Source organism: Vipera berus, assembly GCF_964194415.1.
Source record: "Vipera berus genome assembly, chromosome: 4".
In the NCBI taxonomy this organism is placed as follows: Eukaryota; Metazoa; Chordata; class Lepidosauria; order Squamata; family Viperidae; genus Vipera; species Vipera berus.
Window position 1 is genome coordinate 62715625 of NC_138206.1, and position 72089 is coordinate 62787713.

General features: G+C 35.9%; 1 protein-coding gene across 2 annotated transcripts; it reads left to right on the forward strand.

The window, feature by feature from the left end:
* Positions 1–14510: 14510 nt before the first annotated feature.
* Positions 14511–42666, forward strand: TMEM47 (transmembrane protein 47). 2 transcript variants are annotated; one of them, XM_081328098.1, is made up of 3 exons: positions 14511–14883; positions 35329–35469; positions 41954–42666. In XM_081328098.1, the coding sequence occupies exons 1-3, from the start codon at positions 14658–14660 to the stop codon at positions 42130–42132; spliced, it is 546 nt and encodes a 181-aa protein (XP_081184224.1). In that variant the 5' UTR covers positions 14511–14657; the 3' UTR covers positions 42133–42666. The 2 variants fall into 2 exon arrangements, with proteins under 2 accessions (XP_081184224.1, XP_081184225.1); XM_081328099.1 differs by lacking the exon at positions 41954–42666 and adding an exon at positions 35565–35751.
* Positions 42667–72089: the final 29423 nt, after the last annotated feature.

Here is a 72089-nt window from a genome sequence, read left to right on the forward strand (position 1 = left end):
AATTATGCCATTATTGTATTTCTTCTTTTTTAGCCCTAAGTAACCCATTTTCCCACATAATTGCCTATGCAAGTCCTTAGTTTCAAGAAAAAAATACAGGGAAATTATTTTGTCGGATTCCTGGAAAGATGTTTTGTAAAACTTTTTCTGAATATGACATGTAGACAGATAAATCTGATTGATGTGGAATGCAGAGACAAGGCTAAATTATTAAAGAAGAGGTGTAATATATTCATGGAATTATTAAATGAGAGCAATTGATACAGAATGACCACATATAACAACTCTACATATTATACATTGAGAGGCTGAGAAACCAGGGTAGGGCAAGAAACAAGTGAGTGCCTGGAATCTGAATATTTATGAACGTTAGTAATATTTACCATTGGAATATTAATATTTATCAATTCAGTTTGTTATTTTAAATGAATGATATTTGGTTAACTATTAATAGTTACTAAAATGATTGCTCATCTTCAATAAATACATTTGATGGCATAAACCTTCTGGGCATAACTACATACTTGCTATTCCTTGAAGGCCATGACATAACCTATTTAACAAATTAATTCAGAATTCCACATACACATTTCTCTCACAACTGTAACATCAATTTCTCCTGTAACAAATGGAGTTATGCATTTGGTGGCACACATGAAGTCTTGAGTTACCAACCAAAAATGCACTATTTTCAGCAAAACCTAAACTAAAGGTTGGAAATGCCACAATTCAAAATAAAGTGAATTCTAACAGGCAGTGAAGAAAAGAAATTAAGCCAGTTCCTCAAGTGCATATTGGCTTGGAGGGTTCATGAAGACTCACTTGGCTGCACTGACAACATTATGTCACTAGATAATAAAGCATTCACCATAATCATGGTCTCCTTCTCTTTGCCACAGGTTAAAGGCATAAACATTTGCTGCCTCAAATTCCTGTCTCTCAGATAAGTGTCATTTGTATAATGTGTATCATTTTAATAAACTGTTGCCCCCCTCTGAGTTATATGTTTAATTCTTTTCCCTTTTTGGAAGAGATTAAATAAAGCTTTAGGGTTTGAATTGATCTGGAGTCACTTGTTCTCATGTCCCAAATGGCATACAAGAGTAAGAAAGGATTACAAATATCTGACATCAACTATGCAAATTCAGAAAAGGTCAGGGCTAAATTCACAAAGAGGAATTAATTGAGTAAGTTCTTGGCTCTCCAAACCTACTTATAGGGCATTGAATTCAATTATCTGCAGTGGTTTCTTTGATGAAGAAAAAAAGCTTATAGTGTGAAAAATCTCTGTAGTAAGATATTACTACACCTGGACTGAAAAAAAGGACCCAAAGTACAAAGTTCAAGAAGATTATACATGGATTTTATTTTTCATTTGATAATTCAGTTTTTAAAGCAGCACAGAAGATTATTCTAAATTAAGCCCCCCCCCCAAGTTTTATTGTTATTGTTATTACTTTTTCTAGAAGAACTGGGGAAACGTTCTTCGCATTTTTTTGATAGTCTAGCTGTATTGTTTCTATCTGGATTCATGTATGCACTTTATCATTATATAATTCCATTCCCATTTTTAATTATATTTTCATGTTCTAATTAACTATTATCATCAGGCAATGGGAATCTGAGATTAACCTAGCTGTCTGTCAGGCATCTGCAAAAATGTCTTGTAAATATTAATTGAATTCTTACCAGACATTAAAGAAAACCATAGCATTATTTCCTTTTATTTTCTTTCAATTTTCAATGTTTAGATGGCCAGTTCTACCAACACACAATTATTCCTAGGATGGAAATTCAAGATTTCTGATTTCCTTTAACTCTAAATGGCTGTATCAAATCTTGTATGAAGAGTGCAGGATTCAACCCATTTGTTTCAGAGTATTAGGAACGCAGGAAGATTGCCTTCGTGTAAGTGAATTGCCTGGAGAATCAATGAAACAGTGAAGGAGGAAGACATATTCCTTCTTCCTTTTCCATGGATGTCTATAGTCTGACCCACATTTTCTTCTGCTTGTTTTCTGGTTTAACCAGGGATATATTTAACATTATCTTTAAAAAACCATGCAAGGTTTGCTGCAGAGGCTCTGAGATGTCATTGTTATTCCCTGTACAGTTGGACCTACAAGCTGGTGATAAGCAGAGGTGGAAATGTGTATTAATTAAAACACTGAGGGAGGGAGTAGAAGCCTTAATAAAATGCATATTTCATTTCAGACTCATTAGAATCATATAACTATAAACTTGGAAAGGCCTACTTAGACTATTGCATCTATCTAATAGTCAGTGCAGAAATTCAAATTATAGTAGCCCTAACAGATGGTTGTTCAGCCCCTTATGAAAATATGAAGAATAGGGGAAGCAATACTTTCCCAGGAAATGGATGCCACTGCTGGGTGCTTTTTCTCTTAGAGTCTTTGTCTTACCCTTCAACCAGAATCTGCCTTCCATCCTAAGCATCACTGTGAACCTCAACACATATTATATGCCCCGAAATAAATCTTAACTCCTCTAAATAATGTTAGAAAGTTTTCTTCTAACATTAAGGATGAGATTAATTCAAATTGACAGTGTTGTTGTGTTTCTCCTACATGGTTCTAGGCTTTGTTGGTTTTGCACTGCACCTGCTTAGTTCTTCCAGTAAAATTATCTATGCATGGATGCATCAAGAGATTTTGTTTATTAGCTAGCTTGTCACTGAATCTGACTCCGAGAGACCTGAGATGAGTGGCTAGGAAAAGCTTACCCAGCCTAAGGAGAACTAAAACCTGAATTCCCCACTTTTAGTTCAGTGACATATATTTCATGAAATTGTTGCTCATTTTTTAAACGGCCATTACATGGATAGTCATGCAATACATGATCATACTAAAAATTCTTTTGACTGCCTCACATATGAACCTATAGATAACACACGTAGGTGGAAGACTTGTCCTGGAATAATATAAAATTAGAACCAAGTCTGGAAATCTGAAGAAACAGCTGAATGGCAGATTGCGACTACATCATGGCAATTACCAAAATTCATTTCCAAAGAAAAAAAATGTGATTTTGATTTTTTAAAATAAGCATTCTTTTTGCTTTGTTTGGTGTGAGACATTGAGGACCAAGTGCAAATCTTTACATGGCCATGAAAAGTTTTCTAGTGGCTTTAGGCAATTTACTGATTAGCCATTCTACAGGACCACTTCAAGACTAAAACGCCTTCCAAATTCTTTTGGAATGAGCAGGGGCAACATGGGGGTGATGTAAACAAAGTTACAACAGGTACAACTATGTGATCAGAGCATTACTTTTTTGATATACAAAGCACATGTGGGATGCACATAAATAAGGACAAGCTTTGATCAAGGGCAGTGATCACTGCTATCTTGACTGTTTTGACTGCCTCCCAGAGGTACAAATAGAGCTATCAATGTAAGTGATTTCATATAAACCTATCACCTGTGCTTCATCTAAAGTGACAATCTATTCATTCCCAAGAATATATAAAACTTTAAAACTCTCATGACAGGATACATTCCTGACAGAGGGCCATATCAATCCCCAAAATTTTGTATGAAAACCCAGGATCTTTTCAAAGGTAGCTGCCAAGTGATTTTTGAATGTGATAGAGGAGGAAAAATAGATAAAATGTTATTGTATTAGCCATATTTCACTGAACCTGAGTTACCGTAACTGTAGGTTTTATCCTGGCCCCATTTGCTTCTTTTTCCCAGGCCCTTAATTGGAGAGCAATCCCTTGCCATTGCAAAGGTCAAGAGCAGCCCTTTGCTCCAGTGGATCCAAGGGACTCATATATAAATAAGCCACATAGTCATCCTTGATGGCATAATGTTTATATCACATTACTGAATTACATGTAGCCAAAGGGCAGAAGGATAAGAAAGATGGAAACTCTTACAGTGGTAGTATAGCCAGCATTGGTTTCAGTCTTAATAATGCAATGCCACATTAACTCTAACTTTAAATCACAGCTGAGGCTATTTTTCTGTTGCTTAAAAAAATCTGTATTTCAAGATTACATAGATAATTGTTTGATTTAAAGAGCAGCTTAACAAATACAAATAGATTTTGTTATATATTGATAATTCATATGGGCTGTTATAAATGGTTAACTGTTGTATTCATTTAAACTCTTAACTGCCTGTCTACCACTTTGCAAGTTTGTGTTTTGAGCGGGAAGATCGTTTTAAATTCATTGGCTGTCGCCTATCAGCGGTTCATATAAATAGATGTCAAAGCGACTGTTAGAGCTGCTTCTGTGTTAACTCAATAAATGTTCTGTTACTTTCCGCTTTTGCCTCGTCAATGTCTCAACAATCCCAGAACACAACAGATTTCATGCCAAGAAACATGTAACAAAAGTTCCATTCTGGGTCAAATGATGATCCACAGAAATATTATTGAATGAAATGGAGTTTACCCAGATTAACATTTAGCACTTCATATTTTTAAATGTAAAGCCTTTCAGAAACAGCTACTTAAAAACAGTACGGATATACAAAAATTTCCATACATTCCTGAAATTTTCTTGGCAAGATTTTTGAAGTGGCTTCCCACTGCCTTCTTCCAAGAGAGATTGACTGGCCCAAGTCACCCAGCTGGCTTTGTGTCTAAGGTGGGATTAGACCTCCCAATTTCCAACCTGGTTCTTAACTACTACACCAGACTGGCTTTCTTATTCCTATAACTGTCTTCCTATTGTAAATAGATGAAAGTTTTTTTAAAAAAAATATATCTAAAAGAGGATGAATAATTTTTGTTTGTGCTACTAATAGCACAAAATATCAGGAGGATGAAGTCTCACAGGCTGTCATTATATCATCACATCACCGCTTATAGCCTCTAAGCAACACAACTCACAGTTTTCTGCCCCATGCCAGAAAAAGATTGTATGATATGAAGGAAAAATAAATAACTGAAAAATGATAGACAGTCCTGGATTTGTGGTGAACATCAAAATTTCTGCATAAATCGCTCCAATACATGAACAATGCTATGCGTATGTAATAATATGTGGTTTACATCCAGGAAAATGAGGTAGTTTTACATAGCCTGAGCAAAGTCACAATGCATTAGATGTTGTTAATCTGTATATGTGTATTGTGTTGCAGGATAGAACTGGCTGCTTCTTAGGTAAGCTAAGTCAATTAATAACTAATTCAAAATTTCTTAATGTACTTTAAGACTGCACAGCAGTTTGAATTGGGCTGTCACTATGGTCTCTTTTGGAATGTGTTTCTACATGGGATTGACCGGAGAAACCCTATATTCTAAAATATGACACTACATCGCTAATAATAAATGCTTGGCATGAATGCTTTGTGCTTGAACTAATTTATACTTCTTTCATAATTGATATTATCTCCCTATCCTATGTTATATTATGTTTTCAACAATGTAGTCTCAGTACTCTCAGAGGTATGGTGGCTTGCCTTGTGATGATTTGTTAATTTAATAATGCATAGCTGACCTTGAGAAAATTTACTAGTTCACCACATACTGGTCCCTCTTTTGAACCACATTTAAGTGCAAATATGTCATTTATTACTCCTCTGTCTAGGAAAATAGATTTTTGAGTTAGAATACTTTTACCAAAGCTGATGCTCTTTAGATAAGTGAGAGTTCACAGAATGCAAGCAGGGAGACAGTATAAATGTGGTTTAATTTGAAGTGCAATGAATTTTGAGGATTTCAAAGAGAGTTTAACCATTTTGTAGCCAGTTCCTGAGGTCTGAGAGTTGCCTGATCCATATTATGTTGGTGTGGGATTCTTAACTTCAGAAAAATTAAAAAGTTATTTGTTATATTTTCATAGAAATCAGTGCAGGAGTTTCCCAGTGACTGATGCCCACCCTGTGACATATAAAAGTGAATACTTGCTCTGAATGGCTACAATTATAGAAAACCATTTACAGGACCTTGGGAGTTAGCCTTTTCTGTAATTGTATATAAAAGGGGACAAAAGAAACAAGTGCTTTTTTATTTAGGAAACAAAATTCAGATCCATAGATATGAAAAAGAATTTGGTATAGCTATTGAGTGCACATTCATCAAATGGAAATCAAATATAATGTTCTGCTCAACATAAAATGCAATTTTAAACATGTAGTCATTCTACTTCATTTTATTGTGCACAGTTCTGGTCAGTATACTTTAAAAAAGTTGTACACAAATTGAAACAAGTTCGGGAAAAAATGGGAATAAGGATGATGAAGGGACTAGAGGATTGCTCCCATGAAAAGAGATTGACAGACTGATTTTCTTTCATAAGAGAGGGTAATACTATTGGAATATATTGTTGAAAGATAACTCTTCATCAGGGTTCAGTCCAAGCTGGGAGTAAACAAAATGGAGACTGCTTTAGAAAGAAGGTTATAGTTTATTGAAGAGCAGAGCCAGACAGAAACATGGCTCTGGGAAAGCTGACCACATGTTGCTGGGAGTGGTGGGTTTTTATACCTTCTTGGGCTTTTGAGGTTGTTTCCTGTTTTTGTTTGAAGCTTTGTATTTTCTGTGTCATGTACTTTGACCTAAGTCTGAGTGTGCCCTTTTGGTATTGGTGAGTTAATCCTATTATATCCCCAAAGGTCATGGCTTTTAGAGTTTGGGTGGTTATGTAGATTTTATAGGTCTTTGTCTTCCAAATCTCTTTCTCTGGATTCTTCCCACAATATAAAATGACATCCCTAGAAGACTTGTTCTCTATGTTTTCAGAGTGGAGGACTTCAAGTAAGAAATTTAAGTTACAGGAAGAGAAAAAAATCAGTTTGCTTCATGACTGGGTTTCAAATTGTTAATGATGACTGTGCAGTTTTTCCTTTAATGTTCTAAGTCTGCTACTATGTCAAAAGCTGGCATTACTGGATATAATTCATTCTCAATACAAAATAGCTCTAGTATGTTTTACCTAGGAAAATGAATTAGCAAGACTTGTTCACTGCAAGTCCTGCCCCAAAGGACCCAATTTCTGCCTTTCTTTTGTGAAATAATTACATTTAAATCAAGGTGAACAGCTGGAAATTCTTAACTTCAAACATATCCCTTTGTATCTTGTTTATTTTTTAAATTGTGGTGTGGTTCTATTCTGTTTTCTTCTCAGCCCAAACAGATTCATTATTGGCCTCAAACTAATGATTTGTCAAAATGTAACAGACTACGACATATTTCAGGGAAGGAAGGAAGGAAGGAAGGAAGGAAGGAAGGAAGGAAGGAAGGAAGGAAGGAAGGAAGGAAAAGATTACATATCATTGTTCAAGTATTACTTAGATTCTTTCTGTAATAAATGAAAGTCTGTTTTATTAGACAGTACTTGGCTTTAATCATATCAATTTTTTCTCATCTTAGTTCATGAGGTGCCATGAAGGTCAACTCATAGTTTCAAAAGATGAATCCATTTTTTAATGTTCCCTAAGCTTTATGTTCAAAAGAAGTATCAGTTTGCCACTGAAGTGTTTACTGCTTATATGACATGGAATCTAGCATGCCTCTCAGCCAAGTTGGAATCACTCCCAAACAAGTACTGTGATTTAATCATACTCCTGAAAGTGTTCATTTTGGGGTTTTCTCTGAAGAAATTGCTAAAGAAACGAATGCAGCCAAATTAAAAAAGAAAAGTGGGAGTGAGTGGGGAGAGAGAATAAAGCTGGGGGTGGGTGGAAAATGGATTGATTTCAAAACTCTGAAAATTGATTTAAGTCCTGCTAGGGATTCAAAAGCCTCCTGGGTATATTAAAAAAGGAATGATGAAAAGGCACGACAAGCATTACAAATTAGGATAGAATGATGTATAATGATGTATAATGCATAAGCAACAAACTATTTGGACTTTACTGTGGTGTAAATGCTTTTGTTTTGTTTTACTTTTGTTGGTTTGTTTTAATTTTAGAAAGACATTACCTTAAGTGAAATTATTCTGTTTAAATTCTAGACTGAATTAGCACTGCCTGCAATAAAATGCTATGAAATGTGCAAAACCTGCAATGGAATATTACATTGTAGAGTGCCCCTGATCGCTGTTTCACAAGCGGACTTGTATGCCCTTAGGGCGGTTCCTGCCTCATGGGCGCGACCTGTCGCCTGTTTCTATACTCCCCTTAATGACGGGTCCAAGCTTTGGGACTCCGAGAGGTGGTTGGGCTTAGACAGGGGCCTCGAGTTAAGACGCGCCAAGAGGCCCCTGATAAGATTCTTAGCCGGTTATTTTAAGAGGTTAGGGAGGGGGAGGAAGGGGGGGTAGGGAGGGAATCTGTAACCGGCACTCAGTCTGGACCTGTTAGAGGTCCCGACGGGACGGGGTCGGGGGAGGTGGCTGCTGGCGCTGGGAATGTGGGGGTGGGGCATCGAATCCCCACGGCGATAGGGTATGGCAGCAGGTGTTTGCGCGGAGGGCCATATCAACATCTGGGATCGCGCCCCCGCTATCTCTGAGCGGTGGTGCGCTCCGACCCTCCGGTTAGCACCCTCTTACCCGGGGATGAGGGTGATCAGGTCCCTGAGCTCAGGTTGGTCTATTTTAACGCTAGATCCGTAGTTAACAAAGCTCCCCTCATCCGTGATCTGATCGAGGAGGAATGTGCGGATCTAGCGTGCATCACGGAGACTTGGCTGGGCTCGGAGGGAGGGGTGCCTCTCTCCGAGTTATGCCCGCCGGGTTTCCGGGTGCTGCACCAGCCACGGGCTCAGGGCAGGGGTGGTGGGGTGGCAGTGGTTATTCGGGAGACTTTGTGTCCCCGGGAGATCCCGCTGGGCCCCATGGTTCTCTGTGGAGCTCCGGGAGATGAAGTGTCGGAGACGAAGTCTAGAGAGCGGTTGGAGGTCCAGCCGATCCGAATCCGACCGATTGCAGTTAAGAACCTTTATAAGGTCTTATCTTGCGGCGATAAGGACGGCGAAGTCTAACTACTTTGCCGCCCTTGTCGCGTCCGCAGATAATCGCCCGGCCGCCCTGTTTAGGGTGACTCGCTCCCTCCTTAACCAGGAGGTGAGAGAGGATCCCTTGCAGGGACGAGCCGAGGAGTTTAGTCATCATCTGGCGGACAAAATCGCTCGGATCCGGACCGGCTTGGACTCTGACTGGGCAGAGTCTGAGGTGGAGGAATCAGGCGGTCTTGAGCACGTTATCTGGAATGAGTTCGACCCTGTTTCCCCTGATGATGTGGACAGGATCATGGGGAGACTGAGCACCACCACCTGTTTGTTGGATCCGTGCCCCTCCTGGCTAGCTTATGCGGCTCGGGAGGGAACATGAGGCTGGTTCCATGCAGTAATAACTGCTTCTTTGAAGGAGGGTGTCTTTCCTGCCGCCTTGAAGGAGGCGGTGGTGAGACCCCTTCTCAAGAAGCCTGCTTTGGACCCGGCTGTTTTAAACAACTATCGTCCAGTCTCCAACCTTCGCTTTCTGGCGAAGGTTGTTGAGAGTGTGGTGGCGCACCAGCTCCCTCTGTTCCTGGAGGAAACTGATTATCTGGACCCGTACCAATCGGGCTTCAGGCCCGGACACAGCACGGAGACGGCATTGGTCGCGCTGGTGAATGATCTCTGGAGGGCCAGGGACAGGGGTTGCTCCTCTGTCCTGGTCCTATTAGATCTCTCAGCGGCGTTCGATACCATCGACCATGGTATCTTGCTGCGGCGTCTCAGGGGGCTGGGAGTGGGAGGCACCGTTTTACGGTGGTTCTCCTCCTACCTCCAGGGCCGCTCGCAGTCGGTGTTGACAGGAGGGCAGAGATCCGCCCCGAGGTCTCTCATTTGTGGAGTTCCTCAGGGGTCGGTTCTCTCGCCCCTCCTGTTCAACATCTATATGAAGCCGCTGGGTGAGATCATTCGTGGTTTTGGGGTGGGGTATCACCAGTATGCTGATGATACCCAACTTTTTCTTTCCACCCCGGACCAACCCAGTGATGCCCTCTCCGTGATGTCCCGGTGCCTGGAGGCGGTTCAGGTCTGGATGGGGAGAAACAGGCTTCGTCTCAATCCCGCCAAGACTGAGTGGCTGTGCATATCGGCATCTCGGGTTAACCAAGTTATTCCATCCTTAATGATGGGGGGTGAGGTGTTACCCCCCGTTGATAGGGCTCGCAACCTGGGTGTTCTCCTGGATTCACGGCTCAATTTTGAAGACCATATAGGAGCCGTGACCAGGGGGGCTTTTGCACAGGTTCGCCTGGTGCGCCAGTTGCGTCCCTATCTGGACCGAGACGCCCTACGCACAGTTACTCATGCGCTTGTGACCTCCCGCTTGGACTACTGTAACGCTCTCTACATGGGGCTGCCCTTGAAGACCACACGGAGGCTTCAACTGGTGCAGAATGCGGCTGCGCGAGTTGTAATGGGGGTCTCCCGATACTCCCATGTAACACCTCTACTCCGCGAGCTGCATTGGCTTCCGGTTGCCCTCCGGGTGAAATTCAAAGTGCTGGTTATTACCTATAAAGCCCTACATGGCCTGGGTCCGGGTTATTTGAGGGAACACCTGCTGCCGGCATCAAATGCCCTTCGCCCAGTGCGCTCCCACAGGGAGGGTCTGCTCAGGGTTCCGCCGGTGAGAGATTGCCGGCGGGTGACACCCAGGGATAGGGCCTTCTCAGTGGGAGCGCCTGCCCTCTGGAACCAGCTGCCGGTGGAGCTGAGAACTGCCCCCGACCTCCGATCATTCCGCCGGGGCCTGAAGACCTGGCTCTTTGAGCTCTCGGGCCCAGGCTGAGGAGAAATTTTTAATTGGGGTTTTAATTGTGTACAGGGTCAATTTAATATTTTTTAATTCGGTTTTAACTTTTGTATGATGGATTTTTTAATTCCCTGTAAACTGCCCTGAGTCCTCAGGGAAAGGGCGGTATATACCGTAAATATAACTAACTAAATAAATAAATACTATTCTAACCCATTTGGTTTTTGGATGGCTTCTGGATGCAATTCAAGGTGCTAGTGTTCATTTTGTAGTCCTCCAAGGAACAGGACCTGGATATTTGCAAGAACACCCATCTCCAATTGCTGGTCCCCATCTGTTAAGATCTCACAGGTTGGCAGGCTTTGGTTTCATCACATAAGCAGTGTCATCTTTTAGAACTTAAAACTTGTTTTTTCAGTTGCCACACCTAATATTTGGGACAGCATTCTCCACGGATAGCTTTGACTCTTCTTTTAAAAAGACGTTCAGTTCTTGATTCATCCCCAGGCAATGTTTCAGAAGGATAGGCAAGTCTATTTAATTGCCTGAATGTATGAGCTGTCTTTGGGTGACATCATATCATGCTTTAGTTTATTTTCTGTTGTATTTAGTTTTTTGTCATCTGCTCTGATTTACATGGTAAGTTAAGGAGCCATGTAAATCAAAATAATAAAGAAAAATGCATTTGTGCTATTTAGGGCAAGTTAAAATGTGACGAGTCTCTTTAACTCTGCAAAGATAACTCTTTTTGCAGGCCTGTCCATCCCTGCATGCATACTTTTTTGAGGTTGCAGGCTCTTATACCAGATATGGAAAGTTAAATAATGCAATACATTCCAAAATCCAAAATCCAATCCACTTCAAGATCTTCCTTGTAAAATAGTAATTTGATACAAGTCTATGGAAGCAACTAAGGTGATTTCCCCACTAATGACTTATAGCATCTTCTACAAGAGGACTGTCCAACGTGCACCCAATCAAGCAATCTTGTTTGGCCCTCAAGCATCTTTTCAAAAATGGTCAATCCACTGCCACCAAACATAATTGAGGACATTGAGATTTTTGCAGCCACCCAATGTTTCCAAGCCTCAGGGGCATTGCAAACTGTATTGGTGGAGCAGTGGGCTAATGCCTCCTTAAGTAACACCAGCTGCCTGCAATTAGTGCAGGTTCGCATCCCACCAGGCTCAAGGTTGACTCAGCCTTCCATCCTTCCGAGGTAGGTAAAATGAGGACCCAGATTGTTGGGGGCAATTAAGCTGACTTTGTAATAATGCCGCTTGGGGGTGTGTGTGAAAGCCCTAATAAGCAGGCATATACATAGAATGAAGGCTACTGCTAAGCTTGTAAGCCGCCCTGAGTCTTCGGAGAAGGGCGGGATATAAGTGGAATTAAAATAAATAAATAAATAAATAAATAAATATTGCTGCCATGATACTGCTCAGTAGCTGGTTGGTATGCCAGCTATTCCTTTTAGCTCCACAATTATTTTTGAGGTTTTTAATCCTCTGTACAGTTGTGCAGGCCTGCTCTAAAGTCATCCCACCATTGTTCGCCCAAAGTAACATAGTGGTCACAGGCTTTGTATCCTTTCAGCAATGGCTGGCTGTTGCTATGCAGAAGTTGCTGTGAAGATGTCCCACTAATAGGAAATGGCTTAATATCCATCATGACTGAGGAAATGACCAGAATCAGACAGTCACCAACTGAAGGCTTCTTAATTTCAACACAGATCACTATTAGGCATAATAATAATAATAATAATAATAATAATAATAATAATAATAATAATAATAATAATAATAATAATAATAATAATAATAATAATAATAATAATGATCATTGTTGAACTGTAATTCTTCCTAATTTATGGATATTTTAAATCTTCCTAACCTATCTATGATAGTTAAGGTCCTATGAATTTCACTGAAAGGAAACGAAAGTGGGCATCATGCAAAAATAAATATTGGTTACTTACTGAAATTAGAGAAGATGAAGCAGAAGTTTCTGTTTGGTCTGTGAAACTGATTAAAACGGATTGTAAAAATAACTTGGTAAATTGCTTGGTAAGTTTATTATGAAATAGACCTGAGAAAGGGCATTTTGGGAAATTAATGGAATTTACAACCCATTTGGTACCCATGCTTTTTCATAAATAAGGCTATCTGCAGTCCTAAAACCCTGAATTGTACGAACTTAACAAAAATGAAAATGGTGGAAAGATAAAATAATGCATTAGTGCAAATAACCATTAAAATGATTTACAGAACCACATAGTGAAAAAGATTAAAGTTCTATAATGTCCAGAATTCAAGCAAAGAAGATATTGAGCAAGCAGATGGTAAGTCTAAAATTTAGAACATGAAATGGACAACAGGATGGATGATCATGATGCCTTAAAATATTGCAAAAAAGATTTGTATGCTAAGGATCGATGAGAATTCTGACTTGTTGATACAGTGACTGCGATTTTGCTTGTAACAGTAATTGTTTTAGCAAGTATCACTTTTTTATTTGGACAAAATATATGAAAAAATGGGTATAAAATTGGGGACTTTCAGTGCAACTGTAGAATTGTTCCAATTGTTCCATTCTTGATAGTTCCATTCAGTATTGCATTTATTATCTTAACTGTATCATCTTAGTCACAAATGTTATTTGACAGTAGTGCACAGACATGGATTTATGTTTTTGCACCATGCAAAAATAAAATTTAAAAAATGGATCCAGGTTATGATGATTTCTTGATGCAAATAGATTTAATCTGTGATTGTGCAGTTCCATGAAGACCCTGAACTAAAATTTCTATTTTTGCCTCATACTTTGGCACAAAATTGTAAGGATTGTGGTTGTGGTAGCTTATTACACACAGCCAGCTAAACTCTGTAGTATAATGATGTATAAGATTCTGTGTCTTATATCTTCATTCTTGTGTCTTTCATCATTTGAATATGTTTAATTGATGGATTCATGTGGACACTATATAAAACAGTGGGGAAATCAAAGGGATCCATGCCTTAAATCAGCACCTCCCAACCTTTGGGGCACAAGGGACTGGTTCCATGGAGGGTGTTTTTCTTGTGGGGGGGGCATAGTTACATGTGCGGGTCTTGGATCCCAAGCGTGTGTGGATGGGGCTTAGCTTGCTTGTGCGTCCCAGCTCCTGGCTGGCCGCACACCAGTGCCAGGCCACAAACCAGGGTTTGGGGACCCCTGCCTTAAATCATTTTGTGTGTCATGGAAAATAAAAATTAGTCAGATAATGATATTAAGCATGCGCTCCATACCGACAAACACTTGCTCCATTTTCAGATCTATTCTGTGTAAAATTAATTTCAAGAATCTGACATTTATCAGAAGCACCAGATTAGCTACCTTCCCTCTCCAGACGAGAGTTGCTTTCACAGAAGGTTGAACAGAGTTCGCCGGCGCGACTTCGGAAGGATGTCAAGTGCTTCTAAATCCACCAGACTACATCTACTAGAAGAGCAGCACAGGGGAAAGTGAGCGACACCATCCTGGCACCCTTAAGTCTCGCAGGACTCAAGCTCAGCCAGGAATGCGTTGCTGTCAAAAGTTGGGGACTGGCCAAACGTCCTTGGGAAAGGGCCGAGCTGGGCGCCTTTGGGAAGAAAAACGTGTTTTCGCCCCCCGAAGAAGATACTGCTCGGGACGGCTAGAAGCTTCTCACCTTTTTTCCCCCTGGAGGAAACCCTAAGAATGACGTCCACCGCTCGAGGCCGGCCCCCGTGCCACCACTCGTCCCGCCCCTTCCCCAGAGGGGGAGGAAAGATGGGAGGAGTGATGTGGTGGGTCGAACCGGGCGGCGCGATCCGAGAAGTGGCGACCAGAGAGAGCGGCCGCCTCCTTCTCTGCCGCCACCGCCGCCGCACCTGATCGGCTGGGGCTGGTGGACCAGAAGCCGTCTCTTTCCCACCCCCCCACCCCCGGCTCCAGCAGGGCGCCCGGCTCCCCGAATCGCTTGCCCATGGCTTCATCCGGCAGTGGCGTGGAGGAGGTGCGCGTCTCGGTGTTGACCCCGCTCAAGCTGGTGGGGCTGGTATGCATCTTCCTGGCATTGTGTCTGGATCTGGGAGCCGTGCTGAGCCCGGCCTGGGTGACGGCCGATCACCAGTCTTATCTGTCCCTCTGGGAGTCCTGCAACAAACTCGGCAACCCGGAGACCTGGCGCTGCAAAACTACCTTGAACAGCGGTGAGAGAGGCCCCCGTTAAGTCCAGACTGCTTTGTGGGGTTGCCCTTTCTTCCCCTCCCTGCCGAGCCCAGCGCCCCGACCCCTAGCCTTCTTCGGACCCCACCCAATGCAGCAGCGCTGCCCCTCCGACGCCTGGCCACGGTCACCTTTCCTGCTGCCGCTGCTCTTAGCCCCCGCCGCCCCACTCCGGCATCTTCTTCGTTTTCTTCTCCTCCTCCCTTCTTCGCTTTGGCCTCTAATCCTTACCTCTTCGCTTGTCTTCCCCCAGGATGACACCCCTCCATCCCCCCCATCCCCGAGCTCTTCTTGCAATCCCTTTCTTCCCAAGGAGCGGTTCCTCCCACCTTTTAGCGCACCGCCCAAGCCTTCCGCTCCTCAGTTGGGCTTCCATAGCTCCGCTGGCGGTTGTGTCCCTTGCAAGCTTCCCCTTTGCCCCGCCATTCGGATCCAGCGCTCGTTTGCGAGCCTTGCAAGTTACCGGCGCAGCATCGCCTGTCTGGGTAGCCACTTTAGAATTAGGTCTGACTTTGGCACCAAACACACCTTTCTTGACATTCTGGCTGGAGTCTTGGGATTCGAAGAATTCTTCTCTCATCCCAGATTCTGTATAGCATCCGCCTTTTATTCCATGATGCAACTACTTTTTTTGTGTTTAAGTATTATTAACCAATCTTATCTTACTTACTAACCAGCTTCCCCAAACTCAATTTTGCATTCTAATCCTCTATCTAGTGCTTCCTTCTGGATTTAGGCTTTCTGTCTGCTTTCTATTTTTTCAGCAGTTCTCCCATCTTTGTAGCCTCAAGTGAAGGGGGGGGGGGAGAATAACCACCTTTTCTTTAAATGATGCTTTGGGGAATCATCTGCTTTAATATATTTAATATACCACATATCTAATAACATAGCATACTCTCTTTGACTCAGAAATTAAACAAAATATTGCAGAGATTTGGAGACAGAGAATGAATTTTGCAAATCCTTTGTATCAGGTGATCACTTGAGATATTTCATTTGCATATTTAATTATGGAATGAATTTGAATCCTGTCTGATGAAGTGTGCAGGTGGTTCAAACAATATTTGGCTGTTGATTCAATTCAGGTCAGTATGTTTACCTAGCACTTGTTTAATGATCCCTAAACCAACTGATGGAAAGTTTTGGCATTCAGCTTCCTAAAACTGTAGCCAACATAAAGTCACATTTGATTTTTTTTTCCTATCCATGTATGACCTCTTCTGTGTCTCATTCCTCAGTATTCTCTCTCTCTCTCTCTCTCTCTCTCTCTCTCTCTCTCTCTCTCTCTCTCTCTCTCTCTCTCTCTTGGCTGATTGGTATTTCTCCTACAATATTTTCTCCAGGGTCATTTCAAAGGGGAAGGTTGATTTCTTATCCCCTTCAACCAAGTATGTGGTTTGCTCAGCCTGCAAAACTGGGTTGTTTTTAATTTTTCACTATATACAGTCCGACAATTTTCATACTTTTTGGAAATATTTAGAAGTTAAATTGTAACCCACATTTAGTAACTGGTAAGTCATGAATTATCCTTAGGCCTCATTTTATTTCAAACCACATCGTTATGCAATAAAATATGGGTTTTCTATTGGTCCAAATGTGTATCTTACATTTTTTTTCTGGCACAAATGGAAATTCTTTGCATTGTTCTTAAGAACTTTGCTTGGGAGCTTTATTGGAAGTCATTTTCTTTTGTTTATATCTATCACTACTGCCTGAAACATTTGGTCTGAGGTGTCTTTCTATTGGATCCTTAAGAATATACATATATTTGAAAAAGGTGTTACTATGTACAGCTACTGGAGAGGCAACTTTGTATGAGAGTTTTTTTTCCTCTTTTCTTTCTCTCTCTCTCTCTCTCTCTCTCTCTCTCTCTCTCTCTCTCTCTCTCTCTCTCTCTCTCTCTCTCTCTCTCTCTCTCTCTCTCTCTCTCTCTCTCTCTCTCTCTCTCTCTCTCTCTCTTGCCCTAGCCCACCCCAACACTAAAATTTATGTAGGAATGTTAGCCCAGACATCTCCTTAGCAACAGGGTTTCTTCGCCCCATTTCTTTCTCTCCTAAATAATATCCCCTTGATTGCACAAAATCTTTCAGAAGAATTGGTTGCAAATGTGGGGGATGGGGGTGGCTGAGTTTCAAATCTAGCATTCCTTTTTCCATCCCCCATATTCTTTTCTTACCTTTAAATAAATTAGTAAAAACTAAATAGTGATTAATGGAGTGTGAAACATTTCCTAACTGCTTCTGATAATCATCCACCTTTTTAGCTGAGGAACTTGAAGGTGGTTGCTATGGGTGGTAGATACAATTATGGGCTCATTCCTGCATTTTCAAATGATTGATGATTGAAGAGAGTGAGTCTTTGTTGCTCTGCCTTCCTTCAAAAATTTTCCAGACTCTGAAATTCTCTTAAGTTATATTGTAGAATGAGTTTACTTATTTTTGTTTTTAATGTAACCTAGGGTTTTCAAGTTATTAGGAATGAATGTTGACGCTAATTGAACAAAACTGTTCTTTTCATTGTATTTTGGCTGAAAGTCAGGCTTTGATTGCTTTCTGCAATCTGCGAATCTGCTGTGTTGACATATCCACATTCATATCCACATATGCTCACCCTTCGGCGACAGTAAATCCTGTCTATGTACTGGTAAAGATTCTTATTGTGCTTGGTGAGTAATGGATCAGGTCCATTATGCTGCATTAGGTTAGTCTACATTGATGCTTATTCTTCATTATTACATCTTCTATTTTCTCATTCCTCTCCCCGTAAGACCGATTTTGCATATCGACCTCTTTCCAGGAAGACATTGTAAGTTGTATAACAATTGGGTATGCTGGAAAGGAGCAGAGGTTTTTTTGTGAAAAGGCTTTTTAACTAAGGCACTAGAGCAAACAATATTGTGAGTGAAGAAACAGAAGGAACCAACCACAAGCACAGGGCACTGCCTTAAAATATTTGCTTTGTTGTCTTTTGAAAAACAGCAGCACAAGGGACATTATTAAGGGTAGGGATACACTGGAGCCTGTTAAAGCATATCAAAACTTTAATTGAAAAAAAAACCCCTCTTAATTAAACTTTAAGTCCTGATTATTCACAGAGAGGGCAAAACCATTGTTTTTGAAGCAGCGAATGCCCTCTGAGTCTTTAGAACATTTGAACCAGAAATTGTCATTGTTTGCAGTTCTCTGAGTAGTAAACTCTGGTCTTGCAATTGTTTTCATAATGCAGATTAAACCTCAACATATCTCTATTAATACAGAGGAAGAAAAAGGTGGTTGTGTATATGCTTTAGACGATTTAGGAGAAGCCCAATTATATGTTTTCCTGAGAGTAAGAATGACCTTTAGCTGGCACTGGTGGGCAGGAATATTTGCTAGATTATTAAAAATACAGTCCCATTTCAATATACCATTTAAAACAAGTAAAATACATCAAAAGTTTTAATGAAAATCATGTACCTTTTAATTCAGAACAGCTCCTTGATACCTATGAAGTATAACTGCAAATGAAAATCACTAATTAGGATTTGATGCAACTGAGAACATTAAGATTAGACACAGGATCTAATCCAATATTGCAATTGAATACCTGTACAAGTATGTTTTCTTTTTTTCAGCATTTAAAATGTACATAATGTAGTCTGGGTAGCATAATTGTATAGCACTGTTAAATCCTACAGTGCAGAATCCTACACTCCTAAGTGATGCTCAGTGTCTTATATTATACTTCAGCCATCCAAACTTTGATGTATCAACTACAATGACTAAATGTGGTCTTTCCAAGAAATGATTATTTTAGTATAAACACATATAAAAAGTCTATGGTATGCTAAACTGACAGCATAAAATATGTAACAATAAACACTAGTAAATAGCATGATCATTTTTTGTAATACATTGTTATTTGGAGGGGGTTTCCTGGTGTCTTATTATACAGTATATATGCAGCATTTAGATTTCTAGAAACAATTTCTTATTTTTTAGAACTTGTACTGTGCAAGCTCATATTACTAAATACTTTAAATGTTGTATTTTAAAAAAATCTTAATTATTTTCAATTAATTATTGCAGCCAATGATTTCTATAAAATAGTGGAATGTGAAAGATTTCAGATCCAACTTTCATGAGTTATTACTATACATGGATTATACCTGTTGGTGTATATTTATGTCTGTGTGTGTATTTATGAAAGAGATTTAGTCATATATATACATTAAATATATCATCTATTACAAAGTAGATATTTATGAATCACTCTGTTTTTTACCATTCGTAAGCAGGCATGCTTGTTTGCTGTTTGCAAATAGCTCAGTAAGACTGGTAGTCAGTATACGTTGTTCTTTTCTGCTTACTGTGAAAGCCTTAAAGAATGTAAATTTAATTTTGTTAAGGCTGAAAAATAGTAGCTAGGAAAATCAAAGTTAATATAAAAACTGCCATGTTTATTTTTCATTTGTATAGATTTCTTTTTAAAGAAAACTTTCATTTAAAGCTTTCTAGAAAAAGCATATATGAGTCTGTGTATGTGCACATATGCACACACTCAAATACACAAACACACATTCACATACACATGCCTAAATCCATCAGTTTGATTGTATGAAATACACTGTATGATGGTTTCTTCATTGAAGGCTATGGACTGTAATCTATAATGCTGGTGCATTGAGAGTTGGTAGATTTTTCTCAGCTTCCCAGTCTAGGGAAAGGAAAGTCACTGGCTCCAGTTTGTCTAGCTAGCTTCTGTATTTAAAATAGAATTAGACTTGGGATTTCCCTCTTTTTAGTGCAATAATGAATGGCCAAACTATTGGTTCTTGTTAATGATATAGAGATATAAATAGATGTAGAAGATAGATAGATAGATAGATAGATAGATAGATAGATAGATAGATAGATAGATAGATAGATAGATCACCCACATTCAGAATATTAGGTCATTTTTTTACAGAAGGATAATTGTTCTTTGAAGACATTTTAATTTCTGTACATTTATACATGTGATCAACTATGCATGTGTGCATAGAAAAATACTCTTACAATTTCAAAGAATCCCATTTTTGTACCATGTGCAAAAATAATATGTAGCATTTGTAAGACTGCTTACACTCTATAGTCCACAAAAGATAATCTACACATAGCTTCTTGATTTTTTTAATCTCTCACTGCTAGCTGGGCGTAAAGACTATGTATAGCACCTGGGAAAAAGATGTTGAGACTCCAGAAAGAGTGCAGAAAAGAGCAACAAAGATGACTAGAGGACTGAAGGCTAAAACATATGAAGAACTGTTGTAGGAATTGGGTATGTCTAGTTTAATGAAAAGAAGAGGTAGGGGTGACATGATAGCAGTGTTCCAATATCTCAGGGGCTGTCACAGAGAAGAAGGGGTCAACCTATTCCCCAAAGCACCAGAAGGCAGGCAAGAAGCAATGGATGGAGACTAGTCAAGGAGAGAATCAACCTAGAATTAAGGAGAATTTTCCTGACAGTTAAAGTAATTAATCAGTGGAATGACTTGCCTCCAAAAGTTGTGGATGCTCCATCACTGGAGGTTTTTAAGAAGAGATTGGGCAACCATTTGTCTGAAATGGTACAGGATTTCCTGCCTGAGCAGGGGGGTTGGACTACAAGACCTCCAAGGTCCCTTTCAACCCTGTTATTTTATTATGAAGGATCCTGACCTGCAGTTGTGTCATCAGCTAGAGGGAATTACTTGATGAGCTAAAAAATGTTCAGAGGGGAAAAATAGAATAAAAAAGTAATACCAATGGTTGTTATTATTTCTGGTCAAGAAAACTAAGGTTAGAAAACTCTAGAGTCAATGATTACTTGGCTTTTATTGGTAAATTAAGGAATGTAGATACTGATCATTGGTTGTTTTTAGCCCTGAGTATCATTGTGAAATGTTGTGCAATGTCATGAGCAAATCATCCCTATCATCACCAGGATGATCATCCTTGTCATCATCATCATCATCATCATCATCATCATCATCATCATCATCATCATCATCATCTCCAATATGCAAAGTTCATGAGATTGCAGCAAGATCTCTCAAGATTTTGCCCATGTTTGCCAGAGTCTTCCTGTATAAGATTATTATACATGGCTCATCAGATTTACAAAACTGTGGTAATTATTATTATTATTTGGGGGAGCATCTGGTAGATGCTATAACATTCATGAACACTATGTATGTTGCCGACTTCTGAAAAATGGTATAACTGTATTTCTTGATCCAATCAATAAACACAGTATATACACATAGGTGCTTGATATCTTTCCCTTAGGTTTTTTGCACTGAAGATCTTTAACATTAAGTAAGCTTCTCCAGAATAATTTTGAGAGTACATAAGCAGTGCTTTGCTGGACTGGACCTCTGGTCTATCTAGTCCAGCTATCTGTTCTCACAGTGACTACCAACTAGTCCACTTGTCTCTCAGCAGATGGTCTACATAGTTAGTTACAAGGTTAATAGCCATTGAATCCCATGACATCCATGTACTGGTCCAACCCTTTTCTTGAAGCCAATCAAGCTAGAAGCTAGCACCACATCTTGTGATAGCAAATTCCATAGTCAATTTCATTGGGTGACCATTGGCTCTATTATCCTGAAAAGGAGAAAACAGATTTTTCTAGTCCACTTTATCTACACCATGCATAATTTTGTACACCTCAATCATATAGCTTCTCATTTAACTCCTTTCTATATTAAAAAGGCCCACAGTTGATATCTTCATTGAACTGTTGATATTTAATCCAAGGTCTCTTCACAAATTTCTCTAATGATTAAGAAGGAAGAACTAATAACCAACAGTTGTACCTTCTCCAAATTAAGTAATTGTTTTTCCAGATTCAGTCCCTTAGAATGAACAGCATAGGTCCATCACTGCTCAGTCCCTCCGGGTTCAAAGCTATTCTTCATTTTCCTATTATAAAGAAAATTGCTCTCTCACACCAGTGATAAGAAAATGTACACCTATGATTATTGTTATTTGTTATATGAAAACAGTTTGGTTACTGTTAACCAACTTAAATAGTCCAGTTTACAGATTTAAGGGCCTTGATCAAGTACTCCAATGGGCCTCCAACCATATTATCTTTAATCATTAATTTCCCTAGGGTACAATATGTGACTCTGCAGGTAAAATGATTCATTCAGTTATAGTTATCTAATAATTTTCTGACAGTGGATTATCTCATCTTACACCACAACTGCATGTTCTTTTAGCATACAGTAAATGGATCCTGACAGATATAAAATATTGTGACTCTTGATCTCATTGTCCAATCTTGCTTAGTTTAGAAAGAGATTGGTTGGATTTTTTTAAAAAAAACAATATGTTCTTGGTTCATATATTCAGCAGAACTCACCCAAAACCATTCTGTGGTATACTATGGGTCTGTTTGGGAGCTGATTCTTCATGAGAATACTTAGGAAATATACTTTACCCATTCCATTAGTGAGTCTTCATTCTTGGTTAATTTTTCATTTCTCGGTTTCAGAAGTAAGCTTTCCAATGACTCCAGTCCTGATATGAATTACCTTCTTAGAGAAAAGAGAAATAGTTTTCTATGCAACAGTTCTTGAGTGATGCCTTGTTGTATTGTGTGCCCTATTGCAGTAACAGGATAAGGCAGAACGATGGATATGGCACATTTAAAAAGGGTGGAGCTTGCAGTGAGATGCTGCAATGCTACTTTTGTCATTTTAACAAAGGCAACAAGAACCTATGAATGGCTATCATACTGACTTAATAATTAGACTTCTTATGTACAGTCATGATAGACTGGATGAAGAGATGAACTTCTTCCTTTTAGATGGCAATGTGGCAAATATTTAAAAAAAGAATTGCCAATGTTTCACAGTTTCTACCACTACAACATGATTGTCTAGCAATCTTGATAATGTTTTTCTTTGACCCAATTTTCTTTTTCCCCCCTTTATTCATTCTCACTGTTTTAATACTCTTTATTATTTCCTAATTATCAGCTACTCTTCTTTAATTGTGTCAGAATACATATCTCTTGCACATGCTATACACAACTCCCTGGATCATTCGTGTTTGGGCTGTTTTTGATTCAGAAATTATTAAAATACTTGAAAGCATATTTTTAACAAATAGAGGAATTTTCAGTGGTCTATACCACAATAATTTATTTTGTTGGAACTGCTGCTGTGTAGCAGTTAAAATTTTAATGCTTCCTACACCTTTAAATACTTTTTAATTGGACTTCCAAAATTTAAAAGATGCTTTTACTGCTAGTGATAATATAAGTAGACTAAATATTTTATGAGCTTTATATTTAGAATCAAGTAGATAGCAACCTTGACTCACTTTGTGTTTATATTTTGCAAAAAGATGGTACAATAGGATTTCTATTCATATTACGTCATAAAAGAGACTTGCACCATCATATTATTTTATGTAACATTGCTTTCTTCAATAATACAAGGAATGGGAATTATTGGATCATAACAGGTGACATTCTGCAGTAATCCAAGCAATTTTTCATAAATGAATCTAATATCTAATCAATGCATATAATACACATTCAAACCAGTCTAATGAACATTTTTCAGTTGTATTGATTATGGTATGGTAACATTGTATTGTACTGGAAACAGTGAGATTAATCTTTGATTGGATTGGTGATATCTTGAGGAAGTGGACTTACAGGAAAAACTTTGGTCAGATATCTATGTTCAATATGTGGACAGTGGAAGACAGAGGCTCTAGAGTAGAGTAGAGTAGAGTAGAGTAGAGTAGAGTAGAGTAGAGTAGAGTAGAGTAGAGTAGAATAGAGTAGAGTAAAATAGAGTAGAGTAGAGTAGAGTAAAGTAGAGCAGAGCAGAGCAGAGCAGAACAGAACAGAGCAGAGCAGAGCAGAGCAGAACAGAACAGAACAGAACAGAACAGAACAGAACAGAACAGAACAGAATAGAATAGAATAGAATAGAATAGAATAGAATAGAATAGAATAGAATTATTTATTGGCCAAGTGAGATTGGACACAAAAGGAATTTGTCTCTGATGCATAAGCTCTCTGTACATAGAAACAACAAAAGTGATAGATCATAGATCATAAGATTCTAATAACAAGTGATAATGATTAGATACTAATAGGAGAAGGTAGTAGGAAAAATGAGAATGTAAGGAAGATGAGAAGATGAGAAGGATAACAGCAGTACAGCCTACTACATGGGTAAGTATCTTTAGGCCTAAGACACTGCTGTGGGAATTAGGTGTTCAGCAGAATGATGGTGTCAAGAGAGGGAAAAAAAACTTTATGTCTAGTTGTTTTGGCGAGAAATTGAAACAGTTATGTTCAAGATGTGAGGGCTCTGTAGATATTTTCTCAGCCCTCTTTCTGCTTCATGTAGTGTACAGATCCTTGGTGGAAGGCAGGCTGGTTGCAATTGTTTTTTCTGAGTCAAGACAGGGGAGGAAATCTTGAATGTACTGTAAATATGATATTGGTACTTCAGAATTCAAAGTTAGTTTAGTTACTCATATGTGACAACAGAAGCCTTGGGAAAGAGAAATGTGGTGAGTGAGAGCAAAACAGACTTGGTTCAGATGTTTCATAACCACAACTTTTTGTATACATTTACCTGCACAGTAGTCCTCTACGTATGACCACAATGAACCCAAAATTTCCAATGCCAAACAAGATAGCTGTTAACTGAATTTTGCACCATATTACAATCTTTCTTCCCACAGTTGCTAAGTGAATCACTGCAGTTATTAACTACTTCTCCATTGATTTTGATTGTCAGAAAGTCACAAAAGGTGATCACATGATAATGGGACATGGCAACTGTCATAAATGCATGCCAAATGTCTAAATTTTGATCACATGACCATGAGATGCTACAACAGTCATAAGTCAATATTTTTAGTGCTATTGTAACTTTGAATGGTCACTAAATGAATGGTTGCAAGTTGAGGACTTTGCCAACTTGACCCTAGTTTTTTTCTAACTTACAGAAACAAAGGATATCCTTTTGTGGATCTCCTACCTCATAACGTATTTGATCAAAGTCTTGGGATGTAGTAAACAGCCTGAATATGTCAAGTAGAAAACTGCAGGTACTCTATAATTTACATTCTATTAATGTTAAATGAAGGAGGATATAGATACAAGTAATAAAGGTTAAAGGGACGCGGTGGCTCAGTGGGTTAGGACGCTGAGCTTGTCGATCAGAAGGTCGGCAGTTTGGCAGGTCGAATCCCGAGTGCCGCGTAACAGAGTGAGCGCCTGTTACTCGTCCCAGCTTCTGCCAACCTAGCAGTTCGAAAGCACGTAAAAATGCAAGTAGAAAAATAGGGACCACTCCGGTGGGAAGGTAACAGCGTTCCGTGCGCCTTTGGCGTCTAGTCATGCCAGCCACGTGACCACGGAGACGTCCTCGGACAAGCGCTGGCTCTTCGGCTTTGAAACGGAGATGAGCACCGGCCCCTAGAGTCGGAAACGACTAGCACGCATGTGCGGGGGAACCTTTACCTTTACCTTTACCTAATAAAGGTTAAGAAACTATACTTATGTGTGGCAAACAGAACTTTAAAAAGACACACAAAAAGAAACTCCAAACCAAAACTAAATTAATCTGTCATGCTCTTTAACAGTAATTTAGCCGGTTCAGATTTACTGATTAAAGTTTCAGATCAAGTGAAAGACCAACTCAGTTTAGAATAATACTGTGCCAAAAAGGTTTTCTGTCTCTTCCCACCATCCTCATTCAATTTGAAAGAAAAGAAACAGCTCTTTATTTTATTTATTTTACCGTATTTTCCGCCGTATAAGACGACTCGGCGTATAAGGCGACCCCCCAACTTTTGAGGTGATTTTCATGGGTTAAAAAGTCGCCTTATACGCCAGAAAATACGGTATTTTTTTGTAAAGAAGAAAATTTTGTGAAATTTGAATCAGTGAAGTATGTTAAATCTCAAAGAAAGAAATTATGGACATATTATTCATGTGTGTGTGTGTGTGTGTGTATAAAACATGAAAGTTAAGTTCAGTTTAAGTTCTGATATTTCACTAGAATATCAGTTAGGAAAAGATAATCAATATTTGAACATGTGGAGTAAGACACAAAAAGGATTTGTTTTTCAGTAAATCAGTACAACTATTTAAAGGCAATATTGTTCAAGGACAGATAATGTACGAATAGATTTGTCTCACTGTAACTCTTATTTTTTTGTATAACTTTAAGGTTACTTGTTCTTATGAATTGTGGAATAAATGCCCACTAAACAGTCATTAAACTTTGGAGCAATTTCCTGTACCCAGAACAGGCGATACATAATTTCATGTTGCATTCATTCTTTGTGCGAAGAATTATAGGCTACATAATTTGCTGCAATACTTTACTGCTCTTGTTAAATTGTTCTGTAAACATGATATATACCAAAACATCATTTTTGTTACACAAAGATTACAGTAAATATTTAATGTCACATATTTTATTGTTTTCAAATGTTGCCTCTTGCCTATTATTTAGGTCATTTTTTATGTTTACCATCCCAGATATGCTTCAGTATCAAATGGTATATGGGTATACAGATAGATTTTCAGATTCTATGCAGTTAGTAATTGACTACCTCTGAATATATATATATCCATATTCAAGATTATATATCTATATTCAAGAGCAACATGATAAATTCTTCCAACATTCATTACCCTTTTAAGCTCAAACTTGGTTAGCAAGGAGACCTATTAGGCAGATTTTTTTAATTTTATTTTTTTATTTTTTATTCTCCATATTGTGTTATCTGAAATGTGACTGCTAAAAAGCCAAAACTGTATTTTGCCTTAATGCATTGAAATGAAAAGTAATGGCTGATTATTGTAGGAAATATCAGTTTGAAAAATAGAGTAGAACAATTCATGCTTTTAAGAAGAAAATCATAATGCATCCTATGCTAAGAAATGTTGAAACTGTGAAAAGATAAGAGATAAACTATTTTAAGTTTCTAAAAGGAAAGAAAGGTCATTACTGAAGCACTGATAAACCAAAGCTTCGAAATAGAAGGAGCGCACAATCCTGTTCATTTGGTCAGTCCTACAGAAATGATTCTGGAAATGTAAAGCTTCTCAAATAAAGTAAACTTCAAATAAAAGTCACCAAGATGATTAAATATTGAGCAATGGTAATTTGCATGTTACCAAAAATACTCAAAAACATTATCTCTGAAACACAGTGGTTTACAGTTAAATAAAAAATGCAGAACAATGAATAAACTGAAAATAGTGGGATTTAAAACAATCATTATGTCTGCTTCCTGATTAAGTCTGATCAGTATCTTTGAATATTTGAAAATTTGAAAAGGACCACTGTATCTTAATACTATATAACATGCAGTATCTTCAAGTATTGATTAGGTACAAATCTATTTGAAGTAGTGTTCAAATGTGCCCTAAAAGATTCAGATTATGAATGTATTCCCCAACTTTTGGGGCCTAAATGTGCAAGGAAGATCTACATATTACATCTACAACCAACTGATTTTGTCAAATGATGTTATATGGAAATCTAAGGGGTTTTGTAAGAGTATATTTGGAACTTCTAGTGAGTGCCATGTTTATATCATTATAGTCTGTTACTGGTAGATAAAGCAATATGGCATCTGATATTAATCTGATATTCCTAAAAGAGCTAATTTCCTTCTGGTAATGTAAATTTGAAGAATAGGACTCACTAGACAACCTGTCACCTATTGGGTCATATTTTCAGATTTTTCCTTAGCAGATTCTTCAATGCTTTCAATAAGTCGTTGTAAATGATACTGAATTAGTTATAGAATAGGCAGATATATAAACATTTTAAATAAACAAACAATGTTTGTTTGGTAGAGCTTCTAATGTTATGGAAAAGTTCTTAAAAATTCAGCGAGATATTCAGAGATGTGTTTGCCTTGAAAGTAGCCCATGTTGAACTGAGCCTTGGTGGAGCAGTGGGCTAATGCCTCCTTAAGTAACACCAGCTGCCTGCAATTAGTGCAGGTTCGCATCCCACCAGGCTCAAGGTTGACTCAGCCTTCCATCCTTCCGAGGTAGGTAAAATGAGGACCCAGATTGTTGGGGGCAATTAAGCTGACTTTGTAATAATGCTGCTTGGGGTGTGTGTGAAAGCCCTAATAAGCAGGCATATACATAGAATGAAGGCTACTGCTAAGCCTGTAAGCCGCCCTGAGTCTTCGGCTTACAGTCTTCGCCCTGAGTCTATAGCACAGTCAATCATCAGGAGCTGGCCACAGGACACGTTTTGTAACATTTTGCATTATGTCATAAATATTTTATGACAATTTTTATCTCATAAATGTTTGGTAAAATTTGCCAAATTTCAATTCCACAAGAGTCATGGGTTAGTTAGCCTGTAAGTTAGCCCATTTGAGGTACTTTAGTTTTAAAATGGTTGCCCTAGGATTCTCTGTTTTGCCTAAACAGAGATTAACTGCTTTAGAAAGAAACTTGCAGTTTATTGAAGGGGAGAGCCAGACAGAAAGATGGCTCTGGAAGAAAAAGGAGAAAAAGCTTATGTAGTAGGGAGTGGTGGGTTTTTATACCTTCTGGAGCCTTTTGTTTGGAGTTGTTCCTGTGGCATGAACTTTGATCTGATTCTGGTATTCTGATGGTGGTGGGTTAATCCTATTATGTCCCAAAGGTCATATCCTGCTGATGACTCTTAGATTTTTGGTGTGAGGGAGTGTGGATTCTAGGGATCTTTCTTCCTAATCCCAGTTTCCTGACTCGTCTTTCTGACCAGATTATCATATCTGCATTTCTGCAGACTTGGTTTCTGTTTGGCATAGAGAGAATTTGAGGGGTTGTGTGTTGGTTTCTGCCTTTAAAATCCTTTAGGGAAATATATTCTGCCTTTTAAATATTTCCAAAAATATTTCTTTTTATGGGGGGGGGTCTGACTTCCCACAAAACATAGACTACTATAGAAACCAGCTTCATCTTGAATATTCTTTATAGTTCAATAAAAGACAAAAGAGGCAATTCTGATTACAGCCTTATATCTGTATAATCATATTGGCATGAATCTTTCATTTGGCATGAACCTTTCATTATCCTTTGGCAACAGGAATATAATGCTTTGGACTTAATTTAAAACAACCTTTTAAATATGGCTATTCTTTGATTAAACCATTGCAAATCAAGTTCTGAAGCTCCATTATATATCTGTTTAAGATACGTTGACAGATGACTGTGGATAATCACATCATAAGATCTAGAAGCCTTTTAGGAGACAGCAAAAAATTGACAAAGTATTCTTAAAATTAGGAACGCAATTGCTTTGAAAGCTTCTGATTAACTTTATTACACTTGCAAATCTTGACAAATAAATTCAATGCTGCTCCTTTGCATGATCACAAAAGTGCTCAGGGCAAACACAAACATATTTTCAAAAGTGTGCTATCATTTCATCTTAGATCTAGAAATTTCATATCTCTGTCCATGCATTTCAGTTAAAATAATTAGTCATACCTTTTCCTAGCATATTCTTTACCATTTCTACTTTGTAGTCAATTTCCTGTGCCTGCTGCCTTATTTTATTTATATATCTAAATATTTCGTACTTCAGAGTTTTCCAATATCTTGTTCACTTTCTAAAAGAAATAAAATAAAACAGTAACATGGCATTTATGTGGTGTTATAACATATTAACTGCCTCTTATTCTATGAATCTTCCCTGAGGTGTAGTATAAATATTGAACTGAACTTTTAATTGTTTTAATTGTTCATCTCATTTTTTTTAAAATAACCACTCCATAAACAATTGAAATACAGAAAAACAATCAAAATGACAAAAGTCAATAAAATGGCTCCCAAATCTACGTTTTGATCTAAAATAGCTTTTAGAAAGTGTATAAATGTAGAATCTACTTACAGGTCAGTAGAAAACCTGGCAGATGATTTATTAACTGCTATAGGTTTTTTAAAAAGAAGAAGAATTTTCAGCTAATTTAGATAAAGGAATTTGATTCAGACCAGTGTTTTTTCAAACTTGGCAACTTTAACATATATGGATTTCAACTCCCAGAATTCCCAAGCCAGCAGTTCTGAAAGTTAAAGTCCATACATCTTAAAATCACCTAGTTTGAAAAACAACTGATTTAGACTGAACTGTGCTAGTCATCTCTCTTTTGCAGAATCAATCCAGCTATATTCATTCAATTAAGACATAAAAACTATTAACATATGAAAAGAAAAAGCATTTCACAGAAGAGGTCATTTGTTTTTCATCTTAAAAAAGAAAACCTATCTGCAAGAGAAGCCCAGCAGTTCAGACTTCCTCTCACATTTACACTTAGCAAAGTCATATTGGACAGCTTAGATTTTATGGGGGAAGAAGCACTGAGATCAGCCTATAAATCTTGAACTTCTTTGTGTGATTAATCCATGATGTTATTGTTGTTGGTATCATCTATACATTAGAAGTGACTCTTTTGAATTGGGCCTTTAGAGTCACACAGAACATTAATATGTACATTTGGGCTGGGAAAATTTGACCCAGCATCCCTCACCTGTGGCTAAATTAGTATGAGTCACTTGGAATTGGTTTTAAGGACAGAATGGGCATCTTAATTTTAGGTCAAGAAATGATGTCAAAAGGAACCTTTAAAAAACTGAAACTTCCTATGTTACCTATGTTACCACTTGGAAAGATTTTCAGAGGCAAAATACTGTAGCTGCCTTGATCCCTTCTTCGCCCCTAAAAATCCTAATGGGCACTCCTTATAACTCAGAATACCCTATTTGTTCTCTCATTTTGTAGGAGATTATATTGTGAGAGCCCAATCCTGAGTATAGAGGTCATAGCATGTTCCTCAGGATCAGTTACCCACATTTCACTTTGAAACAGCTTATGTCTGTAACTTTCCTTAATATGATAACATTTTTACTTACTTAGATCTTCAAATTGTAAATTATTTCAAGAAGTTTCAATTGCTCTTGACTTGTCATTTCATAGTAAGAATTTTATATTGCATTTAGGGAAGTGAGCTAGCAATGTTTATTTTCTAAGAGTTCCAATTAAAAGCTTGTTCAGACATTCCCTTTGCATCTTCAATCCAATACAGAAATGGTGAGAATTCCTTCTTCTAATCATACTAGTGATATACACTAATTGAAAGGATAGTCTCCTTGGTTAGAACATAGTTATTTGCAGCAGGAAGCTATAGAAAGAACATTGGTAGTAGAGAATGCCAACTAATGTTGAAGTGTTTGCATTTTCTGGAGGATTTCTGGAACCAGCTGCCGGTGGAGCTGAGAACTGCCCCCGACCTCCGATCATTCCGCCGGGGCCTGAAGACCTGGCTCTTCGAGCTCTCGGGCCCAGACTGAGGAGAAATTTTAATTTGGGGTTCTTTTTAATCGACTACAGGGTCAATTTAATATTTTTTAATTTGGTTCTTAATTTTTGTATTTTGGATTTTTAATTCCCTGTAAACCGCCCTGAGTCCTCAGGGAATAGGGCGGTATATAAATATAACTAAATAAAATAAATAAATAAAATAAATAAAGGATTGCAGAATACTGTGTTGTAAGCAGAGATATTTTGTAATATCAATTATCAGGACAGCTAAGACTTGAGGAAATCATTCTGTGCCCCTGCATTAACTTGAATAGATAAAAAGAATGCTTGACAGAGACTTTCTACTAGTCAGAACACTTGAGACTCACAATCTGATAGTGGGAACTGGACAGAGAAATGCATAGTTTTGTGACTAGTATTGGGGGAACCTTTCACTAAATTATTAAGTGTAAAAAAGGAGGGATAGAAATTTTAAAAATCTCATTAATTTGTGTCTTAAAGGATGTTTGACCCAGCTTTAATTTGGCTATTTATTAATACCATATTTCAAAATTTATATAACAATTCTAGAATAAATAATTTATTTACCTATATTTTATTGTATTTTAAAAGCTTCACTACTAGCTGTTCTGATGTTCTGCTGGCAAAAAAAACACAAAATGATATTTTTCTGGAAGATTTTTGCATAATCTTCCTACTCCATTTTAGGAATACAAAAAAGAAAAGAAAAAAGAAACCATGGAAAGATTCATAAAATTATTGATTTGCATGAATGGTCAATGCATAATGATTTGTTGTCACCTGGAACAATTGCAGGATTATTTATATAGGAGCTAATTAATTTGTGGAATTCATTAGCAAAAACTGAATAGATTTGAAAGGAAAAAGAATAGATCTATAAAGGACTAAGTCTTGAAGACTTCGCTTTACTTCTGCATTAGATATATGTCTCCAAATGCAGGGGAATCAGTGCTGGAAAAATATATATGTTTCCATCTTTTGCTGGTGAGCACCACAGAGTCATCTGGTAAGCCACTGTAAGAAACAAAATTCCATGTTTTGATCAGAACCAACAAGACTTCAGTTAGATAGTATGTCTTAATTGTGGTGGCCTTTGGGGAGATCTATAACTCTCTAAGTAATTCATTTTGAACAAAAATTCCTGTAAAATTATTTTAAAATACATTAAATTATAACCACAAAAATTATTAACATTAAAAAAGTCAACAATTGTCCACCGGCATGAAGCTTTATGCACATATATGGCAGAGATGATGTTTTTATTCTTGTCAAATTTCATCAGAGTGTAGAGTCTCAAAACTACAAAATGAAGTTCTCTAATTTTAATCCTCAACACTCAAAACACTGGCTGTTAAAATCTCAGGTCAAAATTATTTGGCTGTTATCTGATTTTATGCCATCAGCTGTAAATCTTAATGCTCTATTACCTTTGCTTCTGTTTTTATGTAATATATAAGTGTCTGATTGGATAGTGCACAAAACAGTTTTAAAAACTGGTAATTACATTTAATTTAACTAAAACAAACTGGCCCAGGCCTGAAACTGTGATAAAAGTTTTGAAGTCAAAATGTTTAATTTTTAAATAGTAATTTTATTATAGATTACAATTATATAAGTAAAAACTAATACAGTACAAACTATAAAAAAGAAAAAAAATAGGTCTAGAAATAAATAATATAGTAAAGAAAAAGAAAAGAAATATATGATATAGTTCCCACTTCCCACATTCATCATAACAAGTATAAACTATAAACTATTTTACCACTTTCTCTTAAAATACATCAAGTGATCACTTCTTCCCAGATTCCATTTCTTATAGAGTCTATAGGCTATAAGTGCAGCACTTATAGCCTATATAGTCTGTAAAAAATGGAATCTGGGAAGAAGTGATCACTTGATGTATTTAAAGAGAAAGTGGTAAAATAGTTTATAAATTAATTTAATAGTGAGACCATTGTTTAAAAATGTACTTCAATATATCCAATTTTAAAATATTTTGCTTCATTCTGTAACTGTAAGTTGAGTTTGACTCTTCAGTTTCCCTAGATCCTTGTAGTGTCCAATTTTAAAGTCTTGTACAGTTTTTTTAAAAAAATTCAAAACAAATGCATAATCCCATGGGTAGCACTTGTTATGGTTAGTTCCAAAATCTTATTTCAAATTTACCTGGACATTAGTCCATTTGTAACTTTTTTAAATCAAAATTTCAATTGCCCTTTTGCTGTTTATTTTTTTCAAAACTTATATTTAAAACTTCTTTCACTAAGGACTGAAGTAAACTCACCTGGTGCGTAAAACATGTTGATCCAAAGGCTCTTAATAAGTGAGAAGCAGTTAACTAGCAATTTCTGAAAGGATTAAAAAAGGAAATACTACAGTATACAAAATTAGGGTTCTTTTAAAGGTGCTGAGTACAGTTGGAGCAAGATGGCTATTTGTTTGTCTACCAGACCTCTAAACCTGCCAGAGTCTGTTATCTTGCAATCTGCTTCTGAGGAGCAGCCATCTGGAGAACTTATGGACAATCTCAAGTCCTCTACTTATCTGGAGGGGAATTATCAAAAACTCAGTCTATCCACTGGCTCTTTATTCTGCTGTGGTTCTTGGCTCCATTTTTTGCGGCGCCATCTTCAGTCTCCCATTTCTTACCTGGATGTCTTAATTTTGAATAATTCTAGATCTCACTAACATTAGAAAAAGTATTTTCAACTATAAAAAGGCAGTTAGTGAGCTCTATTTGCCATTGGAACATGTCTGGTAATGTTACAACAGAATATGAAATAAAATTTGGATGAAACGTTTAAATTTTAAGACATATTTAAAATAGTATTTCATATTTAAAATAGTATTTCCTTTTTTTAAGCAAATGAGATTATAAATGTTCAGAGGTACATGTAGATTAAATCAAGAAAAAAATCAGTTTATCAGTCTGTGATACTGTTAAAATCTAATTGATTATATGCCATCAAAACATTTTTTACTATCAGCAGTCACATATTCTCCATGATGTAAAAATTTACCAGTCCTCAGAAAATTATTTTGCTGAAACTTATTTTTTATTTGGAAGAATATTCCTAGTGATCTCCATAGGAACTTACTATCCAGAGCTAAGGGAAAGCTGGAGGAACATTTTCTTTCAGGAGTACAATAACTCTCCATCTATAATATACCTAGTAATTATCAGTCTTTGCTTTACTTCCATTGTTAAAACATTTTTTTCCAAAAGAAAAAAAAAACTCAAATTGTTATTATATGCCGATCCACAACTTTCTATAGAAATTGAAATCCCCAGCTGAACAATGCCTATAATACAAACAGCCAAAATAGTGGGTAAAACTATTGAGTTTTTCTGAAGTCTTCAATAGCCAACAAATTACAAAAAGTGGGAAATGGGGAAATAAGGAAATTCATAACAAGTCCAGATGTTTTCTGAGGTCTGCAGTGCAAAATCAGTCTCAAATTGAAGATTACAGAATAAATGTATTTGATAGCATGTATTAATGTTAATTTTCATCTAACTGTCAGGGAGAAAAGAACTTGGTTTACTTCCACAACTCAGAAAATACAAAGGCTAGTATTTCTTATTTTGTGCTTTGTCCACGGGCAGAAATAAACAGATGAAGTCTGTATATTAGCAAAGCTGAGAGAAATTTATGTGGATAAACCAAACTGCATACTGGTTGAAGGGCTTGCCAATTCAAATTACTTTACCCTGGGTTGTTGAAAACCTATTTCTTTGGAGACACCATTTTCTCGGTTTCATAAAAAAAAACAACCTATCATAAGAGCTCAGGGTGGGGAGTTGGATTGGTTAGGGCCAGCCAACATGGAATTAATTAATTTGCAGAATTCATATATTTTCATTTCATAAAATAAGATGTGATTGTATGTTTTTCCTATAGAATATAGGTCAAACACACAAACGTCAGTCTCTAAATGAAAAGCTTATAAACTCTGTAAAAAGTATGTTTAGATTTATTTCATACTTTTTATTATCTATTTCTATTCCGATGAAGATCTCTTTATTTGAATTAGTCTAAATTAAACTCCCACCTTTTTCCCTTTTCCTTTATAGATTGGCAGATTGCTACCCTTTCTATGCTGTTGGGTGGTGCTGCCATAATTCTTATAGCTTTCTTGGTTGGACTTATTTCTATCTGTGTGGGATCACGGAGGAGGTTCTACAGGCCTGTCGCTGTCATGCTGTTTGCAGCAGGTAAGTTCTGAAATATGTACATTAGATAGCTGCTACTTTCTCAAGAATAGAGACAAAACATCTCTGATAATCCAAAAATAATTCTTTCATTTCAGATTGTTCAGCTTTTGTTTACATGGCCAAGAAATCCCAAGATTTTCCTTCCAGGCCAACTCTTTCTATCGTTTAAAGTTTGAAGAGCATTCTTTATCAGAGGGCAAAATCCCAGTGGCAACTGAATGAAGGAGGGATTCTGTATCTATTTTTTCAGCCTGGGTGTCATCCCTCCAATCTAAGCATTAGAAGAAATAAAGCACATATTGTCACTTGATAATAGTAGTATCTTATCTTGTCCGGCATTGCTTGCTTGACATTTTTAAAACACATTGTAGGTGATTATAATAGATGCCATTCCAGGTCTTTGTAGAAACTTAAGGGACTTTATCTTTCAAGGTACAGTGTCTGTGTTCTTTAGGATTAGTTTTGGAAATCATTCATATAAAAAATAAATAGGATTAAACTCAAATGTGCTAATATTTTTTATGCTCCACAGAAAGCCTTACTTTCATTGTGTTTGTGCTTTGCCTTTTGTTATTTATTTTAATAGCCTTCATACTATATAAATCCCTTATTTTTCAAAGGAAAGGGATTATATGAAGAAATTATTTTTAAGGCTCATATGAAAACTCAGGGATGTTCTCTAGTGGAATACACTGTATAACAAAATCATCATTTGATATGGATTTTGATATGGATATTCATCGTTAGCTAATAATAGAGTTTTCCCTTCCTTCCTGTTAAGTTTTCCAGCTGCAGTTTCCTTTCTGTCAATCACGTTTTTGCTGGAACTGAAATAGTAAACTTGTCTGATATACCATAACAGAGAGAATGACAACTATCTAGTCTGCTAGGTGGATTTTTAAAAATCAATTTAAAAGGATGTAGAATCCAGGTTCTTAGTAGTTCAAGGATGAATATAATCAGCGCTTTTTTTGTAAAAGAAAAAGGTGCCAGAACTCACACGTGTCATACAACCCGCCTTGCCTACCCTACAAGGTTCCATCCAAAAAAGGTGCCGGAACTCCATTCTGAGCGTTCTATGAGAAACAAAGGCCCTGAATATAATTATAAGGAAAAGAATCCTATTGCCCTCTTCTTTTTCCATTATTTTAGTTAAACCGTTTAAGAAGGAAAAGAATACACATAGGTGTTGTTATCGTGAAGCTGTATCTTTTCAATTTTCAAAACTATTTGCAAGGATTGTTTTGATCTTCGTTCCATTCACTGGCAGAAAACAGGAAGAATTGTTTACTAAAAACGTATTTTATTTTAGTTGTTTTACTTAAACATTTGTAGTTCTTCAGCTGCTTTCATTCAAACCTTTTCACCTCACGTGCTTTGAAAAAAGCTTCAGTTATCTGACAGAACAAGAAACATGAGGAGGATTATATTAGAGGAAAAAGTATCTTAAGTAGACTTCTCTTAAGCATTTGAATGATAATACAAACAATTCTAAACATTCAACAATTATAAAACTTGTAATAAACAATGCTGCAGAAGCTAGAAAACAAAACAAGCCATTTAGTTTTCACATATTTGTTAAGAGTGAAAAGTGTGTGTGCGAGAGAGAAATTGGTTCAGTAATGTCCAAAATATATCAGAATAGAAGTTAGTTTGCTATTTTCTCTTGGTTTAGAAGTTCTGTAGAAATAAATGAGACTGCCATTAACAATAGAAAATTGTCAACAATAAAAAAAAATGCTTCAGTGCCTTGAGATGGTTCTGCTAATAAACAAGAATGGATTTTTTTCCCAAAATGTTTATTCAAATGTCTAAATTTGCATTTACCATCAAAATGTTAGTATAAACTTAAAAGTTAATCCCTCCAATAAACTAACTTTTATTACATGAAGGCTGGTTTTTATAATCAAGAGAGTAAAACAGTTTTTCCTGCAAAAAACCTAAACCTGTCTAGAAAAAAAAGAATATACATTTGTGTATTGCATTGTTTTAGAAAAATTAACTTTGACTCACTAATGCTGTGAAGGAAATGAAATGAATTACAGATATAGAATTAAAGAACTTGAAAGGTCATTAACTCCCTATGCAGGGATCAAAATTAAATCATCCTCAAGAGATTGTTGTTTAGCCTTTGACTGTACTCACTCAAAAGAGAAACTCACATTTCCTTGATAAATGAATTAACTGTCCAAATGCTGTTTCCACCAGGAAGTTTTTCCTAATATTTATTTCTATTCTATGTTTCTATTACTTAATAATAATTTTCTGTATCATGCATTGTGGAATGATAAAGAGAAGAACTTCCTGCATCTTCCTACACCACCTCCTCCCCCCTTCTCCTTTTTCCTCCCCCCTCCTCCTGTATATAGGATTAGACCAGTGGTGGGATTCAAACATGTGAACAACTGGTTCTCTGTGTGGATGCTGCTTCCGGAAGTCCATTCTGGGCCTGGGCAACAAAAAATTAGCTACCGGTTCTGCCAAAGTGGTGTGAACCGGCTGAATCTCACCACTGGATTACATCCAAAATTACATTTGCTTTTTAAGCAGCCACATCACATTCCTGTAATAAGCTTTTATTCTATTATCCTTTTCACATTTATGTTTTATTTCTTTTTGATAAGTGAAGGACTTTGTATTTGTCTGCATTCATTTATCTTTTCAAATCTTATCAATATCGTGTTGGATTTTGTTTTACTTGCATATTAAATGTGATACTATTTAAATATTTATTTAATTCAAATCATAATGATAATTCTACAGCACCTCACTCAAGAATACTCTTAAAGTTCAATTTTTAGTTTAATGAACATGCCATCTAGTCCATATTTAACTAGCTTGCTAATTAGAATTTCATGGGCCTTTTTATCACCCTTTCCAATGTCAAGATGTACATGCACTGTGATTTTTTTCTACAATCTTTCAAGATATTGATAATCATAATTAGTTGTTTCTATTTCACCAAATTCTTTCTGCCATATCTTTCAAAGAGAGGAATAAAACATGTCCTCATCAAACCATTTGATACTTTGCCTATTCTTCATGATTTCTCACAGTGAATGGACCGAAGTTTGGATAGACCATCAGCAAGTTCTTCAGTTCTTTTTTCTTAGTTGGATGGTTGCTAATTTAACCCCTTTTAACAGGAATACAGGTATTAGTTGTCAACGTATATAGAAAACTAATAGAATAACCAAGAGTATAATGGATTAATGCAGAGGTATGACTAAACACATATTATGAATGATCAGTTTCACTTAGTCAAATTTAGTCAAAATGGATATTTAAAAAAAACATAAACATCTACACATTTATTAATCTTCTGAAGAAATTTGTTTAAAATTGTTTAGGTGATAAACAATATTCCACATTTTAATTAAAGAATTCAAATTAAAATAATGGAAGTTATGTGCTTTGTATATATATGTAGCTCCCCAAAGTTTTATACACAATTTAATTATATACACAATTCCATAGGAATTATATTTAACTACTAGTTAATATAACAAATCATATGTGATAAATGAACTTCCATTGATTATATTACTTCATTAACTTTTTCTCTGTTATAATCTGTTTATAGAAATCATTAATTTTGCCACCTGTGCTCTTGGCAATTCTCATAAAAGTCTGAACAATATAAACAGAAAAGGAATAATGGAAGGGGAACAGGGATTGTTCTTTAGAATCCTCACATGTGTTATTTTGTTCTAATAACATTTGATTTATATATGCTGCTGACTATTTGGATTGATGTATTCTTTGTGGATTAAATATAACTCATTGTGTTTATTGTAATTTCAATGTTACTGAGTATTGGCTAAGCAAATTTAGATTGTGTATTACTTTAAAATGAAACACACATTCCCAAAGGATTCCTATGCAATGTTTTTTTAAATAATGTGGGCTGTTTGCGGGGATTTTTTTTTTAGATTTTCTTTTATTCTACCTTTATTATTTTTATAAATAACTCAAAGGAACAAACATAGCTAATACTCCTTCTTTCTCCTATTTTCTCCACAACAAACCTTTGAGGTGGATTAGGCTGAGAAAGTGGCTGTTTCAAAATTACCCAGCTGGTTTTCATGCCTAGGTCTGGGCTGGAACTCACCCATCTCTTGATTTCTAGCCTGGCCCTCTCTTAGACCATTTGAGTCATTTCTTAGACACTCTCTGAAAAGTTTTGTTTATAAAGAAGAAGCAAATGCTTATAAAATACTAACATGTTACATTTCCTGAAATGTGTCACTTTAAATGGCAGAGGAAACAATAAACAATAGACTTGTTTCTTTCATAAAAATTCAATAGCTATGGATTGTTAAAGAATTGAAGCCTTTGAACTATGGTGCTGGAGAAGACTCCTGCGAGTTCCTTGGACTGCAAGGCGATCAAACCGGTCAGTCCTAGAGGAGATCAACCCTGACTGCTCTTTAGAAGGCCAGATCCTGAAGCTAAAACTCAAATACTTTGGCCACCTAATGAGAAGGAAGGACTCACTGGAGAAGAGCCTAATGCTGGGAAAGATTGAGGGCAATAGAAGAAGGGGACGACAGAGAATGAGGTGGCTGGATGGAGTCACTGAAGCAGTAGGCGTGAGCTTAGATGGACTCCAGAAGATGGTAGAGGACAGGAAGGCCTGGAGGAACGTTGTCCATGGGGTCGCGATGGGTCGGACACGACTTCGCAACTAACAACAACAAAATGGATTGTTAGGGGGGAAGGAAGGCTTTTGGTCCATACATTATTGGATCCAGTTTGAAGAATTTTTCATTGCTATATTGAAATGATTTGTGTTTTAATCTTTTTGTGTCTTGCTTCTCTGTCTCTCTGTCTTACACTTCTGTAGTGTACCTGCTATGCAGTATTTTTATGGTAGGGCAAAAATCTTCTGTTCCTTTTATTGTATGTATTTTTATGTTTCTTTCTACGTTTGGAAGATTACTGAGATTCATATTTTTTCCTAGGATTATAGATATCAGTTGACATATGATATGATGTAGAAGATGGATATATTTCTTCTTTGAATAACAAATTTTCTGATCATTGAAGCCCACAAATCTGTTTTTTACCTGTATTACTTTATGGTACCATATCAGTTTCTTTGGTTACCTGAAATGAAAATATACTGTAGTAAAAGCCAATGGTGGAGATTTAATGCCAGACAAGTAGTAGAAATTTCCCTCTTGCTGTTTATGTACAAATATGCCCTAAACGTTTGTCCTAAATGCAAGTCCTAAAGATGCTTACAAGACAGAGAGGGTGAATTGACATCTCCTTTTGGAATAATCAATAAAAATGCAAAAGTAGAAGTATTTTAGCAAATAAGAATTTTAGATTGATCGTTAGTCTGCATTATTATTAGTATTATTAGCATTAATTGAGAAAATAAGTTACTATCTTTTATTTGTTAGTGAAAACAGAATAAGTAGCATATACAAGAATAAAGCTGCAGACCTTATGATTCATTAGGATTTTTTAATACTTAGGATTTTCAAATTATCTATTGCTCTAGTCCTCAGTACTCTTCAATAATCAGAGTTGTGCATTTTTGTATTGAGCAGCCATAACTTCTAATGCTATAAGGATTTTTATATAGCTCTACCACACGGGTGTCAAACTCATGATGTCATGTGACGTGTCACGACATATCGCAACTTTTTCCCCATTGCCAGCAACGGGGTTGGTGCAGTTTTGGTGTGATGCATCCGGCCCGTGGGCCGGCAGTTTGACACCCCTGCTATAACATATCAGAATTTTTTATAGTCAACTTTCTCTGAAGCGCATTTCTCTTTGCCTCTAATCCTTTTCAAATATAACTGATTTCATACACAGACATTACAATGATGTTCAACTAACAATGGCATATGGTAATATATATCATAGGGACGCGGTGGCTCAGTGGGTTAGGACGCTGAGCTTGTCGATCAGAAGGTCGGCAGTTTGGCGGGTCGAATCCCGAGTGCCGCGTAACAGAGTGAGCGCCTGTTACTCGTCCCAGCTTCTGCCAACCTAGCAGTTCGAAAGCATGTAAAAATGCAAGTAGAAAAATAGGGACCACTACGGTGGGAAGGTAACAGCGCTCCGTGCACCTTTGGTGTCTAGTCATGCCGGCCACATGACCACGGAGATGTCCTCGGACAAGCGCTGGCTCTTCGGCTTTGAAACGGAGATGAGCACCGGCCCCTAGAGTCGGAAACGACTAGCACACATGTGCGGGGGAACCTTTACCTTTACCTTTAATATATATCATTGCTGTTGATAAAACAGCTTTGCTGACTTTGTAGAAAGAAAATTCCTAATTCAGAACATTAAAATACATGATTTCTAATCCAATCCAGGGAGGGTCATATGTTAATTTTTAAATAAGAAGTAGGTAACATTCAGAAAGTTATATTAAAATACATCCTGAAGATTTTGTGTTGAATACTAGATAAATGAGACAAATTGTATCTGACTCCCTTTTCCCCTCCTCTTTTTTTTCCAGTGGTTCTTCAGGTGTGCAGTCTTGTCCTTTACCCAATCAAGTTCATTGAGACTGTCAACTTAAGAATATACCATGAGTTCAACTGGGGCTATGGCCTGGCTTGGGGTGCAACTATATTTTCATTTGGGGGTGCCATACTTTATTGTCTGAACCCCAAGAACTATGAAGACTACTATTAAAGGAAACTTCTTCTTTTGTAAGGAAAGGAATAAAACAAGGATTGTCCTGTCTTTTATAAGTGTTTTTAGTACTTTTGTAGAGTGTCAAGCTGTCTACTCTATTGATTTATTAGCCATTACTTTTTGGCTATAACTACTGCAAATAGCTTTTTAACATCTCTTTAAAAAACCTGATAAATTACATCTGCTACATCTGTAGTGAAATGAAAGAAGTGGCAGCTACAGTAAGGAAGGTAATGGATATGAGAAAAAGCAGTTGTATTTGTTATAGTCTACTAGCACAAAAATGTGCAATTGCCTCTTTATATCATACATGATGATATATGCTGAAATATGCTGAAGCTTACCAACTTAGGCTCCTGTCTTGTATTGGTACTGGGACTCTTACACAAAATAAATGACTGAATGACTGGATCTGAGAGAAGAGAAGACAACTGATTAGAACATGATTCAGCAGTTCTCAAACAAGATGTGTTTGTAAATTTTCTTGCCAGCTGTGGTATGTCAACAAGTCAAAACCTAGAACATATTCTTCAAATTATGTGGTTGGACATTCAGTCTCAGCTGTAGCCAGGTTCTAGAAATAATGTGGAGAATGACACAAATCTATTGAGAATTTTTAAAGGTGGGGGGAGTGGGGAAAATATGCATGAGCTACTTTTATCTTGATGCCATTTCATTTCTAAGCACCACAGTAAAGTTTTCTTGAGCAGTGTTTGAAAATGCTTTATAGAAGGCCATTATTAATATCTCTGTAATTATAGAACTATGGAGATAGAACCTTATATCCTAAGCCAGGGGTCTTCAAACTTGGCCCTTTTATGACTTGTGGACTTCAACGCCCAGAATTCCTCAGCTAGGCTTGCTGGCTGAGGAATTCTGGGAGTTGAAGTCCACAAGTCTTAAAGTTGCCAAGTTTGAAGACCCCTGTCCTAAGCTAATGGTAGAGTGCAGGCACAGAAGCTCTTAAATGTCTGTGAGTTTATAAGAGTTTTCTGCAACTATTGGTTAGGCTTAAAATAATTAAAATTAATATTGCTAGACTACAATTTGAAGTGTTGGCAAATAAGTGCTTGAAATGGGATGAGATGTCTTCATCATCATTGTCATCACAATAAATCATAGATTATTATGTGGCAAATGAGAAACAATGGATTTCAGGTATGCATGGTACCAGGTTCCCATGTTTTCCTCTGGCATGATTATATAAGGGGAGATACATGGAGATTTTTTTTCCTAAGATTAATTGCACCTTCCTATTTTATCCAAACTTGATAAACTGTGATAAATTTTAACAATTAACCAATTTAAAACTATGGATTCTGAAACTAGCTTTTGCAAACAAGTCTTAGTTAATATTAACTACAGTTTTCAACAGTAAACATTTAATTTAGAGAAGTGTAAAATTACTTTGGTTTTAAGTGAAAGGTTCTAATATATTTCTCTGAGCAACACTGTAGGAATTTTGGGATGTCTGTAAGAATCTAAGACTCTCACATAGCTAAGCTCTTAAGATGATAAATAATAGTTTGCCACAACATCTAATGCTGCCAGTATGTTTGCCATGAATATAATTATTTTGCAGATAAAAACAAACATTTTTAAATGGAAACATCTATACAAATTAAGACAATATTAATATAAATATATGTATAATTTTTTGAGAGCAGTTGTTAATCCAACAAGATATTGTCAGTCTTTAATGATATATTTTGTAACACATATGACCAGGGCTGTAAAGCCATACTGATAAATATATTTCATTAAGGAGTGGGGGAAAATATTACTATTAAACTCACTTGAAGTAAAATTAGAAAAAAAGAATTATAACACAATTTAGACATTCTAACTGAAAAAAGTGCTAATGTGACAAATCACTCTTTGGATACATATGATTTTTTTTAAAAAAAAGAAACGAAGCAACTATATTTTTTCCATAGGGACTACCAGGGATATATTATGAAAATTATAAATTATTGTAACAATCAATATACAAATTATACTTTTTTTTCCTCCAGATATAAAGGACTAGATGAGACTTCTTTACAATTATCATTGCTCATTTAATTTATTTCCTGTTCAAAGTTTTCAATATAGAATATATATATATATATATATATATATATATATATATATATATATATATATATATATATATATATATATATATATATATATGTGTGTGTGTGTGTGTGTGTGTGTGTGTGTGTGTGTGTGTTTGTGTGTCTGTGTGTGTGTCTGTGTGTGTGTGTGTGTTGTGACCAAAGTTAATTTCGGATGGGAAATGGAAATTGATTTACCCAGTATAACATTGATTTTTGTTTAGAAATGTCTTATTTGGATATTTTTCAATTCTGAAAATATTTTTATACAATGTACACGGTTCTAATACAAATTTTAAAATAATTATTTTTGTTATATGTAAATTAGAATGTACCCTACTTTGGCTCGCCTTTAAAACGTAAATACTTAAAACAATGGAAATGCTGCTCTGTGTTATTGCTCTGTAATGCAGAATTTCTTAATTTGAAAACCTCAAAGTAATAGACAATTATTGCAAATGACAGAAAGAAAAATGGAGTCTCCTGCAAAACATAAATCTATTAATAAATATGTTTAAATGTATAATTATTAACAAACACTTGTGTTTTTAAAAATAAGATCTGGACTATGATTTTTGCTCTAGACTAGAACTCTTTTATGCCTTACACTTTCTGGGCAATCTCCACTCATCCACCCTATATCACCGAAGCTTTATAAAGTATTACTTTATATCCAGGTAGAAGGAAGTAACAGCCTGCATATTCAGGAGCAGGAATGACTGCCATGCCTTTTTACTCCATGTTAAACAAATCATTGGTGTTATCTGCTCTCATTTATCCTCCACCCTAAAACTTATGCTAATTGGGCTGGTAAGTAGCTGAGAAACAAAAGGAATATTTCATTGGAATTCCATTTGGAACCATTGTAGAGAATGTTAAGAAGTAAAGGGTGAATTGCTCAGTGTTTTCCATATGTGGCAAAATGTATTTAGCAGATTGAAAACCAAAATGAGCCAAGTTACCAGTGACGAAGGTTAAAGAAACCAAAGTACTGTGAAGAAGTTATGTGTAATAGTAGTCCACTATTAGAAGAGAAATGATGGCATTCCAGGATTGTAAAGATGATTGCATGCAATTTGAAGTAGAAGTCAATATTTATTTCCATGTTGGTTAACCTTTTCCAGAAGTGGATATGTCTTAGCCCACATTGCAAGCTAGAGCCGTTTTAATGCACATTTCTGAAATTCCTGAATGGTAATGGGAAAAGACCCGGGTTCATTTCCTGGTAGAATTCCCTGAAAGTGATGGAAAAGCTTGACAACTTGGAGACTTACTCCCAAAACTGATAATGCTAAGCTAAGTAGATCAAGGGTCTGATTTGATGTCATGCTGCTTTGGTTTCTTTATGTACAGCCACCTTTGAGTGCATATCATTTTGTTTTTAACTTTCTAATCTATGTGGATGTCACAGATCTCTTGGTGTGTTTTTTTTCACCAATGCTATTGCCTAGGAATCTTGAACACTTTTAAAATAAAATGGAAATGACATTTACTGAATGCATTTAACTATTTAGATCAGAAGGAATCTTTGCAGATAAAAACAGGTTGATGGATAAATTATTCTTCAGTTTAGGGACAATTTTGCTAGATCAAATTTCCAGGATAATATAATGGAAGAGGGCATTTAGGACATAGAATCCATCCTTTGCTCAGTAGAATCCATGTTTCTATACAATTCATGTGTAATGGATCTTTAAAATGGTACATCATAAGATTGTAATTTCATAATTGAATCTGTTCAGTTGATCCCAAAACATCCCTGCTTAGTTCAGCAAGTATTACAGTCAGCTTTTGTATTTCCCTGGTTCTACCAAATGAAAGGACAACTTCTAAGAACATTTATATGAAGGAAGCATCTATCTAGATCACTGTTTCTCAACCTTGTCCACTTTAAGATGTGTGAATTTCATTTTTTGAATTCCCCAGCATTCATTGGGAGTTGAAGTCCACACACCTTAAAACAGCTAAGGTTGACAAACACTGATCTAGAGCTTTAAAGCAGTGGTATCTTCCAAATGCTTAGCTTGGCCACTTTAAAGACTTTATCAAATTCCCTCCATATGTCGTGAATGTACACTATTTCACTTCATTAGTAATACCAATGAAGTATTGCCTCTACAATATCACATACAGATAACAGGCCATATAGCACTTCCAGAAAACATTGTCTATCATTGTCTATCTATTCGCCAAGGTGCTTCATAAAGTGTTCTTTTCATAATATACTAAATAACATTATGGTCTATATCTTTGTATGATAAATGATACACACAATGGAAATAGTATGTAGAGAAGGTACTGGGTGGGAATACCTAAAAGATTTTTCAATTCCATGCAAGTTAATGGTGTACCATTAAATCAGGCTCATATACTTTGATTTACTTGAGTCAGGTAAATTTGTAATTTGTAAATTCTTTCATACAATAGTACTTTAGCTCTTCTGTTAAATGATGTACTTTAGGATGAGACTCCTAAAGTACAGTACCTGTAGCTTCAGCAGCATAGTCAGTTTTAAAAGACAATGCAACAATTCTTTAGGGTTTGGAAGGTCTTACAAATTCATATATTATTAGAATTTATAGAAGTAGTTTATCATCTAGATATGACAAAACCCATTAGGTTAGCTATAAGAAGCATTGTAAGATCTTAATTGATTTTAGTTTTTAGTTCATTTTGTTATTACCTTAAGTTCACATTTTCATGCTCATTTACACCTTTTGAAGATCGTTATTTCAAAGATTTAAAAACTAAATATAAGTATGTGCAATGCAGCATAATAAATATCTTTTTCCATCTACTAATTAAACATTTGTCTCTGTGAAAGACTATATTTTGTGTATAATTATACTGTATTAAAATGTTGCGCTAGCACTTCACTTTCATTTGGTCTCCTGTCACCAATATGAAAATGTCATATATCACAAATAATTTGCTTTATATTGCACACACAAACATAGACACTTAGCCAAACTGCAGCTAAGGTGAGATATTTATATTTTTAAAACTTTTAAATGTCTATCAAATGCTGACAAATGCACCTTTAGTTTTTGTAAGGTCAGTATGTAAATTATAAAGATGTAATTAAATAGATTTTAGTGTTTGAGTTAGAAGTAATACATACAGAAGCACACCTGGATTAGCATATAAACTACCGTATATTATTTACATGCAATGAAAAGATTGAAACTAAAATTTAATCTTAAAAATAATAATATAATTCATCCAGACTGTATTTTTGTACAGAACAGTACACAGAAATATATTATCCCTTTATGTACTAAATAATACCTAAAATTGTGCCTACAAATTTTTTTTCTTTGTCCCAACAATGAAAACTGAAGTATTCTTCATGCTGTTGATGGAAACTTGTTTAATTAATGTTTTTATAACATATTCCAAAAATGTGTTACAATTACTAAGTGATACATCTATCTTTGGTGTATCTAAATTATGGAAAAAGATATAAGAGAACTTTTTAAAAAGCAAAATTTAATGGTGGTATATTTTTTATTTTATTTAGTATTATATTACTATTTCACAACTTTTGTAGCTTACATTAAGTTGTATGTTGAAAAAATTAATAAAGCACTGTTAAATGAATGTAATGCATTTTTGCCTTGTGTAAAATTTTTACATCCAGAGTAACAAAACCATCCCAAATAATAAAAATGATTTAATGAAAATTGTTTGAAATAATGCCAAATGATTTTGAGTTATATTCTAGTGATTGTTTCTTGATCCTCTAAAGTTAAAAAAATGTACAAACTCCATTAAAAGATTGTTAGGACAGCCAAAAGAACATAAAGTAATCACTTTTTGATTTTTATATCTAAGGGTTTAGTTTCTGTCATGAAAAGGCATGTGCAAATACATATGAAGACTGATGTTCTTGAAAGTAGAAGGGAAGGTCTATAAACATTTTCATTCAGCTAGGTGTAGCAGTACTGTCTGTGAAATGAAAAAGCTTATCCTTTCCATAATTTTAATTCTTATGTAGGGATAAATTCCTACATGATTATCTGCTTCATTAGTAATTATGCCTCCTTGGCCATTTGTGAATGGAGTTGTGCAAGGAGACATTTAGCTGAGTATCATGCTTGACTCTTGCTTAAAAAATTGTTATATCTCATAACAGTTTGTGAATATGTGTATGAATACTTATTTGGATTTCTCTCATTCTCCATTTTTGACATTAGCATTAAGGGCCTTAAAAGCTGAAATTGGCTTAGGAGTGGTCTTAAGTGGTCCTGCAAGTCTCATAGAACTGAATTCTAAGAGGAGTTTAATTATTATTTGACAGCTCATAACTCATCGGCTTATTGTTTCAGTGATAATTTGTTCCTACACTCCCCAACACACCTTCTGCATAATTCTGCATATGTCCTCACTCTCTCCCCACACAGCAGCAGCCATTTACCTGCCTGCTGTCCTGCAACTTCCAACTTCCTGCAGACTTCCCTATTGACTTTCCTTGTGAAAAGCTGTCAGAGAGTATTGGAAATCATGACCACATGACCACAGAAGTGTGGTGATGCTGAAGCATTAACAAGTTTGCCTAATTTTTTAGTCCAACAGGAGTCATAGGTCACAGTTGTTGGATGCAATCTGAAAGTTAGCCCATTAGGGGTACCTTGATTCAAAAATGGTTACCCAATGATGTACAGTGTCACCTAACTTAAGGTTACTAACAATCGAAGTTCAACAGTTGCTAGTAGTATATAGATTTCAACATAAGAGAATCAGTAAGTATCAGTGTGGAAATACAGTCCTTGATGCCATATTTTCAGTCTGTACCACATGATTCCATTAAAGCAATCAATCCCTGAAAGTGTTCAGTGAATAGACGTTTAGGTTACCATTTACACACAGAGACTGTATTTTCTATTGATTGCTTGTAATGGAAGAATATTCAAGAACTGAAAAGCATCATACATATCAATTCTCATGGAAAGTTTTATGAAACATACAAAATCATTTCCATTTAAGTACCATTTTAAACTCTGAAGGTATAAGATGGCACTTGAATATGAAAATTGTTTTGCAAAGATTTAAAAAAAAACATTTTGGCAGATTAAATTATATGTTCTCTATTCTCTGCTTTATTATTAGGTAGGCTTCAGCCAAAACTGAATATTGTAGAATAAATATTATTATTTTTCACTGTTGATTCTAATTCTCTGCTACCATTACATAGCTAAATTTTTATAAGTTTCTATATTCTGACGGAATAAAGTAATTACATTTTCCTTATGGGAAAAATATGAATTGGGTTACTGTTATTTTTATTCAAAACAGGTTTTTCTAAAAGGCCTATCTTGTTCTCAGAATGATACCTATATTAACACAAGCAAGCTTTATATTTCTCAAAGTGAAGAGTTCTATATTCCTGCTATGATGAAAAATAGCTTTGATTCAACAGCTCATGCTTTTTATATACTTATTCACTTAATAGATTTATATGCAACTTTCCTCCAGTCGAGGGCTCGACGTACTTCTTCAATTTGCCTTCAAAAATATAGGGTGGGGGTAAGAGAAAGTAACTGGCTTTATATATAATGATCTTGATCATCCCATCATTTACATGTTAATATAAATTCATAAGGGACGCGGTGGCTCAGTGGGTTAGGACGCTGAACTTGTCGATCGGAAGGTCGGCAGTTTGGCGGGTCGAATCCCGAGTGCCGTGTAGCAGAGTGAGCGCCTGTTACTCGTCCCAGCTTCTCCCCACCTAGCAGTTCGAAAGCATGTAAAAATGCAAGTAGAAAAATAGGGACCACTACGGTGGGAAGGTAACAGTGTTCCGTGCGCCTTTGGCGTCTAGTCATGCCGGCCACATGACCACGGAGACGTCCTCGGACAAGCGCTGGCTCTTCGGCTATGAAATGGAGATGAGCACCGGCCCCTAGAGTCGGAAACGACTAGCACGCATGTGCGGGGGAACCTTTACCTTTTACCTTATAAATTCATAATGATATAGTTATAAAGATATTTATATACTTCATGTAAGCATAACAAGTATAGCTTGTTGAACTATTGCAGGACATTGCACTACTAAACTAAGCTAAATAATATGGCATAATATAATTATATTGTTTAATGATACTACACCCAGAACTACATACACATGGAAATTATATATCAAGAGATAATTAAGCTATACCTTAAAATGAGCTTTGAGGCACATTGCTATTACTGTTACTGCAATTATTATTTCATAATTTAAAATTTGTTCTTTAACCTATCATTGCTATGGGCAAGAATTCAAATTAAAACATCCTTGACATATAGCTGTTCAACCTCTACTTAAACACATCTAGTAAGATCATCATCTCTTTGGATGATTGGTTCCTTTGTTAATTTTTCCTCATTAGTAAATTCTTTTCAAGTATTCAGCTGGAACTGCTTTCCAGTAATTTAAATCTATTATTCCATCCACTGTAACTTGAATGATAGAAAATAAGTCTTGACTTTCTTCCTTTCAGGCATATGAAGAATGCACTGTATACTTTCTCAATCCCCCCTAGGCTAGATGTTATCAGTTCTTTTCTCTCTTTCAAAAGATTTAGTTTCCAATCCCTTGATAACCTTCATTGCCATTTCTTTGAACCTGTTCTAGATTGTCTAAATACTTCTTAAAACCTTATGCCTAGAAGCAGACACTGTCATCCAAAGGGGAAACTAACCATTATCACTTTGTTAACCCAGTCTAAATTGATTCTACTTTTCTTTCAACTACATAATGCTGCAGACATAAGTTTAGCCAAATTACTGATTACTTTTTCACAAATAGAATGATCAGATTAGGTAACCGCATTCTGGGTCTGTTTGTTTTCTATTTTATTCTGTTATTTTAAGCCCATTTTTATAGCTTATCAATATTATTTCAACTTTATTTTTGTCTTTTAAGATATTAGCAATTCCATTCCATTCTTTGTCATTCCTCTTGTCTCTTTTAACAAACATGTCAAAGAGTAGACAATCCAAGTTGAACATTGTGGCATTCCCCCAAGAAATCCCTGCAATTTTATGAAGGGCCTTTGATGAGTATCTACATGATTTTCAAGCCAGTTGAAAAGCAAGCTACTCACAATAGACTGTGATGATTTGAATCCAGAATGAATTAATTCAACCCCAAAGGATTCATTGGCTCCTTCAAAGAATGTTCATTGCAAAAAAAATTTAAACACTAAATAAATACTTGTAGCAACTCTATAGAACCCATTTCAATGCTTTCTTATCAATGGTTTGGAAGACAAGTTCAATCAGATTATAGATTTGTGGAATATATTAAATGTTTTGGTTAAAACCAAATTATATCATATCCACATTATTTCCATAAACTACTAAGTTATCAGATCAAAAATAAGATTAGTTATATTCATGACAAAACCATGCTGTTTCTGTTGCTTTCAAAATGGTTACTTTATTTATCATAATATTTGATCCTTCTATTCCTTCATCAATATTCCAGAAAATTTAACGTCAGTTTAATTTATGTTCACTCATATCACATATGGGCCTAGTAAACTAATTGTCCAAAACAGGATTCTGACAGCTGGCATAATTGAAATTAATGCAGTTGCTTCTTATATTGCTCATGGGTAGATAAATAAAAATAAAAGATGAAGATTAGTTGTTGCCAATGCTAATGGTGTCTCTAGTTTCTCCAATCATAGATTGCCAGTTGATAATACCTATCAATTGCACAGAGATCTTAAGTTTCTTTAAAATCATTGTACAATATTAATTGTACTGTGAAGCTAAGGAACAAATGCTCCAGTATTCAGCAGGCAAGGATAATGTGTCGCTGCTTAAAGGTAAGAATAACAACAGGCAGAAATATGCGACTGTTAAACACAAGTTGCACAACTGACCATACATTTGGAAAACAGTGAATAATTATTATCATTAGCTACCTGAAGATAAAATCCTTATTAAGATCTTATTGTCTCATTCCCTATTTTTCTTATGGGTGAAGAGATGAATTCTATACAATTGTAACAAGTATTGTGACTCTATTTGAGCACAAATATCCTAATTTACAAAATAATAGTTGCATATAATTCATTGCAATATTTAATTTCTGCCAGAATTCCAAAAACAAGAGATAAAGAGAAAGGAGAGACAGGGGAAAACAATATTACATTTTTTTACTTTTACATTAATTAAAAACCCACACATCATCCAAGAACATTTTTAGCTCCATTGAAATGTTTCAATACCAAATTATTTATTTGTATGCAAATATAAGATCTGACTATTTTCGTGGTTCTGTCCACTTTATTTCTCATAACTGTCCCATAATACCTTGTTGTTTTACATGAACTGAGGGAATACGAGAGTTCGCTCTGTTGCCATAGAAACATTTAAAACCATATTCAAGCAGGATTGTCACACAGGAAATAAAGACCTTTCCCTGGGGGATCTACAAATTCATGTCAAGAATGGACAAACTGCAGCTGTGTGGAATATTGACCTAGCATCACTTCATTCAGCATGATTATTGCCATCTACATTGCATCATAAATACAAATGGAAGGTTTACAAAGTCTCAGTATAACTAGTTCAGTCATAACTGCATGCCTTAGAGATACCTTTAACAGCACATATCTGTTACTATTCTGCTGGAATAAATTCTCCATCCCTCTCCTTCAAATGAAAATGATGTCCTATTTTGTCCATTTGCTGAAAACTATATCTAAGTGTAATTTCATATTTTTATGGTTCTCTCTGTGATTCTGTATAAACATACAATATTACCCAAGCCGCTTTTAAGACTTTCTACCAAAACTTACAATATGAAATATATAATCCAATATTAATTAACAAGTTCATAAAAGCGTGTATGATTTTTAAAGAAGTTTAAAATATGAAAGTTCAATTAGATAAATTCAAAAGTTCAGAAAGTATACATTTTCCCCCAAGAAATCCATTAAAAAGTAAAAACAAGTTGTATAATAACATAAGCCTTCATATATCTTCTGGAAAAGAAAACCTTTAGGGCAAGGACCATCCCTCAGATGACCTTATCTCTAGATAAACTAACTCATCTTATGAAATGATAAAATGTTAAGTTAAGAAACATGTATGCATTGTTTCACTCATATACATGCAAAATCCAATTATTTTAATCTTCTATCAAATACACCACATGTACCTATTGGTGACATAAATATTTTAAGCATCTGTAAATTCAAATGCTGATTATAATTAATCCTAAGTAATGTTGTTTAAGCCTGCAGTCTTATACTGTCTTATTAAATCTGTCAAACAAATCTGAGAGGATAGAGAGTAAATGCTTTTGGTGAGGGAAGGCGAAATCCCACTGTATTAGAAAAAGAAGTGTCTCTAGGCTGTTTGCAATATGAAAAACAACCATCTTGCATTAAGCTCACTGTTCATGGGAAAAGTTGTAAAACATGTGGTTTGACTGGTATCTGTGAGACTTTGACTAAATCTGGTTTAAGAGGCTTAGAGGTTAAGCTACATACAAAAAGTCTGTGATTTATTGCTAAGTCACGGTCATAGAATCTAAACAGGACAATACATCCTTCATTTTTATTATTTCGCATATTGTGAATATTTTATATTCTATGATTTAAAATATACACTATAATGCTGAAAGTGTTGTATCCGTATACTAGTAAAACTCTTCTCTTTGTCAATTAGCCAATATGTACATCATAGGGCAACAATTTTTAGATCAAGGTACCTCAAATCTACTAAGTGAAAAAAATGCTTACAAAACATGTGACATATTACTTTTGGGTAATTGAAATTGTAAGGATATTTACACCAGTTGTAAATATTCAAAAACTTGTGACCACTGCAGTACCACCACAGCCACATGATTGTGATTTCCAATGTCCCCATTCAACTCCCCATAAACAAAGTTAATGGGAAATCCCACAGGAAGACAGAAGTCAGTCCCATTCCCACTGCTTTTTTGCCTCCCTGTGATTATTCTATCTCCTTGTAAATATTAACAAAGGAAGATAAAATGGGTCATAATTTGTCTAATATTTATATGTTATTTATATGTAAATGGAAGTTCTTACAGCAATGTGTGTGTGTGTGTGTGTGTGTATTCTTTTTATTATGACCCTTTACCCTTGCATCGGGATGGAATTTGGGTGACTGGTTTACTGGCCAGATGCCCTTCCTGATGCCTACACGGAGTTTGCAGCAAATATTTTCTCTTTGTGCCCTGATAGAGAAACATCTGCTACTGTCAAGGATTGAACTCTCAACTTTTAGAGTGGGAGGCGAGTGTCTTCACCTCTAGGCCACCATGCTGCTTACTAGGTACAATGCTATTATAAAGCGATGCGCAAATGTGAAGGAAGAGTGGTGTTCCTGTTATCAAACTGCATTTTGATTTTACATATTAATTATGTATTTACTTATGCATTTATTAGTCAAATTTATTTCCTGCCATAATGTCTTAGTAGCTAACAAGATAAATGTCAATAATAAAAGACATACTATCGACAATCCCAAACAATACTTTGCATTAATCCCCAAATGCCTGTCTGTTCCTAACTGTTTCTGGAAGACAGAAAGCATTGGAATCAATCAAACTTAAGACTTGAGAAAAACTTACACAAGTTTCTATTGGTATAGTTTTGACATAGGATATTAGAAACATCTTGTAATTATCTGTGAAATCTGATCATATTAATTGACAATGGTTGTTTAAGTGTTTAATTAAAGAATTCTTTATATCTTTTTTGACAATTTTGTGTGATCATATATTAAGATCTGCTTCACAGAATTTTTTATGAAAGGCACTCCAGAGAACATTTGTTTCACCAAATATTTCAGGCACATTCATTTAGTATATGCTATCCCAATAGTAAGGGATGTGGTGGCTCAGTGGGTTAGGACGCTGAGCTTGTCGATCAGAAGGTCGGCAGTTTGGCGGGTCGAATCCCGAGTGCCGCATAACAGTGAGTGCCTGCTACTCGTCCCAGCTTCTGCCAACCTAGCAGTTCGAAAGCACATTAAAATGCAAGTAGAAAAATAGGGACCACTCTGGTGGGAAGGTAACAGCGCTCCGTGCACCTTTGGCGTCTAGTCATGTCAGCCACATGACCACGGAGACATCCTCGGAGAAACACTGGCTCTTCGGCTTTGAAACAGAGATGAGCACCGGCCCCTAGAGTCGGAAACGACTAGCACGCATGTGCGGGGGAACCTTTACCTTTACCTTTACCCCTAATGGGCTAGAAAGCAGAACCACTGGAGTTTACTGCTAAATAAATATGTATCTGCTTTTTTTGCAACCATTTCATTACTGAAACTAATTAACATCATGTGCTGCAGACCACTGCTGATGTTACCTAGTTTGGGTAATGAAACATCTGCAAGGAAACAACCAAGCTCAGAGAGCACCAAGGAGCCCACATTTCAGCCCTGAGCTACAAATATTCTTCTTTATAGATATGAATCTATCTGGTTTCTAAAAGTTTATCTATTGTTTCAGAGCACTGAAATAATCTTTAAAACCGAAAGAACTAAGGATGTTTCTAACATAAAAATGCTTCTGAGCGGTTGTAGTCCTAATTCCAGAAGAGTAGCAGGTAAGCCTTGGGCACTGAAAATAACAGTCTTTTGGCATTTTTATATTGTTAGAAGAAAACAAAATACATCACTTAAAAACTAAATCCGTAACAATACATAATTATAAAATCTATAATCATTGAGAGATTTCACTCATAAAGTGGTATGTTTTGCTAAGAACTATCAGCAATTTGTTATAAAAATGGATTCTTCCTTTTCTTTCATCACTGTTCTACATAATGGACTGCTTCTTTCTCAGCACTGCTGGCTGCTGAAGTATTGACTAGTTGACACAAAATGCTCTCTGCAAGCTCATAATTAACATAATAGCCTGACTACATTTGCACATTTTCATCATATCAAAATATGTCTAAGCATTTCAATTGTGAATACAGATGCTACCAAATGTCTAATATCCCACATAAAAAATTGCAAAGGCCCGACATAAAATCTTTCACATATCAGCCACTGGGAATCCTGCCAATATTGGAAATAAAAAAAAATTGTAATATTTGTGTGGGACTTAAAGTTGACCATTATGGATTCCAAAGTAAAACATTCATTAGTTAACATATGGCAAGGATATAAACACTTTTCATGGTTATTATTAATTTTATTTTGTCATATTTTTTTAAAAAAAAAGTTGAAAGAAAGGAAAAAAATATAAAACCCCCCAATGAACAATAACAAATTAAATCAAAAAAAGAAAAAAAAATAATGAATAGAAAAAGTCTAACCTAAGTGTATCACACAAACTTATATATTTTAATTACTGTTTTTAATTAATTTATTGTATTTGGGCATAATTGTTTAATTTGTTTTTAATCTTTGTATTTCGTATTTCTGGTATTTATTGCCCTGTACACCGCCCTGAGTCCTTCGGGAGAAGGGCGGTATACAAATAATAATAATAATAATAATAATAATAATAATAATAATAATAATAATAATTATATATATATATATATATATATATATATATATATATATATATATATATATATATATATATGATGATTAACAGTAAATAAATAAAATAAAACAACTTAAAGGGAATACATGCTGCTACTATATTGTTTTAAATTAACATAAAATAACATGAAAATAACATGCCAAAGGGCATCCAGGGAACTTGCTACTTTTATAAGAAGCACAGTTGTATGGCATAAAACTATATGCTCTGACCTTTTTGCATAAGGATTTTATGTGTTGATGCATATAAAAAAAGAGTTGGGATTTGCTTCATAACACCATAATACTGCTTTCCTCATTCTAAGCCTATGGAGGATGATGTGTGTATAATATTTTTTTAATTAAAAGGTCTATTTAGTATTTTAATGGCGTGCTAGAACAGGGCAAATAAATAGATTTGATCATGACTTAAAAATAATTGAATTTAAATGTAAATGTAATCAATAGATTATTCCCTATGGTATGAAGAACTTTCCTCTTTGATCATATTAATAATAACAAGTGATAAATATGTTCTGGAGGCCACATTCTATCATTTTAGGCACCTGCAAGGATTTTTCCCTGACATGTGAGTTACACCAGACATTTGGATAGGGAATTATTCACCTGGATGAATTATATACAACAAGGGAGAAGGGTATCTTTATTTTTAACTATCTTTTGGGTTGTTGTAAGCTACCTAGAGTCAAAGTATGAGATAGACTATATAAGTCCTGAAGAAACAAACAAACCATTTAATAAAATAAAATTTCATTAAAATTTCATAAAGCATAGCTGGTAAATAATTTTGGCATATGATTTCATATGCTTATACTTTATGTTATTGATGAAGAAGGTTGTGTTCTATGAAAACTTATGTGACAATATGTTTGCTTTAAGCTGCTTACACATTAAGAATAAAGAATCATACAAAATAATATACAGTATAAATCCACATGAGAATTCAGTACTACTTCAAGCCCTGTTTATCATCGTCAGTCCTCTATAGTCTTAGGGGAATGGATTTGTAGGAAGAACTGGAATTCAGAAAAAAAATCTCTTATCTCTGTTGGACTAGAAGACCTCCAAGGCCCCTTCCAACTCTATTATTCTATATTCTATGTTCCATGAATCTGCACACCATCATCTGATAATCAGTATGCTTTGAGTGATGCTAAATAAAATTCTCTGTTTCTTAAATATTTGGGGGAACATTTCAGCTTTGGACAATCTGTCTCTGTGCATTTATTTATTTTATTTTATGTATTTATTTGATTTTTATAGCTACCCATCTCAGTAAGTAACTTTGGGCAGAATGCATCATAAAACATAAAAATAATGAAAACTATTGAAACAATTGAAACAATACAAAATATGTACAGCCAAGTTAAACTGATACTATGGATGTTAATACAACTAGGAAATGGGGTCCTTAAACATACAGGTTCCCAGACTCTGGCACACAAACAAGTCTTCACAGCCTTGAAAGGCCAAAAGGGTTTTACAATTATCCTCATATCTGAAGGGGCTATGGCAGAGAAAGACCACCTTCTGATTCCCAATGTTCCTTGATTGATGGGATCTGCAGAATGCCCAACCTGCCTGCGTAAATTGGATGAGTAGAAACAACTAGGAGAGGAGGAACAAAAGAATTAGAGGAACAAAAGAATTTAGGAAGTGTACAGTCAGCTATCTATCCTGCATTATTAACTTCAATAAAATGTATTTTAGATTGAAGGGTCCTTCATGGTCTCTGAGCTTGCTTGTATTTTAGATTAAATGTGAAAGAATGTTGCATTTTTAAAGTAAATATTCCTTTAGTGGCATTAGTCAGTAAATATTCCTTTAGTGGCATTAGTTAGGATTTCAAACATTAATACAGGCATTTTTGTTCTTCTCTGTTCTTAAAAAAAATATTTGATTTGCCTCCCAGATGTTAAGCAATAAATTAGGATCCATTCTTGTTTGGTCAGTGTTTCCTGAAAACAGAAGAGATACACTGAATCACTAATAAATAATTCACAGGCTTGAAGCTTTTTGAGAGAGACAATTGTTAAATGCTGCAGACTTTCTGTTCAGCTATTCACCTTGTCTTGCTTCAGGTCAGACAGAGCAGAGAAAACAGATCAAAACTGGCAATCCAATTAGGAATAGTGGGGCCTCCCTTTTTCTTCATTTTAGCCAGCTCATCACATTAAATTATTCATACCATGCCAAGTCATATTAAACTTCAGAGATATCTCAGTTTGACTGCAGACTACAGCAGCCATTTGCAGAGGGTAATTCTCACTGCTTGAGAAATATTTGGCAACAGGAGCTTCTGCAGTCCTAAACTTGGCAGCTCCATATCAAAGACTATAAATGACACAGTAATGTAGACAGAGATCAAGTGAGCGGCTAGTATGTATTTGTAAGGACAGACAAGGCTAGTACAACAGGAAATTTGTAGACCCCTTTGTAGACTCCATTCAGATTTGGATAATATAGTACTGGTAGCTCCTATTTCGGACCTGGAACAACTAAATCTCCTATGACAGTCAACTAGGTCTTCAGAGAAGATTTTTTTGTTCCTAAGCAATCTTGTCTGGGAGACTTCAGAGGAAAAGAAATAGCATTAAAGCACATTTTTCCAACTGGGTCTCGCAATTCAAGCCTTCCATCCAAAATCCCTGGGAGATTTGGAGCTAGTAAGATAAAATTGGCAGAGAAAACATATGGTGGCTGCACAATTGGATTTTATTTCTTTTGCTTCCCTGCAGCTTTTATTTCGCTTCCCTTTTTTTTGCTCTTTTTTCTATTTGTTTGCTCAGTCTACTAATTGCTGGCTTTACTATGCAGCTATCAATCATCTAATTTTTTCTCTTGTGTGTTTTTTTTTAAATACTCTATCTTCTTAGTTCAGTTTTTGTCCTCCCTATAAACTCCAAAGCCATTTGAATCTGTTAATCCTGTTTAGAAGAAAAAACAAGAGACATTGACAGAGCAGCTAGTTCCTGGGGCTTCCTATTCTGTCCCATTCAGAAAAGGTGAGGCCACTGACGATATAACTACCTGCTTAGAAGGAATATTTCATCCTGCTGTGGAAATATTTTTAGTAAGTGGATATATAAAAATCTGTTCTCCCCTTCTGTGTAATGCTAGATCAGCCAACGAATCTTTAAGCTGCAGAACTGATAACAATGAAGGAAGAACTTTCTCACATATTCACATTTATTTTCATAAACCTTGAACTTATTTATTTATCATTTTTAGGACTGCCATTTCCCTCTGAGAGTAACTCTGGACTGTATGCAAAAAAGGCCGTATATAAATGCTATAATAAAAACAGTTAAAAACAAGAATAAAATAATTAAAGTATTGCAATATCCTAAAAAGTTAGAAAGTACTGCAAGATGTAGCAAAGGTTTACTTCTGCTTTCAAAGTGAAATTAGCCATATTCATGGTGGACAGAGCTATGAATGGCTACTAATTATAAGGATTTTATTTTCAATGTGACAGCTCTTGAAATAATTTACTGAGATGCATGAGTACCATCTTCATATTCTCTATATGGATTCAGAAAGGCACTTGGTGGATTTTTGTGGGATCAGAATTCAGCATTCACAATCCTTTAGTCTGATCCAGCTTTTTTCATATTGTTCTCTATATTATTTATTTGATGTGTTGCTAAAAATACAAACTGGGTTATGAGGTTAAGATACCATTCTGTGCATATTATGTTAAGATTTCTATGTCTTTTATGAACGAAAAGAAGCCGTCAAAGAACAAAGTCAAAATTTTCATAAAACGATTTTAGGGTCTCTTACTTAAAATATCAGGTTGTTAACCTACCTTAAATCTGTACAATCTATCGTTAATCTTGATTCTGCTTATGTACCATCTCTGACATGACTACTGCCTGCTCTCCTTCTCACAGTTAAAAATGTTACAATTTAATTCTGGATTTAATAATTTTATTTAATTTAATAATTTAATTTAATTCTTCTGCCCACCCAGCAGTTTGAAAGTATGCAATATTGTAAGTAGATAAATGGGTACCACTTCAATGGTGGTGGAGGGAAACCCAGCTGTGGTGCACCAAGGATAGGTGTGCTATCACAAAACAGAATGAACTAGCAATCTAGGCTGTCAGGACTGCATTGTGTCTAGCATGTGTAGATTTTTCTGACATTGTATGCCGTATGCTAAATAAAAAATAATTCTGAATGACCAGAATAATCATGGTTAACACTACAATATCAGGCTCAAAGTGGCAAACACCTGACCAGTGTCAAGATTCACCACCACAACACAATTATTGCAAATGCTATCTGTGCAATAATTACATTTTCCACATTGTTTTTCAGTGTCAGTTGGGGTGATAGTACATATCACCTATTTATTGTTAAGTCTATCATTATACAGAGTGAGAAGTCTGCTGTAGACATGAGAAAGTTGGGGGGGCACAAATGGAGGTATTACAATATTCTGTACTCTTAAACTTTGTTTACTGCCTATTGATATGATGAAAGGTAGCATAATAACAACTATGCTCCTAGTTGGCTCCTCCAATCCAGTGGGAAGGACAGAATGTTTTTTTTTAACTTTAGGCTGCAACAGAGCTCAGGTGGTAGTCATTCAAATATTGGAATAGACCATGCTTAGAAATTTGTGTGCTACCTTCAGTCTTGTTGACAATGATTTGACAGGAATAACTATTATGTTGAATTCCAGTTCTATATAATAAATTTTGGATTGCTGACAAAGAATTAAAGGGAGACTGATATGGCCATTTCAACCTTCTTTGCTCTCATCAGTCAGCCATACTTTGCCATGAAAGCCAAGAAGCTTGAAATGGCCATATCAGTCTCCCTTTAATTCTTTGTCAGCAATCCAAAATTTATTTAATACAAACAATTGTCGCAGTTGCAACTTGCTACCTGTGGATGGCCCTAGATTGGGCTGATACAGGCAAAAGACTTCACCCATATTTGGGCCGACGAGGTGCTCAAAACACTCAAGACATTGTGTGTGTGTGTGTATATATATTCCTCTATAGAAACAAATTTCCTAGCCTATTGTCCTTCCTCATTAATCCAGCTGGACAAAAGTTCTGCAGTTAGTTGCTATGCCTTTAAAGTGTGATTTCTTGGAAAAAGTACTTCTTCTAAAAGATAAATATCTTCAAAGAAGCTGATTCAACCTACAATTGTGAGAGTCTAATAATATTATCAAATAAAACCTTCCCATTCTATATATTCTTTATTTTAATTGCACCTGGTTTAAAGAAAGACAATAACAAAAAAAATCCACTTATTCAAACTTATAAATGTCCTTATAAACAATATTTTGTATGCCAGAAGCTATGATCACAAAGCTTAAAAGGCCCCTGTAAAAATATAGTCAAACTCTTAGCTCAGCAAAATAAATCCAAAGCTAGGTCACTGCCCAGCTTAGTCTGAAGACTTCTATAGAAGAAGAATCTAGCACCCCATTCTATGTCAGGAGTAGGAAACCAGAGTTCCCTTGGGCCTCTAAATTACAATTCTCAGCAACTTTCATCCATTGGCCATGCTGCTAGCAGAGCAGCAATATCAGTATGAAGAAATGAGTTCCTCAAACTGATTGTCATATTACTTTCACCATCCAAAAATATTCTAAAATTAATATTTCATTGAACACATCTATCATAGGAACAGGAGTTAGAATGTAAAATTTGACCATTACAAACAAAAAGAACATTATACCAAATCAGTTCAATGATCTATCAATATACTATAATTTAAGAATTGTTTTCTGGAATTTAAGTGGAAATTTCATGGATTAAAGTTCGGAATGCATATCTTCAGAGCATTTGCCTTGTCAACATTTTGGTGTTAGCTATTTCTGTTTCACTTTTCTTTTCTTTACAAAAAACAGGTGCAAAGAATCTCTGATTAGAGTCTATTTAGTTCATCGTTGCACTACAGCACTTCAGAAGACATTCTCAGGGCATGCTGTAAGGCAATTATCATTCCATTATCTATTTCTGTTCTATATTGCTCCTCATAATAATTCCATTATTGTATAAATAAAACTTTTAAAAATGTTTTTGTCTTCTTCCAGTCAAACCACAGGAAATGTGTATTATAACATTTCCATAATCATAACATGCTGAAACATCTAGTGCAGCATTTTTCAATCTTAGCAATTTTCAGTTATGTGGACCTCAGGTTCCAGAATTCATTTGGTTGAGGTTGAGAAACATTAATCTAATGGTTATGATTGAGAAAGACAAGGTTGAGAAATACTGATCTGGTGGTTGTTCCACGTTGTGCACTGAAGATGTTTCCATGGCAGGAAATATGTCTTTTTGTCTGCAGCAAATGTCTGTTACTTGCAGGAGCAAGTAACAATGATATATGAGAAGGAGGGACGGAGAAGATTTGGATTTCAGTGAGAATGGGAAAGAAAGGGTTAGATCTCTCTTTTCCACAACCATAGTCCAAAGCAAATTTAGATTCTTTTTTCTTTTCTTTGTAGTAATAAAAATATTCAAGGCTACGCTTATAAACTTTTCACATCTCATTGTTACTTAATCTTAAACTGTTGACCTAGTTTCTAAAAAAAGGGGAACATCTTGAATGTATAGCCTTGTACTCAAGATTATCTGAACAAACCTCTCGCATGGCATTCCATACATGCAACAGTAAGATTTCAGATTCTGACAAAATGATTTGTTTGATTATGATAACTGGCTTAATCTATACATCTTAATTATTTTTATTTTAAAAAAATCCAGATGGTCTTAGTAAGACTTTTGCAACAATGTAGTCCTGTTCTACTAAAGAAAAACATACAAACATCTCAGAATAAAAGACAGAATTTATTGAATGGCTCCTTTCAGTCCTTAAAAGGGAAAGTAGAAATCAATTCCTGAAGGAAAGACAATTGTTTTCAGAAAGACAGCCACAAGGTTTCAGGATAATTCAGTGCCAAGCAATGTCTTCAGATGTCACTAACATATAGTAGTGACATTTACCAGAGTTTAAAGTTACTTATGAAATTCTTCAAGGCAGAAGACAAAGTTTGATAGAAGATATTTTGTTGGTAAAAACCTAGTCTCTAAGTGTAATTTAACTAATTAAATGTTTTGGAGAAGAAGATGTAAAGAGAAGAAAAATATCAAGTAATAATTTCCTCATTTTCCCCAATAATTACATCACTGTATATTTCCTGAATGAGAAAATAATCCAATATGAGCATACATTAAATTTGTAATATGATAAATAATTGAATGAATTATATTTGTATTTTTAGTATTGTTTCATTGTATGCTTCATAGAATCGTTTTGGAAATGGGTGACTTTATTGAATGCATGAATGAATGAAGGGATGGATGGATGAATACGTACATACATACATACATACATACATACATACATACATACATACATACAAAGACTGTTGCAAGATAATTTACCTTTATCTGACTGAACTTTCAGAAAAATCTGATGGGTTTATGATTATTCTGTTTGTATCCAAGTCTATTTACAGTGCATTCAGAAAGTATTCACACCCCCTTCATTTTCCTCAATTTTATTATACTGCAGCCTGATTCTACAGTTGTTGAAATTCATTTTTTTCATTAATCTACACTCGGTACCCCATAATGACAAAATGAAAATAGAATTTTAGAAAGGTTTGTAAATTTATTACAAAGAAAAAAACTGAAATATCATATTGGCATAAGTATTCAGATCCTTCACTCAATACTTTGTTGAAGCATCTGGGGCAGCAATTACAGCCTCGAGACTTTTTGAGTAAGACACAACAGGTTTTGCACACCTGGATTGGGGGATTTTCTGGCATTCTTCCTTGCAAATCCTCTCAAGCTCAGTCAGGTTAGATAGCGACCATCAGTGGACAGCCATTTTCAGGTCCCTCCAGAGATGTTCAATAGGGTTCAAGTCAGAGTTGTCCTTAAGCTACTCCTGTGTTGTCTTGGCTGCGTGCTTAGAATCATTGTTATGTTGGAAAGTGAACCTTTAGCCCAGTCTGAGGCTCTGAACTCTGTGGAACAGGTTTTCATTGCGCATATTCCTATACTTTGCTCCACTCAGTTTTCCTTCAACCCTGACCATTCTCCCAGTCCCTGCTGCTGAAAAACACCCCCACAGCATGATGCTGTCACAACCATGCTTCACTGCTGGAATGATATTGGGCAGGTGATGAGCGCTGCCTGCTTTCCTCCAGACATAACATTTAGAATTGAGGCCAAACAGTTCAATCTTGGTTTCATCAGACCAGAAAATCTTGTTCCTCAAACTCTGAGATTCCTTCAGGTACTCTTTTGCAAACTCCAAGTGGCATTTCATGTGTTTTGCACTGAAGAGAGTCTTCTGTCTAGCCATTCTGCCCTAAAGCCTAGATTGGTGGAAGGCTGCAGTGATGGTTGTCCTTCTCCACACAGGATCTCTGGACCTCAGTCAGAGTGACTGTTAGATCGTGGGCTCAGGACCGCATGGCCAAGATGGACAACGCAGGACAACAGGGTTCAGCATAACATTCTTTATTGATGTAGCACAGACTTGGCAAACAAAGGGGCAACTGCCCCTCTTATATACCTAGCCAGGTATACTTGGAACCAATCCCATTGTCTGGATTTCCCACCAAAGACTGCCCTGCCAATCCTGACAGGACAGCCTGCCACCTGGTGGTGTCAGTGGCTATCTCTGTGAACGTCTCCTATATACATATATACATAACAGTGACCATCGGGTTCTTGGTCACCTCTCTTACTAAAGCCCTTCTCTGTCTTTTACAAAGATCCAAACTATAGGTCTTGGTTTATTGCCTTTTTGAGGCTGTGGGCCAGGTTTACCAGATAATTTATATAGATGCTAATAATGTTATGTATTCTATGATTTCAGATAACAGGACTTTTCCCCTTACGTCCCACCTATTTCCACAATGCAGTTCACAGCTGAGAATCAGCACAATGGGAACTCTAATAAAGTTTAATTATTATCCAAGGTTTCCTACAGTCTAATCTATTGATTTTTGGGCATTGCTTTTATTACTGGTGGTATATGCAGAGTCAATCCTTCAACAACAGTGTAAACAGGTTTGTCATTTTAATAAGTTCTAGTATTAAAGGTATCTCATTTATTTGTCAATTGAATTAGACATACTCATTTTATTGATAGTGCTTGAAAATTAATCATACTGTTCTCACCTGGAAGTGTATTTTGTGAATATTATAGCTCATATATTACCTTAAATGTAAAACTATGATTGTGATACATTGGACAAGTAATTTTTGGATATTATTTATAAACACTCTTCTGAAGACATATGCAGATATATGAACAGAAAGTTCATCAATGGTCTCAGGTTCAAGGAGTCATGGGCAGAATGCCTTCCTGGACATGCCATGCAGATGCTCAAATGTTTCATCTCCCAGTATCTTTTCCTCACAGCCCTCCTCCCTTACTTCCATCCTGTAATAGCAGTGCATTTTCTTTGCAATATCTTTCTCTTTATGTCATTTAATTCTCAAAAAAGATTGAAAACTAAAGCTAACCACCTCCTTTGATTCTCTGCAGGGATGGTGAAGAGTGCCAGACAAATTTCTACTAAAGTTTATCACTCCAGGTTGTAAAGCCTTGAATTCATGCCCAGCAATTTAAGAATCACTGAGAAAACCAGTGAAAGAAAAAGAAGACGTCAATGATTCCTATGATGTAATCTTGAAAAATAATACTACACAATGCAGACAGCCTGCACCTTACATGCCAATTGCTGATGTTTACTGTAACAATAGTCCAAAACACCTGGAGAACATTCAGTTACCCATATTGCCATTAAAAATTATTCATTTTAACATGTTGATGATCTAACTTTCAGGGAAAGAAGTTCCATACGTATGGGGGTGCATATTCTTCATTAAAAACTATTTGTATAAAATCTTTGAATTCAGAGCTATTATATTTGTGTGGGGAATTAAAAAAAAATTAAAAGGAAAAACAAGATCTTGTGTCAAACATTATTTTTAATGGCTATATTTAATACTTTACAGAAAGAGACAGAGGAAATTTTTAAAATATTATTATTATATATTATTTAGCATATGATGAGGATATGACAGAAGAGGAGTAAACATATCTACACAGTCCACATAATTATAAGTAAAACCTCTATGGGGATATAGCAGTGGCCTCATAATTGGATGTCCAATTCAGCTATCTTCTAGGCAATCACTTCTGGCATCTCTTAATGCAGATCTTCTAGTGCGCCAGTTGCGGCCCTATTTGGACTGAGATGCCCTACGCACAGTCACTCATGTGCTCGTGACCTCTTGGATAGACTACTGCAACACTCTCTACATGGGGCTGCCCTTGAATACCACTCGGAGGCTCCAACTGGTGCAGAATGCGGCTGCGCGAGTTATGATGGAGGTCTCCCGATACTCCCATGTAACACCTCTGCTCCGCGAGCTGCATTGGCTTCCAGTTGTCTTCTGGGTGAGATTCAAGGTGCTGGTGATGACCTATAAAGCCCTAAATGGCATGGTTCCGGATTATTTACGGGAGTACCTTTTGCCGGCGTTAACTTCCCATCGTCCTGTGTGCTCACACAGAGAGGGCCTCCTCAGGGTGCCATCGGTCAGGGAATGTCGACTGGCAGCCACCAGGGGGAGAGCATTCTCTGTGGGTGCGCCTGCCCTCTGGAATCAGCTCCCTGTTGAGCTTCGGATGGCTCCCGACCTTCGCTCTTTCCGCCGCGACCTGAAGACTTGGCTATTTGAACTTGCCGGCCTGGACTGAGGGACTGGGATTTTAGATTTTAAATTTTAAATTTTACATTTTAGAACGTGTTTTATTGTTTAGGGCTACTTGGTTTAATTTATTTTAATTTTTGTATATTATGTGTTGTATATAGTGTTTTAATTGCCCTGTACACCGCCCCGAGTCCTTTAGGAGAGGGGCGGTATATAAATCCAAATAATAAATAATAATAAATAAATAAATAATAAAAGGGGCCTGGCTGACTGCCCTGGGAAATAGATAAGATACATAACCTTGAGAACTTTGAAACAACAGCTGTGAAAGGCTTTGTATTCCCTACTTAGAAAAAAAAATTCTCTCTCTTGGATTTTCTAAGTGTAAAGTCTTTACTTTAAAATTCCAATATGGAAGAAGACCAGTAACAAAATTTCCTTATGGATGAAGATCAACAGTCTCTTGCTATGTTGAAAATACTAATTCAAACTCTTACCACAACCAATAAAATACTAAGAGGCTATGGGAAGGAACAAGAAGACAGCCCAGATATGAAAGTTCAAACTTTGACCACAACTAAAGAACCATCTATACAAAATACAATAGAAAAAATGAAACATTCAAATAGTATGTTGAATCTACTATTCAACAAATACAGTATTTATATTTGAAAATCCAGAAAAGACATCGACAACTTGGAAAAAAGAAAAGATTTCTTATACAACTCAGAAGGAACTAGAGGATCTAGAAAAAGAACAGTTGGATGAGAAGACAAACAATTCAGAACAACCACATTGATATGGAAGAATAAAGAGATGACCCACTAGACCTACAAGTCCTCTCAAAAAAATGGCGACCGGATGGTTTTGCCAATATCAATTAATATACATGATATTACAAAGAGATTGGTTCGAAGACCCAAAAACAAGGACATGGAAGATGATTTGGCAAAGGAGAAAAGCCACAATAAGACTCAAGAAGAATGGAGTGTCGACCATTTTATTGAAATCTAAAACAGAATGTATTAAATGATAAGATGTGCATGTTGAACACAAGACATTGTTATGAACTGAGATAAAGAAAAAAATTTGGTCATTAAAATTTAGCAGTATAAATACTAAGAGCTAATTTGAATATTGATTTATGCATAAAGGTCATGTAAAGGTGAATAATGTAGATAAGCTAAAACATTGTTGAAAGTAATAAATATGGAATGTTAAAAATGAAAATTATCAGTTTAAGCAAGAGATAGCAGATACAAAGAGGAAGAGAGGAAGTAAAAGAAATAAAAATAAATTTTGATTACTACTTAAAAAAACAAAACTGAAACTTAGCAAAAAGGAAGGATATATATGATATCTTTAATTTGTTGACATAAAGGGTGAGAAGTTAACTAAACGGGATGTGTATTTTGAATATTAGATTTTGTGAGGAATGGTGATACATGAATTGGGAGTATATTAAAAATCTTGCGAATGATAAATATCAAGCATTAAATCTAAATGTTAGTGGAAATTAAAATTGAAAAATCTATTAGGTCATTGATTGTCTAAAAGATTGTATGTTAAAACAAGTAGAATATGTGTAAACTAAAAACTATGGATATATATAAGAAAGTTGTTTACTATGTGATTAATAGGATAAAACTTGTCTTTAAATTTACAAATAGACAGTATACATGAAGGGAAAAAGAGAGGAAATGTTTATGGTAACAATCTGAAATCTGTACTAATGATATCTGTATGTAATTGAATTATTACTACCCAGCCACCACGTTGCTTTTCAAATACTTGAATGTAATAGTAGAAAATCAATAAAATTTGTTAAAAAAGAAAATATGAAATGTTTAAGTTCCCGCAATTTTAAATAATCCCTAAGTATGAATAACAGCGTTCCATGTGCCTTTGGCGTCTAGTCATGTTGGCCACATGACCACGGAGACGTCCTCAGACAAATGCTGGCTCTTCGGCTTTGAAACGGAGATGAGCACCGTCCCCTAGAGTCGGAAACGACTAGCACGCATGTGCGGGGGAACCTTTACCTTTACCTTTAAGTATGAATAAACCAAATAAACCAAAATTTCTTTTTAACATGATGTGTAGGTATTCAGGAATCCATGTAGAACTAAGCTTCTTTGTATTCTTATGAGAAGAAATTGATATTTGTTGTCCTCAATGTTTTACAAGTGAAGATTTATTCTTCCATTTATTCCTTCATTTAGGTCAGTAAAAGAAGATACCATATTCCACCGCTGCTAGTCTTATTTTACATCCTTTGTAAAGAGTTCAACAAAACCTTTACATCATTTCAGCAAAATCAATGCAGCTTCTTTTTTCCTACCTTAGATATGTCTATTCTCCTCCTCCTCCTCCTCCTCCTCCTGAATGTAGATGATACAGAGTTATATAAATTGTTTATTTATTTTATTTTTATTTTTATTTTAATTCCATTTATATCCCGCCCTTCTCCGAAGACTCAGGGCGGCTTACAAGCTTAGCAGTAGCCTTCATTCTATGTATATGCCTGCTTATATGTTTGTTCATATAAGATTAAACAAAATCCAATTTACCTTGCATGTTTTAAATGTCTGACTTTAAAAAAATCAGCTTTTTTCTTGTTAGTCTTATATTTGCTACTGCCCAGAAGGGGACTCTACCCAACTGGTTTCATCCTTGGGATACCTTATGCTAGGAAGTTCCATATTTTGGAACTTAGATTTTTCAACCTTTTTACTATGATTTAGAGCTCACAAAAAAAGCAGCTGTACAACTCCTTTCAAGAACCAAAACTATAAAATCTCTACTCTGACAGTGCAGATGAACAAGAAAAAAAGCATATCTTAAAGCAACTAAAAATAATAGTTTCATAATCAGAAATAACACTATAGCTGGTATTATGATCAGACCCAAAGCAACTGTTTCATGCTATTATGTGCAATAAAGAGTGAGCTTACTGCAGTAATTGATGTTTCATGTATAAGTGATAAGAATGCACTTCCATCTGCTCTTCAGATAACCATCAACTCAGAATTGCAGACAGCAGCTATACATACCCAGGGAAGTAAAAAACAAAAACAAAAAAACCCATAGATTTTAAGCACCAACCATTTAAAAATTATAAGCTAACTATAGAAAAATAAGAATTTATAGCTTCCTAGTCCTGCAGTTAATTTTTGGCATTTTGAGATACCCAAATAATATGTGTGTTTCAATTGGCAAAGCATAAAAATGTGTTTACTTCTTGGTGTTATATTCCTTTTGTAACCCTTCTATATTAATCAGAAAGAACTTCCTAATAAATCACAGTACAATTCCCGTGGTAAGTCAAAATATACAACAGGAGCTAGCAACAACAACTTTATTTATATAACTGAATTAAATAGAAGGTAAGTGCCAAAGTTCCAGAGCAATAAATGTCTCTCAAAAACATACTTATGAGTGTAACAGCAGACAATTCAAGGACAGGACTCAGATATGTTGCTTTTAGTGCAGCAGAAAATAACACATTGTTTTGTTAAAACAAATAAGGTTACCACAATCTATATTTAGTTATGACTACAGCTAAGCCCAATATTTCTGTTGCTAAGCAATACAATTGTTAAGTGAATTTTGAGCCATTTTATGACCTTTTTTGCCAGAGCTGTTATGTGAATCACTGCAGTTGTTAAGTTAGTAACATAGTTACTAAGTGATTTGAGCTTCCTCATTGACTGCTTGTCAGAAGGTCATAAAAAGTGATCACATGGCCCTGGGACACTGCAACCATCATAAATATGAGTCAGTTGCCAAGCATCAATTTTGATCATGTGACCATGTGGATCCTGCAATGGATGTGTGAAAAACAGTTGTACGTCACTTATTTGGTGCTATTGTAACTTTGAACGGTCACTAAATGAACTGTTGTAAGTCAAGGACTACCTATATGTCATTTTTCAGCCTTGAATTTTGAAAATGTTTGCACAATATTTTGATAATGGTCTTATCCCTTTCTGGCTCATGCCAATTTCAGTTGTTGCATAGGAAGCACAGTCAAGTGTATCTTTTATTTCTAATAAATAAATATTATTTTAATGCTATTCTTATAAGTCTCATAAGCCTGAATTAATATTAGTTTTAGTTTTAGAAAAAATAGTATAATATTTAATACAATACAAATTGTAGTATAAAAGATAGGAAAATAAAAAGAAATAATAGAAGGTGAACTGGGGACGCGGTGGCTCAGTGGGTTAAGACACTGAGCTTGTCGATCAGAAGGTCGGCAGTTTGGTGGGTCGAATCCCGAGTGCTGCGTAACAGAGTGAGTGCCTGTTACTCGTCCCAGCTTCTGCCAACCTAGCAGTTCGAAAGCACGTAAAAATGCAAGTAGAAAAATAGGGACCACTATGGTGGGAAGGTAACAGCTTTCCGTGTGCCTTTGGCGTCTAGTCATGCCGGCCACATGACCACGGAGACATCCTCGGACAAACGCTGGCTCTTTGGCTTTGAAACGGAGATGAACTCCCCTAGAGTCAGAAACGACTAGCACACATGTGCGGGGGAACCTTTACCTTTACCTAATAGAAGGTGCGGAAAAAGAAAAAATGGGGAAAATCCAAAACAA

Excerpts from the sequence above, each read along its gene's own strand:
- TMEM47 (XM_081328098.1), top strand. The coding sequence starts at position 14,658 with ATGGCTTCATCCGGCAGTGGCGTGGAGGAGGTGCGCGTCTCGGTGTTG. Across the intron at positions 14,884-35,328 it reads CAAAACTACCTTGAACAGCG|ATTGGCAGATTGCTACCCTT; the intron begins GTGAGAGAGGCC and ends TTTCCTTTATAG. Across the intron at positions 35,470-41,953 it reads TGTCATGCTGTTTGCAGCAG|TGGTTCTTCAGGTGTGCAGT; the intron begins GTAAGTTCTGAA and ends TTTTTTTTCCAG.